The following is a 60,948-nucleotide window of genomic DNA, read 5'->3' as shown; positions in this document are numbered from 1 at the left end:
TGTACAGACAGCATTTCTCTCCTTCATTCACAGCTTAAACTCAGTGCTGCATTTCTGATTTCTAAAGAGTAAACTTCAAAAAAAATCTTCAGTTGTAAAAGACTGAAGGTAATGCATTAGAATTGACTCATTCAGCAGGTCACTGAACTACAGGCAGTTACGAAAAGGAAATGAATCTCCAAGCAAAACCAAAATAGAGAACCAAACAGAGGAATGTGTCCAAAACACATCCTGTTTTCAGATCATCCTGTGTACCCCTGCTTCCACAGAAACCAATTTTTAATGTGACTCTGAAGTCCTCCTCAGGCACCAGAAGCTCCTTGCAGAAAAGACATTTAAGAAGGGAAGGCCAGGAGGAAGAGGTGAAGAAGGGTGGCACGTCAGAAGTTCTGTTTTATTGGTGGTGGTGCTTTATGCATTGTGAAGGTATTTTCTTAAACAAGAAAAACCTCATTCTCCTTCAGATACCTACTCAGCAGCCTTAATAGATTGTCCCCTTTCCATTGTGCTTGCAGATAAATAAGATACATTTGAAAAGGACTGAAAGGTAGTAGGGACAGCTAAGACTCAAGAACTGACTGTGCTGGTAACTGCTTTATGTTCTGGCTTCACAGGACAGCATGCAGAGGAAAGTATGAGTCAGAGCCTTTCCTATTAAATTCCCCATGATACAACAAGAAATACTTCCAAAATACCTCTATCTGTGTGTCATCACCACCCCAGCACATAAGGCCAAAATGCTAACACAGCATTACCGTGTTACAAGGCAATGGCTGTGACGGGGAGAGAGGAAAAGCAATAGAATGGCTTGGGGTACTACAACACGTGGGGCTGGTCTGGCAGAATAACGCAGGGCTTTGGGGTGCAGAGTGTTGTGAAAGCTGTGCAGCGTCAGCATCGGGCACAGGCCCTCCCAGCTTTGAGATATTGTTGTCAGAAAGATATGCCTCTCTAAAACTTCCATCCTCACTTGCGCTCATAGCAACTTCTCAAGTAACTTTTGCCGAATGCATCGGTTCTCTCTTCAGAAAGGCCTTGGCTCGACACGCCCCCGCCGGACCTTTGGGAAGACTTTTCATACCAAGCGATTTTCATAAGGTCTGTTGTGCCACCAGGAGGACTTCTACTGAACTACACTTTTAAATGTTCCAGGCCTGATTAAATACTACGGTCTGACAGATTATACTTGTGATTATTTTTACTGACTTATGAAAAAAAACCATTTTTTAAAATTTCCACTATCTGCAGTATTTTTATTTCTCATAGGTCCTCTAAATCGATTTAAATATAGGAGTGACAACTAACAGAAATTCTGCCTTTTTCTTTTTGTCTGGGGTGGGAAACTGCAAAAGAATATGCACATAGGTAAAACTTCGTGGAACGTGTCATTTAGTATGAAATGACGTGTCCAGTTCTGGGCTCCTCAGCACAAGGGAGACAAGGAGCTACTGGAGAGGGTCCAGCAGAGGCCACAAAGATGATTTGGGGTCTGGAGCATCTCTGATGAGGAGAGACTGCGGGAGCTGGGCCTGGTTAGCGAGAGAACAGTGAGAGGGGATCTCATTAATGCATATAAATATCTCCAAGAGTTGTCAAGAGGATGGTGCCAAACTCTTTTCTGTGGTACCCAGAGACAGGATGAAGAGCAATGACCATAAACTAAAACACAAGAAGTTTCACATCAACATAAGGAAGAACTTCTTTCCACTGAGGGTGGCAGAGCCCTGAACATCTGCCCGGGCAGGCCGTGGAGTCTCCTCTCTGGGGACATTCAAACCCCCCTGGAGTGTCCCTGTGTACCCGCTCCAGGTGCCCCTGCCCGGGCAGGGGATGGGACTGGGGGATCTCCAGAGGGCCCTTCCTACGCCAACAATCCTGTAATTCTGTGACCTGCAGGCGATAGTTTCGCCAGCACCTAACGCAGAAACGGAGGGAGTCCCGCGTTCCCGGTGTCCCGCGTTCCCGGTGTCCCGGTTCCCGAAGTCCCGCGTTCCCGGTGTCCCGGTTCCCGGTGTCCCGCGTTCCCGGTGTCCCGCGTTCCCGGAGTCCCGCGTTCCCGGTGTCCCGCACTCCCGGTGTCCCGCGTTCCCGGTGTCCCGGTTCCCGGAGTCCCGCGTTGCCGGAGTCCCGGTTCCCGGAGTCCCGCGTTGCCGGAGTCCCGGTTCCCGGAGTCCCGCACTCCCGGTGTCCCGGTTCCCGGTGTCCCGCGTTCCCGGTGTCCCGGTTCCCGGTGTCCCGCGTTCCCGGTGTCCCGGTTCCCGGTGTCCCGGTTCCCGGTGTCCCGCGTTCCCGGTGTCCCGGTTCCCGGTGTCCCGGTTCCCACTCCCGGTGTCCCGGTTCCCGGTGTCCCGGTTCCCGGTGTCCCGCGGGCAGCCCGAGGCGGGCGCTCCGAGCCCGGCCCGGCCCCGCCGGCGGAAGGGGCGGCGCGGGGCGGGCGCTGGGAGGGAGCGCGGCGGAGATGCCGGTGAGGGGCTTGTGTACGGCGGGGTCAGCGGGGATTGCCGGGGGCAGGAGCCGGGCCGGGGGTGATTAAGGGAGCGGGGCGGCCGCGCCCGGCCCCGGCCCCGCTGTGCGGCCCCGCAGCCGCCGGGGCAGCCCCGGGGCGGGCTCGCTGTCCGTGCGGGCCGAGCCCCGGGTAACGCCGGGCCCTTCTCCTCTCCCCACCCAGCTGGCCAAGGACCTCGTGCACCCCTCCCTGGAGGACGAGAAGAGAAAGCACAAAAAGAAGCGTCTTGTGCAGAGCCCCAACTCCTACTTCATGGATGTGAAATGTCCGGGTAAGTATTTAAAATGTTTACGCCTTGCAGAGGGAGCGAAACTAATTTTGAGTACTGTTCATCCTCATAAAACAGCTGCTTATTATATATATGTATTATATATCTTATATACATTTTTTTTTTTAATTTAAGTTTGGTTTATCTGTTCTATAGAGATAAAGCTTTGTGTTTTCAACCTTTTTCAAAAGTTAATGTAAACAATGACCTTTTTATTTTTGCTGGAGGTCTGTTGTGAGGTTTTTCTTGTTTGTTTTTTTTTTTCCCTTTATGAAACCCTTACAAGTAAGGAAAAAACCAACCCCCTGGATTTGCATGTATAAAAAGTGAGATTAAATGGGTGCCTTAAAGCATCAGCAGCACAAGTTTCAAGGAGAAGACAGCATTAAAGATTAAATCCTTTACAAGTTTTCTCTCTCTAAAAATTCCTCTTGGCTAATTAGAAGTATTTTTCAGGGGGGAAAATTGAAAAGCAGTGAAAATCCCCTTTTTTAAGCCATGTATAAGTGATTTCATTCTTTCTAAAGTCATGGAATTTGTAAGTTGTAGACAAAAGCAATGCATGAGGAATTAGTGAAGTTCCTCTGTGCAAGTCTTCTGATTTAAATGTCATGTTGGCTTTACAGAATGCAAGCCAGCACCTGCCTTACCGGTACCAATGATTAAACAGAAAGCAAACACAGGTTGGAACAGCAGTGTTTGCATTCACAGCTGCCAGACTTTGTCAACAGCAGTGTTCTCCCGTTACAAGTTAAATATTTCTCTGGGTAGAAGTGTTTTTTTTGTGTTCAGCTGAGAATGCTAATCCAGAACCGCTCCACTTCTTTGCAGGACACATATTACAGGCAAATTAGGCCTTGTCAGCCTTCAGGCTGTGTTGGTTTTCGGAAGGGGAGTCCTAAGTTTCAGTTTCTGTGCTTTCCTGTGCACGTGAGGAAAGCGGGTCCTTCAGCCCACAGCCGTGCCCGGCTTCCTTGGACGTGGGGTGTTGTGCAGTGAAACATAGGTGCATTTTTGGCAGGTGTACTTGGAGTGTCTGACTGACACAATAAAACCATGCTAGAAATACCCCGTGGAAAGTTCAATAATGCTGTTTTCCAGGATGCTACAAGATCACCACCGTGTTCAGCCACGCTCAGACAGTAGTTCTGTGTGTAGGGTGCTCAACTGTGCTGTGTCAGCCCACTGGGGGCAAAGCCAGGCTCACAGAAGGTAAGGGGCAACGTGAGACTGCCTAAATATTCCACTTATATAAATGCATTTTATGGCCTGAGAATATTTTAGCTTTGATTCTGGAAACTGATACTGGGACACTTTGCAAATGGCTTGGAGTTGGCCAGTAAATACATTGTTAATGGACCCCGAATTGGGAATTTTTCTTCAGATTCTTGTTTTTAAAAGGCAGCTAAGCAGCTACAGTGTCATCAAACACACTTCGTTTTAGGTGCCTTGACTTGTCATTTCCTTCAGCTTATGTAATAAAAGCTGCTGTTTAATTCTGAGCTATGTTTAGAGTGTTCAAAAGCACCACCGAAGGAGGAGGGTGCTTTTGGCAGCCTGAAGGGATTGTGTGCCACTGCTGCTCTGGGTGGCTTGCCTGCTTGTTTTTAAACAGTAGTACTTAAGGCAGTTCCCTGGCTCACATTCCTTAATAAAAAATTGGTTTGTATAAATTATAAGGGAACAAATAACCACTGATAATTATATACAGATAACTGGTATAACACCAGTATCTTGAAATGTACTGGAATCCCTTCAGGGTTTAAAAAAAATTAAAAACCAAATCTAGATTTCATTCATTTCTTGTTTAAAGGACAAAAGGTAAACATATATACAAATTACATATAGGGGGTGCTTATACCATGGGCTACTACACAGGGGTAGGGTAAATGAGGACAGAATAGCTGAAGTCAGACTGTGGAGCAGCTGAAAAGGTAGCGACACACCCAGCAGCTTTTTCAGTGTGGGGTTTGTATCACTGAGGAATGGGACGGTAGAGTGACATTTTAAAAGGCCTCTGGAAGAAATAGTACACCTTGGTCTTATTTTAAGATGAATTATATGACAGCCATGTTGTTCTGGTTGAGCTAAAGAAAACTTGTAGTGCTAAATCTTCACCTCTTGTACATGAAATTTGAATTTACTGGATCAGTTTCCCTACTTACATTGGATGGACAGTTTTTCAAGGCAGTCTAACAGTTTAAGGACTATTCATATCTATACTATGTGTTTCCTTTACAGGCTGTTCATTTAGAAGAAAGCAACACTGAACACTTCAAGCATGTGTGTTTGGATCTGTGTTCCTGAAAGCCTTACCAGTTTAAAAATGCCTGTTCCTACAACAATGTAATTATGATTGATTTTGTAAAAATTACCTGCTATTGCTGACTAATCTGCTGGAATCTCTTTTTCAATAAATGATTTGAAGTGCAGGTTTTTCCTGTAAGTTTGCAGACAACTGAGCTCTATTTTTGTAATTCTACTTCCAAACAGTGGTAAAAGCCTCGGACTTGGCTGCATCCTTCCCCTTGTTAATCATCAACTACAGCAATGTAATGCATATAGTGACAGAATCTGCTTTAAGAATGCATTTTGTATATTTTATTACTGCAGCTGCCCTAACTGCAAGGGTTGTGGAAGCTGGATAGATTTAAAATGGCTCCTTTGCTTTCAGTGTAATCCCTTCACCGTGTTGGGTAACATGGTGATAAATAAAAATGTGAAGTTACTCACCTGTGTTCAGCTGTTTCTCTGGAATGCATGGTTTTTCCCTCCCTCTGGTTTGGTCTCTAGACTGCATTTGGAATTCTACACTGAGATTTCTATACACACAAAAAATAAAGGAGTCTTTTGCAAAACTCTGAAAGCACTCAGGATAGAGAAGGCATAAGGTAAATAAGCAGCAGTAAGTCAGAACTACACTAAGAGCCGTGAGTGGCATCTAGTCATTAAAAAAACCTGCATATTTTCAGTATTAAATACTGACAGTAAATAATTAAATAATAAAGAAACAGGGGTTTAATTAGTTTTTAAAAGCCAGGCCTTTCTGCCAGGCTGTCAAAAATGGGTTTTGTTTTTAACCATGAGAAAACATTAAAATCTTGCATGCATCTTACTCAACAAAATAATATCTCAAGTTTTGCATCAACATCTCTTTCAAAGGATCAGGTGTCTTGGTGAGCTAATTATTGTTGGGAATTTCTATTTAACCAGTATTCTTTTTATGACTTTTAAAATTTGTACATTTCTAGTCAATAAAAAAAAACCCAACAAAACCTGATATAACAAGCAGTTGCATTTGCAAGGTAAGTTTTATTTCTGTTATTTCAAACAGTGAACACTTGTAATTACCAGATTCAAAAAGTAGGTGTTTGCTACAGAAACAGATATACCAATGGCATATACATGTCTTCTAAGGAAAGTACAGTTTTGTGTCAGTGCCATACCATGTTTGCACAATAAAGGTTAAAACATGAGTAAGTCTATCATGAAAGCTGCTCTTAATTGACCAGTTTGCCACATGTGAAGCCAGTCCATCCAATAACTGGTTTCAGAACAAAGATCAAAGCAGCACTATTAGTTCAGTTGTGACCTGAATACAGATGCTAAGGCCAGACTGATTCCTAACCTCCCACATCTCTGCCTTCTCTTCCTCTCCCCCAAAAGGGAGGAACTCATGATTTAGTAAACAGCACAGCAGAGAATGTCAGTGACCCATTTTGTTGTAGGCACTGGAAGATGAAATACAGACATCATGGCATCTCCAGCACTGCCCATGTGACAGCAGAGGCTTTTTAAAAGCCTTAAGTTACGGGAGGTACAATACAAACAACATGGTATGCATATAAAAAACTGGTGGCTAAACATTCTATATGGGGAGACACTATCAGTGATCTGGTGGTAGAAATGGCTTAGTTCTTACCATTATTCATTTTCATACTTCAGATATTTACATTTATTAGTGTTTCATCACATGCAGACAAGCATAAACCTACACCTTCCACATTCTAAATCTTTGTCTAAACCCACACACAACAGCCAGAGAGTGAAACTTGTTTTCTCCCAAGTGTGCAAAATTCTTTTCAAAAATAAATACCATTTGCAAACAGGTGCCTCATACAAGCCAAATATGTTATGAATCCTAAAACAAGTGTTACTTTTCAGATTTTCTATATTCCAAACATTTTGTGTGGTCTATTTCTATTCATGTTCTTGAACATGAAAACGAGTAACTCAGAGCTTTTTATTCTCATGCCCTGTGTAAAACAAGCAATGGCTTTGCTGCTGCAGGTTTACCAGGCAGTAGGTGCTCAAGAGTGGGGAGGGAAAAAAAGCTGCTGTTGTAGAAGATGCTCACCTCCAGTCCTTCTGTATTGGAACTGTCAGACACCCAGATTTCAGTGGAAGGGGAGGTAATTTATTGCCTGGCCAATGAAAGCTCATTCAGAAGAGTTCTCTCTGTTTCTTTACTGATTGGATATTCTTGAGATAAAGACAATTATTAATGACATTATTAATGAATAAAAAAGTGAAGTTTTGGTGAGTGGGCCAGAAACCCCAAGCAAATGGTTTAGGTATAAGCTTTGACTGTTTTAAGGCACAAGAATGATTAAATTATGAAGAGTAAACTAAAACAGTCCTACTAGCTTCAATTAAAAGTGTAGGTGAAACACTGACCCCTCAAAATATTAAATTTCTTGGTTTGTCAGTCCTGGGTGATAAATGTTACCACAAGCACCCTGGGAACAGAGGTGGCAGCAGAATGTTCATCACAGGGCAGGTAACAACTATGAAGTCAATACTAAAAGCAGTAACTTGGGAAAGAGGCAGGTAGAGCTATTTTCTGCTAGCTGTTATCCAAGACATCTTGTTCCCTAAATTCAGAGAAGCAGAGCTGCAAAAGAGTGCAGGAAAGTAAGTACTGGAAGATATTTTGTGACAAGATACTTTATTTTGTCTCAGCCTGGAAATACTGTCTGATGTAACTGCAGGGGAAGTGAGCTGGGGGTTAATTTTCGAGACAAAATCTTGGAGATCTTATGTTACTGCATTCCCATAGTAAAATTAAAGATTAGAGAATCTCACACCTCAAGTGCTGTGTCCAGTTCTGGGCCCCTCAGTTCAACAAAGACATTGAGGGGCTGCAGTGAGTCCAGGGAAGGGCAATGGAGCTGGGGAAGGGTCTGGAGCACAAGGCTCATGAGGAGCAGCTGAGGGAGCTGGGGGGGCTCAGCCTGGAGAAGAGGAGGCTCAGGAGAGACCTTCTCACTCTCTGCAACTCCCTGACAGGAGGGGGGAGCCAGGGGGGGTTGGGCTCTGCCCCCAGGGAACCAGCAATAGAACAAGAGGAAATGGCTTCAAGCTACAGCAGGGGAGGGTCAGGTTGGACATGAGGAAGAATTTCTTCACTGAAAGGGTGGTCAGGCATGGGAAGGGGCTGCCCAGGGAGGTTTGGAGTCCCCATCCCTGGAGGTGTCCAAAGAATGAATTGGATGAGGCACAGAGGCTCTGATCCAGTTGCCAGGGTGGTGCTCAGCCACAGGTTGGACTCGATGACATTGGAGGTCTTTTCCAACCTTACTGATCCTGTGATTCTACAAAAATGCTTCTTTGGAACACATCATGATTTCTTTTTCAGCCTTGGGCCAAAGTAACTCCTTGAGGCAGACCTCCAAATGGAGCAAAGGATGGTTTTCAAAAAAACCTCTCAAAAGCCTGTGAGACTTCTACTACTGGCTTCAAGAATGGGCTTTACATTTTATTGAGTTCCTAATTCCTGTGTGTAAATGAATATTTACATTACAGAATAGAGTACCATTTCTGGCTACCAAGTTAGCATGTGCATCATTCAAAACCAAAGGGACAGTTTGGCAGCTCACCATGTTGTGCCATGTGGGTGTATTTGACTGTAGAATAATCCCCTTATTGCACAATAAACTATTTTCACACAGTCTCTGTGTCCAATAAAAATGGATGAGAGAACATCTGAAAAACAAAAGGATTTGTACTTACATTGCTCTAGCTTCATTCTTTCCTAATTCTTAACAATCCACAGCTCTGACAAAAGCCTGCTTCTGGTATAAATCTGCATTCTGGAGGTAGCATCAAGGTTTGGGTTTTATTGGTTTTTTTTAAGCAAATAAGAAACGTGCTATGGGAAAACAAAAATCAACAGTGAAACCCTTTTTCTTTAAAAAGTAATACTGAACAGTTTTGGCAGACTGGAACTGTGAGAATAACAAATAACATCTTTGTGTGCTCAAAGCAAGGTGTGAAGTTTTTCAAAAGGCAGATAAGTTTTTGTACTACTTAGTGCAAAAAACAATGCTAGTTTTTTTTTAAATCTTGGTCAAGTGTTTCACTAGTTGATAAAAATAACCTGCTAATATAATGATACTTACACATGTACCAGAGGAAGTCAAACTTGACTGTTACATTCTCCTTTTCTGTAAGTTAGGAACGTCCCTGAGAGATGAATTCCAGTTACATGTAAGCTTAGCACCATTAGCAGAGGTTAATTAAGTGAATTTCTGATGCTTTTTTCTTCCCATATTCTCAGTGATCTCGGAGCCCAATTACACCTTCTCCCTTTATTGTTCCTGTTTCAGTACAGTGAGTTTGTTACACCCTGCCCAGGTTTTCAGCCTGTGCACTGTGCCCGTTTTTCCCTGTCGAACTCCCTGGCAATCTTTAAGGCAGTGCCGTTGAGTGACACCGACTGCATGTTACAGACGATGGTGACAATCACTCCCCGGGGGGGAGCACCCCCGGCCCCGGGGCCCAGCTCCTCAGGCAGGATGAGGAGGACACTGCTTGCCCCCACTGCCCCCCCTGTGTGGGATGCATAGTGTCTCTGCTGCCTGCAGCAGCCACACAGCTGCTGCTTCTCCACCACAGCCCAAGCCATGGCGTACTTGCCATCCCTGTCCCACGACACCTCCGTCTTTGGCACCGGGGTCCACATCATGGACACTGTGCCCGGCTTGAGGTACCCAGGGAGAAGTTTGCCAGCGCTGCTTTTAAACTGTCCGGCTTGGTAACTGTACAACAAGGCATTTCCAAACTTCAGGAGGTCCCCCACTGAGGACAGAAAGCCACCACCAGCCCACTTGTAGGAGTTGTCCACGTAGGGTGCGTTGACCAGCCGACCCTTTTTGTTGTAAACATAACACCTACAAATCAAGAACATTCGACTTGTCACTCTCAGGTACTGTGCACAACGATTTTAAGCTGCCCTACCTTGAAAGAGCAAACTGAGCATGAATTAGCTTGTTGAGATTTTTTTAAACTATATTTTTCTTGTATATATTTATTGCAGAAAAATCAATGAGAAATTCAGACAGGAAAACGAAAATTAATGTGACTTCTTTGGTTAGCAGCTTGGTTTCAATACAAGTACTAATCCTATTTACTCTTAGAATAAAGGCAATATACAAATAAGATCTAACAGAAATCAATAGATCAGCCAACAGAGATTTTTTGTTAAATCCCTGTACTAGATTTGAAGTGGCTTAAAGAAAGAGGAATTCTACAACAACAGATAATCAGACACTGAGCTGAAATGTCACTGCAGCCTTGGGTGACTGCTCTGACTGATTCCCCCCACTGCCCCATTCTGGTTGCCATACTCTACAACAAAGCAAGAAGGAGTCTTGCAAAACACAAATTAGAAACTGCCAACCAGAACTGCAGAATGAAACCATGAGGAACAACACAACAGCAGTGCAGAATGAATCATGCTTTCGAAAGAAACAGTCCAATCATGCCTTGATTCATTCCATGCAACACATGAGAAGGAATGTTGAATAAACAGATAACCCACTGAATTTCAACCTTTGGTCTTCAGACCACATAAGGTCTATGTACTACTTGGAAAGTTCTGAAAAGGAACAAACCTATCTGGCATGCACTTATATTGGAAAGATTTTGGGAAGCTTCTGAAAGTTATACTATTGAAAATCAGAGGTTGAAGCAAAGAGAGGTGAATGGTCCAAGATCCAAGACTATCATCAACTCTGCCAGTGATTCAGTACCTCGTTGCCCCCCCAGTGAGTGTTTTGATCACAAAAAAACCCTGTTACAAAGGCACTGAAATGCCTGCCTTACACCTCTAAAAGATCCAGAACGTGGATTTTTAAACATTTTCCGATCAGTTAAATATAGTATAACCAAACCATTAAACAAACCTCAGCATGTCAATACATTCTGTTTTGAGGCATCAAGCTACTTTGTGGAAGCAAACCCATCACATCAGCATCTCAGTTCTGCCTAACAATTAATAGCCCAAAAAAGACCCTCAGAACAGAATCTGTCCCAATTCTTTCATTCCTAGCATATTTCAGTTTATAAAAGGATTAATATATGCACATGTTTAATAAACTTCACTGTACAAGCTTGATAATTTATGAGAACATCGTGAGCATCCAGATGAGCTTCTGAGCCTCCAGCCAGAGAGCCTCTGAAATTTAGCAACCACCAAGCACTTAGAATGCAGCAGTAAAGCTGTCCCTGAGCAATTAAAAATGCTTTGTGTCTATGTGTGCACACACACACTCTGAATACACACTGTATGTGAGTACCATAAAGCTCAGATTCAACATGGTCATCATTCTTCGAGAGCATTTGAGAAGCCAAACTTTTAAAAAGTTTTGAGTCTCATTTCCATGAGACTTTTACCACAAACTGCTTGGCCATTCAATGGAATTCTTGTCCCACACCAAAATTTGAGTCAATATTCGATTTCAGAGCCCAGATGGGAAGGTCAATAAAATATCAGAGAGAGACAGACAAGAAACTCCAGCCTTACCCACTATATTGGAATGGATTACCCAGTTACATAGATTTCTCTGGGTTTGTTGTTGTGTGGGTGGGGTTTTTTTCTTTGTTTGGGTTTTTCGGGTTTTGTTTGTTTAGAGATTTGTGTGTGTGTGTGCTTTTTCCATGTTAAATTAATTAAAAAAAATCAATTGGTAGAGCACGTCTGTGTTAAACAGAATTTTAATTCTGGTCAACATTGATAATGCAATTTGATTCATGAAAACCCTGTGTTATTGTGAGACTATTACAATTCCATGGAACTCTTAAAATGCCAGTATATTAAGCAAACCAAGACAACTCTAATTTCCAATATAAACTCCTAGTTACTCCTTATTTTACTGTATTTACATTTACGTGCTTATTTGTACCCAAAGTAAATGTAAACTTCCAAGACACTCCTCCCACTTCCCCCATATTTACTCTTATAACAGGAAATACTTATTTCCTACTCTAATTTTACACACTAATTGCAGAACCAATGCCATGGTATTGGAAACAGCTCCAGGACTAACTTTGAGATAACATACAACAGTTCATTTAAAAATCTGGAAAGAAGTTTTCACACATTCTTAATTCAGTTGGCTTAATAAAGGCAGAAAGAGTAACAGCTGTTGGGGGAAAAAGCAAGTTTCATCCTTGCTTACCTTGCTCTGTTATATATCATTGCTTCATTGTCATCCAGTACAGTGGACAGCATATCCAGATCACGAAACATTTTCAGCATATAGTCTGTAAATTTTTGTCCTGAAGCTCTCTCCACAACAGCACTTAAGAGAGTAAAGCCATATGTGGAGTACAAGAACTGACTGCCTTGAAGAAACACAACGAGAAAGGGAAAAAAAACCATTAATGGCATGATGTTTAAATGGAATCACAGCCATATGTAGGAATGAATAATCAATTAAAAGGTTACCTCTCCACCCTCATTTTAATATCACATGAATCACAAGTTTATGATACTAAACCCCAGGAAATTCTGTACTGCAGAACAGAGCAAAACCCCCCCACAAACACTCGTTACTGGACTCCACCATCCTCATAACACGTAAAACTATTTGAAACAAATGTCTCACCAGAAGAGCACGCTTTGGTCTAAATTAATAGAAACTCACCTGGTTTAAAGAATAAAGGATCATTTTTAAATATCTTCAGTGATTCAATCACACTTTCAAATTTTTCCTTCAAATAATACTCTTCCAGCTCAAACTCCTTATCCCTCCTGCCAGGTTTGGAGTTCCGGCCTTTTGTCTCACCCTCGTGTTCTTTCCTGGCTTTGGCAGAATCAGTTTTTTCAATCCCTTTGCCTTCTCTTTGTTCTTTATCCTGATGGGGTTTTGTTGGCTTCAGTGCTCTGTTTGCCTTTTCCTTTTCTTCTTTTACTTTTGCAATATCTTTTTCATAGTGACGAATCCCACTCAAGTGTGAAACCAACAGTCTTGTCGTAATAGTGACCTGGGACACAGGACAATGTGAGCTCCCTTATTTAAAACATATGCACCAAAATCACCAAACAAGTTAAATTCACCATGACAAGGAACAGACAAAGGTGTAAGACCTTTCAAACGTCATGTATTAAACCCAGTAAAAATATATACATAAATATGCACACACTACACACTTGATGTAAAACTGAATTTTCAGCACTGCTTTTCTGAGCAGCAACATCAGTACTTGTCTAAATGATTTTAGTGTTTTACAGGAATAGGTCCAGACTCAGGCACCTGTACACAGACAGCTATGCAGTGACAGGAACAGAAATTAAAAAAACCCACTTAATTAATTGTTACCAATAAACAATTACATACCTTTTCACCCTCGTAGACTTTTTCTGGAAATTCAGGGACATATTTCTGCACTGGAGCATCTAAATCCAATTTCCCCTCTTCCCACAGTTTAGCCACAGCCATCATTGTGAGACACTTGCTAATGCTGGCTATTCTCATGATGGTCTCTGGCTTACACAGGACACGGTTCTCCACGTCAGCATAGCCCAGACCTTTGGGAAAATGAAACACTCTGGTAGGTGCTTGGCATACGCACAGGCTGAATTAATTATTTGCAATGATTTACTGGCCTCTTAAATGTTTTTCCTCCAGCTAAACTGGGATATGAAGCATTGGACTATGCCAGCTCCTGCTCTAATTAAGTTAATAACTTTTTGTTGTAGTAGGAGTAGTTAATCAGAACCCATTGGATTAACCAATGGCACCCCAAGTTACTGATTAAGGCTACAACAAACCCAATGATAAATTAAATGGAAGATTAAGCCAAAATTTACACTCCTGAGGTCAAATATTCAATGTGTAAAACCCAAAGAGACCAAATCTAGACTGTAAAGTAACTGAACAACAGTCATAAACACTCCTTTCATGAATTAATGATTGAAGCAGTAAAGGTCTTATTTTATCAATACACAAATTGAGAAAGGAAATCACTCACAAACTCACAGCAGCACCCTAAGCTGTAAAGCTTCACAAAACAGTGCTGTTACACACAGTTTCAACATCACTCAGCATGACTTCAGTTAAAGTACAGCTTAACAGTTTCTGTAACAGTGTTTTCCCATGTAACCCCACAAGTCTGGTAGCAGGAACTGGAATTCGTAAGGCAGTATCAGAGTGCCATGCTAGGCTTCAGTTTGAGCCAGGTTTGAAGGAACTGTGCAAGTGATGCTGCAGAACAAAAAGCAACAAAATGCAGCAATGACATATTTGCAGTTTGCAGGACAAGCAAGTCCTGGGCACAGTCAGTGCACGCCTGTCTATATAAAACTATTAGGAAACTATTAACGATTAACTATTCAGGAAAAGTCCCACATTTTGATACAATATAAGAAATAATGCCAGTTGCCCAAGACCCTTTCTCTTACATAGTTGCTACCCAAGTGCTTGCACAGTGCTTGTGAGCACAGATGCTGTTCCCCTCAGGGAAAACACCTCCCAGAGCTCACACCATTCCCACCAGTTTGGCCAGGAAGCAGGTTTAGTACCCTGGTCACAGAGCACAAGCACCTCACACCTGCTGATGTCTTTCCCCCTTGAAGAAGGGGGGAGGAGACCCAAACAACCTGGAATTCTGCTGGAGCATGATCCCACCCCCAGCTGTCCCACAGCAGTGTTGCTCCCTGTGCCCACGTGCAGCTGGGAACAGAAGGCTCTGCCCTGCCTTAGTCTCCCACACCTGGTGGCATTTGCCTTGCTGCTGGACATGGCACCCTGGTGACAAACCACGATCCTGGCACTCCTTCCCTCAGGCACTTCCCTACCTGTCAAGGAAGGGATTCTGCAGAGGTCTTATAAAAACTTCTGCTTTCATTGCCAGGTAATTTGAGACCAGAAAAACCTCTGATCTGAGAAAGCTTGTAATTAAGTTTTAGCACAAAATTCTCATTAAGGCACATTACAAAAGGTACCAGAGGCTCTCCCAACCCACTTCTGTCATGATGAAAGAGAAATTAAGCCCCATAATCAGCTTTATACACATGTAAAAGTTCATGCAACAACCGACTGTCTGAAGAAAGTTAGTGACAACTCACTTACAAAGATTTTTTTCTTCAAATTCTATAAAAGATAAAATGAAATATGTTGCCATTTACTACTATCATTTAAGTTGTAACCAACATATTGGGTTTTTGAAACTCATGAAAATGTTTCTGAAAACAGACACATGTTTTTAGGTTATTTTTTAACATCAAATGTCTACACGATATGAGCAGTACTAACACACTGTACTTAAACCTAAACTGTGTAACCAGAAAAATCGCTTGCAATTTCTGAAAGGATCACACCTGTTAAATCCCAGCACCTTCCCAGCAAAAATCTGCACCTCAGCCCACAGATGGGAGACAGGTCACCAAACGTGAGCCATTATTATTTTGACTATCCCTGTGGGATAGTCAAAAAAACATTTCTTTACCTCCTAGATACAGTTCTACCAGACAAATTATCTATTGATTGGAGTGTCTGAATTGTTCATTTTTAAAATGTTCATCAGCTCTCCACAACATGCACAACTACTCCCTCCATTCACTGACCTTCTGACCAGACTTCCTTTCCATCCACAGAAACTCCAACTATTATACCTGGGATTCCTGCTTCATCCTATCAAAAAAACCCAGATAGAACACATTTAAAAGGATCTTTACAGTTAAAAAACACCTCCTCCCAAACCTTTAAACTGCAAGAGCAATCCTACAAATACACCTGTAATTGTTGTTTCATTACAGTTAAAATTTTGTTATGTACCAGTTGGGCTGAACTGATACAAACTGCTTTTGCAATGCTGTCATTTTTATCCAGCCTCTGGGAAAAACATAGCTAACAACAGTAACCACATAAATAATTTCTTTAATAATTCAATCCAATTAGGGAACAGGACATGTAAGAAGAACTGAACAGAAACAAAACATGACAGAGTTAATATGTAACAGGCAAACTGCATCACCTATTGGCAAGCAGGACTTCAAAGGAGCTTCGGCTGGATTTTCAAAGTAACTACAAGGTACTTTTTAAACAGAATCCCAGATTATGCTGAGCTGGGAGGGACCCACAAGGATCATCCAGTCCAACCCCTGGCCCTGCACAGGCCCATCCCCAAGAGTCCCCCCCTGTGCCCCAGAGGATCATCCAAACCCTCCTGGAGCTCTGGCAGCCTCGGGGCTGTGCCCACTGCCCTGGGGAGCCTGGGCAGTGCCCAACCACCCTCTGGGGGAAGAACCTTTGCCTGAGATCCAACCTGACCCTGCCCTGACACAGCTCCAGCCGTTCCCTGGGTCCTGTCCGTGGTCCCCCCAGAGCAGAGCTCAGTCCCTGCCCCTCCTCTGCCCCTGCCCAGGGAGTCGGAACCGCAGAGAGGTCTCCCCTCAGTCTCTTCTCCAGCTGAACAGCCCCAGTGCCCTCCGTGTCCTCACACGGCTCTCGTCCGTCCTCCCCTCAGCCTGTAGGGCCACCCCTGTTCGCAGTGCCCCACACTGTGCCACACCCCACAGCCCCCGCGCCGACCCGGCCCGAGCAGCACCGACACGGGCAGCGCTCCCCTCACACCTTGACCCTCCGCAGCAGGTCCCTGCTCCGCTCCACGGCCGCGCCGAAGCCCCGCGGGGGCGGCGGCTCCTCCTCCCGCCCTCCGTCCGCCTCGCCCCCCGCCCGCGGCCGGACCCCCACGGCCAGCCCCAGCGCCAGCCCCCAGCACCAGGGCCGGGCCTCGGGGACCCGCCCGGGCCGCGCCGCCGCCCGGCACAGGGATCGGCCCAGAACGGCCCGGCCCGGCAGAGCCCGGCCCAGGGACCGGCCCAGGGACCGGCACAGAACGGCCCGGCCCGGCAGAGCCCGGCCCAGGGACCGGCACAGAACGGCCCGGCCCGGCAGAGCCCGGCCCAGGGCCCGGCACAGAACGGCCCGGCCCGGCAGAGCCCGGCCCAGGGCCCGGCACAGCCCCGCCATGGCCGGGCCGGACATGGCACCGCCCGGGCACAGGCACCGCCAGCCGCGCCCGAGCGCATCGAGCGCCGCGCCTGAGGGAGAGACGGGACAGGCGGGGCGGGAGGAGAGCGGGGACAGACGGCACGGACAGATGGCACGGCTGGGCACGGGAGGTACCCGGGGTATACACGGGTTATACACGGTTGTACACGGGATATACACCGGCGGTACATAGGATATACACAGGCTGTACACGGGATATACACGGGTTATACACGGCTGTATACGGGATATACACGGGCTGTACACGGGATATACACGGGCTGTACACGGGCTGTACATGAGTTATACCCGGGTTATACACGGGATGTACATGGGGTATACACGGGCTGTACATGGGATATACACAGGCTGTACATGGGATATACACGGGTTATACACGGGTTGTACACGAGTTATACCCGGGTTATACACGGGATGTACGTGGGATACACAAACGGGTTATACACGGGATGTACATGGGATATACACTGGCTGTACACAGGATATACACGGGTTATACACGGGATATACATGGGATATACACTGGCTGTACATGGGATGTACATGGGATATACACTGGCTGTACATGGGATATACAGGGTTATACAGCAGCTGTACATGGGATATACACCAGCTGTACGTGAGATGTACATGGGTTGTACATGGGTTATACACGGAATCAAAGAATCCCTGAGGTTGGAAAAGCCCTCCCAGCCCATGGATCCCCCCTGTGCCCCATCCCCACCTTGTCCCCCAGCCCAGGGCACTGAGTGCCACGGCCAGGCCTTCCTGGGACACCTCCAGGGCTGGGCACTCCAAACCTCCCTGGGCAGCCCCTGCCAAGGCCTCACCACCCTTTCCTTCAGGAAATTCCTCCTGATGTCCAACCTGAGCCTCCCCTGGCACAGCCTGAGGCCGTTCCCTCTCCTCCTGTCCCTTGTTCCCTGGGAGCAGAGCCCGACCCCCCCCGGCTCCCCACTCCTGTCAGGGGGTTGCAGAGCCAGAAGGTCCCCCCTGAGCCTCCTTTTCTCCAGGCTGAGCCCCCCCAGCTCCCTCAGCTGCTCCTGCTGCTCCAGCCCCTTCCCTGCTCTGTTCCCTTCCTTAGACATGTTCCACCTCAATGTCCTTCTGGTCATGAGGGGCCCAGAACTGGACACAGCACTGGAGATGTGGCCTCTCCAGTGCCCAGCACAGGGGATTTAGAGCTGGTTCCTTTATTTAACCACCAAAAGCCACCTACTTTTGCGTCCACATGCAGTCACAGGCAGTATTTAGCGATGTGAGTCAAATCCCTGTGAATCCTCACCAAAGCCTTACTCCCAGAAAAGAAAGGTTTTTAGGGCACAATTCCTCTCTGCCAGCTAACTGGAATGCCCAGAGCCCCCCGCAGACTCAGCACCACCCACCCTTCCTCCTGGTGGAGGTGGGTTTGTAACTCCTGCCAGCACCAACATGGCCCTGACAGAATAACCTGGTTTTAACCAGTAGTTCTATTGCACTGACATATAAGAAAAAGATAGAGAGAAGGTGAAGGACGCTTCACGCCACAACATATTTTCTTAACTCTGCTCTCAACAGCAAACGACTGCAGGATAAAATGAAAAGAGCCTGTTTTATCAAATGTATGCCAGGCAGAAGGGAAGTAGAGCAAGCTGGTCTAACACCCAGATAAAACCTTTTACCTGCAAGATGAGCATATTTGATCTTGGTTAGTCAGGAATTACTTACAAACGTTGAATCTTCCAGTGCTTTAGTGTCAGTTTTCAGCCTAGGGCAGTGCCATGGCACAGCAGGCACATGCAGAGCTCTGAAAGGACAGACTCCCCTCTTCTGTTCACAAGTGTAGCTCAGTGTTTTGAGATGCTAACCCAGAGATTTCCACCTTCTTCATGTCCCACGATCTCAAAAGTTGTGGGATTTGGCAGGCAGTCAGGCCAAACAGCTTTCATGTGTGAAGTCAAATGCAGACCAGATGTTACCCTTTTCACTGCAGGCATTTATTGCTCATTAGTATTTTGTCAATAAAGCTCCATTGCTTATCACAGTACAACTTCATAACCGACTGGTACAAGATGCTGTATTTACTGTCTTGTAACTCATTTTCCCTGTGTTAAACTGTCTCTGGAAGCATTTTGCAGCAGGATTCTCTGCATTCTTGTATTAATCTGCTCAGCAGGAACACTCCTTGGCACCACACTTTTGAATGGGCCTGAAACAGAGCTTGCCATTTTTCTCTGATTTCCTTAATGAAGAGCTTTGTGTTAAATCCAGTAGCACAACATGACCTGCAGTTATCTGTTGTCTCTTCCTCTAAACTGCTGGTTTTGCTAACTTTGAGTTGAGATATCAGGCTTAGAGGTTTTGAGGGTCTTCTACTTTCACTGATGGCAATAGAAAATGAGGATGGTGAGCACTAGGCTCATCCAATTCTAATTTAACAAAAAAGACAATATTTTTCTTCTGTCATTGTCCATAAGTCACTCAGAAGTATAGGCACAGATTCTCAGCTTCTTTATGTAACACGGCCAGAAAAGTTGGAGACCCCTCTGGCTGGGTGGAAAAAGCTCCACATGGTTGGTTTAGCACTAAACCAGCTGACTTTTCCTCTGTCCTGCCTCCTTGCCAAGCCACACTTGGCAGAGTTGAAGAGCCTGTGTGTTGAGATAGGCCTTTTCCAGCTGATAAAGAACGGTGACACAATGGGGCTCCCAGCAGAGCAGGGCTGTGCTCCCTCACCTCAGCCTGGGCCAGATTTGGAGTCTCATCATCGAGAATCCCTAAAGGTTTGACAGCCTTTAAGACAAACACCAAATGCTCAGTTTGCTGAGTGCTGCTGCATTCACTGGCTTTTTCATGGCACTGTGACTGTGTGAGCTGGGGAACCCCAAGAAGGTTGGCAGCAGCTTTTGTTCTGTTCTGCAGTGGTGCAGCCCTCCAACACAAGGTGCAATATGCTCATTGCTCCTGGTGGTACCAGTTTGTGGAAACATCAGGTATTTGCAAATTGTGAGGCTTCATCAGCACTTCCTAAAACATGACTCTCAAAAAAAAACCAAAACAACAACCAAACAAAACCAACCCAAAACCATTCAGGCCTTTTGAAAACAACTTCATCACTTCCATCAGTCTTCCTCCATTTCTGCAAGTGCTTTTGTGGATCCTGATGTCTCAGCAACATTGAACAGATGTTATTGTGGCTGTTCCTGCTGTAGGTCTGGACTTTGATCATGTTCTTTTTTGCTATGATGATCTCATTTGCTTTTCTAGTTCACTGACAAACTCTACAGTGACACGCCCCTAAATTTAACATTTCCATTGAAAAAATGGGTTATGTTTTTAACAAACAACATCTAAGGTTTGAAAGACAGAAAACAAGTGATGAGTATTAGTATTCCCCTGATAAAGGGCTGGTCAGTTCTGAAGTCATGAGCCCAGCTCTGCTCTTTCAGCCTATTAAATACCATTTGTAAGTGCCACAGACCCAGACTGAAGCTTGAAGGAAGGGGCTCTTAAAAATGTAGAAAGTAACAGTGTAAAGAAGCTCCTTTTCTTTGTTTGGATTTATTGCAAAACAATGAAATGTTCCATTAATCCAATAGATTACCATTATTCCAACTGGATTCCAATAATTAAAAACTAACTTTCAGATCTAAAAATGTTGAATCTAATGAAATACAATTAACAGACAAAAGCTAAAATTGTCAAAAAGGACTGTAATTTATATTTGTGCTAGGTAAAATGAAGAAAAATAGGAAAGCAGCAACTAAAAATATTATCTATAACATAGATATGTGGGAAATTTATGTTGATGGAAAATGCAAAGAGTAAAGGGATAACGATTCTCTTGATCAAACCTGATGTTTCTACTCAGCACAAGAAAGATTTAAAAGACTTTCTGAATTTGAGAAGAATATAAATAAAGGGAATGTTAGATGTAGAGAGAAATTGAGCTGTGCTTTCTCTCTCTCTTTTCAGAAGCAATTTCATTTATTTGAGAAGCAAGAGACAGAATTTTTATTCCCCTCTGGCTTGAAGCATTTGTACAGTAGATGGCAGTAAAAACCCTCCCCAGTTTAACCAGTTGTCCATGGAAGGAGTGGTTCCACTGCAGTGGGATCCCTCTTGGCTGTCCCAGAACTGCTGAGCTCAGTTGTCATTAGAGGTTCCTCACCCACATCCATTTTTTGTTTGCTCTTGGTCAGTGTAGCCGTTCTCAGAGCATTATTTTTTGTTTTTCAAGTAAGGGAACAGCTGCCTGAGTAGAGTGCCTGTATCCCTGCAGTGAGCAGTGCACTGTGCACCAATAACACTGTGCTAGGACAGACTCAGCCATGACAGCAGGCAGACTATCCTCTAAAGGTGCATAAATAAACACATACTCACAGCTTGACTTTAGGATTAAAATCTTCCCGGGGTTGTTGGTGTTTGTTTTTTTTTTCCCAAACTAAGGCTGCAGGTAGGTGAATTCCCCAACAGTTTAGCTAAGAAACATTAGTGAGGAGTAACCCTTTAAACATGTAAGATATCTGGCCAAGAGAAAGAGGAGCATTAAAACCAGTGGGGCTTCAGACACCGAGATCAACGTGTCCATCATCAGCTCTGCTTGAACTATGATTAAGATATTTGTTAATCAGAACTGTCTGGGGGAGTTCAGTTAAACATGACATGCTTTTTCTGCACCACACCAGAACACTGATCCTGCTGTGGCCACAGCAGCAGCACACGGTGCCACATCCCTGTCCCCTCCCAGGTCTCTTCCAGGGCAGCAGTTCCAGACCCACCCAGGAGCCCAGGCAGCAGCACAGACCTGCAGGCTTGTGCAGAACCACAGCTGGGCAGCTTTATTCCCTCCCCACTCCCAACACAAGCACCATAAAACCAGCATAACTCTCCTTCATTTACTCCATTTCCCTGTGTACTCAGGATGTGTCACCTGGGCATTGTGTGCTTTCAATAAAATAGAATATGAAAGAGTTCTGTAGAGCCACACTACTACTGCCTTAGTGTCAGAAGTTGCATGTAGTCTGACAGAGGTTCCTAGAAAAAACAGGATGGGAGCTTGGGAAATATTTCCCATGTTAGGGACAGGAATGCTGAGAATACCATGCTGTGGTTACAGATCACCCAAAGGGCACACACATTTATTTTTCTTCTTTGCAAAAACATTAGTTTTGAAACTTCAATTTTGCAGTGGTGATTTCCTCATATTTTTAATTCAGGGTCTACTTGAAACCTTTTGGGGCTCAGAGAAAAAATAATTGTCACCAGCTGAAAGTGTGTAGTGAAGGAACATTTGTGAAATACATCAGTGTAAAAAAAGAAAACCAACACACACACACACACAGAAAGAAAAACATGCAGAGTTTTTTCTATTTTCCTGAAGTTGTTCTCCAAGTACTTCTGATAGAAAACTAGGACAGAGAGGACTGAAGAATTTTGTCCATGAGAATGGCTTCACATTTATCATCTGAATTCAGTGGGTGGGTATAACTTTTTTGCCCTCTCCAGCTTTTCTGCTTTTCTCCCCACTCAGTGGGCAGAGGTACAACAGACCCTGGGCAATGATGCTGTTCATCATCCCTCCTCGCAGTGCCAGAGGCACCAGGCAGCACCAGGGCCTTGGCCTTTTCCAGCTGTATCCTTGCAGGCTCCAGTATGTTGCTTCAAAACTAAGTAACAAATGATGGAAGGTGTAAAACACCTGAAAGGTTAAACATATTAACCATAAGGTATCACTGTGAAGCTCAGATGCCCAGAGATACAATCAGGATGTGCAGGCACTTAGGAAAGCTTTCCAGCTTGCTGTGCAGAGCTCCTCACAGTTGGGGGATAACCACCTCTCTTTCCAACCTTTCTCCCCAAAATATCATCATGGCCAGTCTTCCCGAAGGAAGATTTGGGAAAGGTCTCTCCCCACATTCGTTACAGGGCTTTGCAGATGCGGGTAAGGCCTTGGAGCCTGGGCAGTGGATATTTTCGGTGAGACACAGTGTGTGCTGAACTGAGCCCACCCTTTGATCCTGAGGTTCATCTGCCGGGGCCGAGCGAGCTCGGATGGTGGCAGCGAGGTCCTCAGGACGTAGGTTTGTTTTTAGAGTGACCTTCTCTTAGATGGATGGCCTTACAGGGCTGACGAGCTCCAGCTGCCCGGGTTTAGAGTTGTCCTTCTCTCCTGTGTGACCCGGGGCTCCCCTCTCATCTCCCACCATGGCACAGGCAGAGCTCCATTCTCTCGCTCCTTCCCGCGCTGCGAGGCACCCCCCAAAATACACAGCTCAGTGAAATGGGCAAGCCCCAGACAACTGTGAGTCAGGAAATGGGGCTGTGAGAACTCTGAGGGCCTGACACGGACTTGCTTGTGAGAGAACTGGACCAGGCAACTGCACCCAGTCACCCTCAAGTGCCAGTGCCCAGTGCCACCTCCCAGCAGTGCCTACAAGGCAGGAAACAACCCCAGCAGGCACATTTGCTTAGTCAGATACAGCAGCAGGAGGAGAAATGTGTTTCCAGGTTTTCTCTGTGACTCTTCAGGGCACAGCCCTGTGTGAAGGACACAGTCCTGATTTGCTGTGTTTATCTGTCCTGCTCAGGATCCAGTCTAGCAACGTTTTCCAAGCCATTCAGCATTATTTGAAGCTCCAGCATACGTTTTTACTGATCACTATTGTCACAAGCAAATGCTTCCCTGCAGTTCATGCCGAACACTCACCCAGCTGTGTGTGCAGGCTGGTTGCCAGCCCATTTTCCACACATTCCCTGCCCTGACTCTCCGTTCTAGTGTGATTTCACCTACCTGTGCTGCAATTGCACCTTCATTTTGCTTTGCAGACACGTCCTGTGCCACTAAAACTGCTCCTTGCGAGAGCAGAGTGCAGACAGCTTGAGAAACTGCACAGTACAAAACAGGAAAAGGCCTCTTATCAAATTAGTAACGTCTCGGGTATTTGGGTGGAGGCCTTTGGCACTGGGCTGGAGTATTTTTATGGGAGCGAGGCCATGCACTGCAAACTCCATTCCTGTGCTCCATATTATTCTTCCCAAGCTGAGGCATGTTCCAAAAGAGCCTCTCTGAAGATGTCCAAGTGCACAATTACCATCTGCTACACAAATTGGTCAGGAGGGGTTTTACTCTGTCCTCTTTCCACACGTGTAAAAAAAGGGTGATTCAGGTTTGTACTGCAACAGGATCATTGCAAAAACTAAAGTAGGTGTTTTATTTGTACCTTAGAAAGAGAGTTATGGGGAACAACTAAGGACATTTTAAAAACTTCACTACTAAGGGAAGACAACTGCCTGGGATGACTGACTTCTCCAATAAGCACTAACTGTAGGACAGTTCATCTCTCCTGTGACTTGGAATAACCCATCAACTGCCTGAGTGGAAAACACTATAATCTATTTCTTTGACTCTGAACCAAACCATTTCCTTGGTTTAGATGCTACATGTCCTTTCTGTTGCATAGCAGTGTCTGTCAGGTACACATATAGTTATGCTTTAGTGTGATTAACATTACTCAATAGAACATTTTTACTACCTGTATGCTCCTCTTAATGTCTGCCACTCAGCACGGGGTCTTTTCAGCCTTTCACCTCCAATAAAAACCATCTTTCAACGTGAAGGTGAGTGAGACAAGGATGCATCAGAGGAGACTCAAGCTCAAGGTGTGCTGATGCTGCAGGGGAAGCTCTACTTAATGGATGATGACATTTGTTCCAAGTGGTGCAATGGAAGTTAACAAGTTCCTACTCGACTCGGTGCCTGTCAAATTTAAACAACAGCTGTGAGTAAAAAGCATTTCTTACATGGACTGTTGTGTCCTTGTAAGTTTTCCAACAGGAAAATAAAATAGAGGCAAAGAGAAATCCCCATGTTGTGTGAGAGATGTGTCTATAACTCAAAGTGACATATTGTTTGCTGTTAGAGAGCAATGTCTTCATTATTGATTCAAAGGCAAAACAGACAGGCAAGAGGCACTGGGCAAGCAGATTTCCGAGCTCTCTGGGTTTACAGTAGTTTAAATATGGATTTTTGCAATCTCACACCTTTAATGCAGTAGGCAGGTGTCCCACTCAGATCACAACAATCTGCTCAGTGCCTTTGAACACCAGTCTTTTTCTTTAAAAGCTGAAATACAGCATTGCAACCCTCACCGTGGGCAGCCCTTTGGTTTGTAAACCTGCACACCCAATGTCACAGCAGCTTTGGCACAAGAGAGAACTTTTTACTGTGCAATGACTATTAAAGCTCAATTCTACAACACAGACTTTGCTCTATTGGAACTGTTTGTTTGACCAAGGCTTAGTCAAACAGGGAGGCCTGAGCTGCATATCCTCCCTGTGTGTATGGCCAGAGCCGTGTGTGCACCTGGGTGGGTTGGGAAAATGATCTTTAAAACAGCTTAGCTAAAAATGGCACAAATCCCTACACAATCTGCACTCCATTTAAACTTGGATTTTATTGATTCCATTTAATTAAATCCCAACTGTTAATAGCATGTGATTTACAAATATAGTGGATCCAGAGTAAACCCTTCCTGTCAGCCCTTTTGCTCACTGCAGTGTTCCCAATGCAGCAGCACCTACACTGATGGGGGAGCAGAGGGAGGAGTCAACAATTAATTGCTCAGAAAGGCAATAATCTCTCTCTCCTCCACACACAGACTTTTCATCTCAATCTGGGACAGTAACTCTCAGCACAGAGCACCTCCCATGGACTAACAACCAGTTTGGGTTGTTAGCTGGGCTGCCTCTTGCATCCATAGTCCTTCCCACCAGTTGTTAATCCCCTGGGAATGCCTTGCCCTCAGACATGGCAGCGTGTGAAGGAAATAAAAGAACACACGTTTGCAACATGTTTGCCAACTGCAGAAAAGCAGCAAAAATGGTGGGTTTGCATTGGTATTTTTTAAAGTGTTGCGATTTCCTGGGTAAGCTGATTCATAATGAAGTCCCAGCACAGAGAAATTTAACCCAGATTCTGCCAGTGTGGCAAGAACCACTGAGAGAAAGGATTTTTATGGAAAAATTTCCTGCATACTTTAAACTCAGGTGAGGGGTGACAAAGGATTTCCTGTTACCTGGGCTTTGCCAAACATCTTCCTCATGGCAAAGGAATGAGGTGGCTGCACAAACACAAGAGGAGGCTCCAGGAGCAGGACAAGGCAGAACTACAGGGCAGGATTTAGAGGGAGAGGATTCATTCATCTGTACATCACCTTCATGTTGTCTTTACCCTCCCCACTGGCCTTTAGCCCCCATGTGCAATTCTATCTTATTGTTTCCTTTATTTGGCTACTTTCTCACCTAGTAAATCTTCCAGATACCTTTTTTTTTTTTTCTGGACAGCCTGCACGAATTACATCATCCTTTTATCCTATTTCATAGTCTCCATGTGTGCAATAAAAACCAAGGAAGTAGCACAGCAATCCAGATGAAGTGGAAAGAAGTCTGGCAGGCTCATCCCTGCTGGCTGCAAAAACCCCATAATCCAGGAAAGATTCTGAAGCATTTTCCCAGGCTATTCCTCCAACTAATAGTCTTGTCAAGAAAAACATGACAGCTATTGGTGGACCTGCAAAGAAATGCTCTATTTTTAAACTGGAAACTCCCACAGATCTCCGTGTTCCTATCAATACCAATGTGTTCCAAATTAAAACAACTTACCAGAGCTTTGCAGCTGCACCATCCTGAATGTTCTATCACAAATTCTACTGCAGGGACACCAGACCTGCATGACTTTCCCCAGTGGCACAGTCAGCCATCAGTAGGTGGAGGACTTTGCTGGTTTTATCCAAAGAAACACCGTTTGCCACGAGCTTTGGCTGAGACAGATCCCATGGATTCTGCCCTGACATTTCTGTTTGAATCTCGGGGCAGAAATCAAAACGACACCCATAAAAGGAACAATCCCAAGGAGCAGAGCATGGTCAGGCCCTGGAATGGAAGACACTCAAAATCCTTTGCAGGATCATGGCCCCAAGCATATTTCAACCCTTTCAACCCATGATCCATATATTCCTGCTGTACAGAAATGACAGGAGCGTTCCCACAACCCTTCCTGTCCGTGTCTTATGACACATGGTACTGGCAGGTGCAGCTGGATCTGCAGGACTTGGGTTTTTGTGTGTGTTTGCTCTGTTTTTTTTTTAATGAAAAAGATGCTGCTTAATCTTTATCCAGCTATTCCTCCCACTAGCAAAGAGACAGGAAGAAGCCAGTGCTGAGTTGTCCTTAAAGGCCACAACACTCAAACCCAAAATACTACATCATGTCCTTTCATTTTGCTGCATTCTGAGTCAGGAAAGAACAAATGGAAAGGAGTAAGGGGGGTTTTATGTGTCTGCAAGACCTCTGTGTGCTCCCTTTCCCCATTGTTTCCAAGTGGACTATCTAGATTGCTCACTAAGCTGCTGGCATTGTCAGGGGGATCCTGCATTTATGCAATTCTCAGCAGCAGCTTAGGAACTGGCAAGGCTCTGGCCTGCAGGAAACTAGATGGGTTTGCAACTGAAGCCAAGAAGATTATGCAAACTTTCTGTACCTTGCAAAGAGCACAACGCACACTGAAGACAGTAAAGGTACACAGCTTCCCTCTACTCAAAATGCTATTCCTGTGTGCATTTTCAAAAAGCCCTCCATAGAGATAAAAAGCATTATCCTTATTTCCTGTGCTTTGGCTGCAATTCCCACTTAATCCTTCACTGATGCTCCTGATATATTATTTAAAAACTCCAGAAATAACTAAAAAAATCCCCAAAGGAACACTTGAGAGAAAAATACTCTACTTTCCCAAGTGCTGAGTCACGTAAAAAGTATTTCCCCCCCCCAATTTTTAAATTTTTTAGTTGGCTAATCACTTTCTCCTTTTGCTGCCACTACAAACATTACAGCAGTCACAGCCCAGTGTAGCAGACATTCCTACAATATTAGCAGCATAGTGAAGTTTGACAACTTAATCCAGATTTTAAGTAGCATCAATGACAGCAGAAATTGGTCAATGTGCATAATACCTTCCAGATTCAGATTTCTCACCCAGGTGCTCACTCAGAGGAGGGCAGGCTACTGCTTCAGCCTTGTTTCTTAATCTAAGTTCCTTTTCTTTCTTATCTGTCTCATCCCATCCAACAGCTCCTGATTGAACTGGCTGACAGGCTTTGACCACACAGAACTGTAGAAGATAGATTAGATTTCTGCAAATTTTGTGAAGGTAAGGAACCATCAGGATGGAGAGAACAAGCCTCTGAGGGTCCTGAGGGAAGGAAAGGCACACCCTGCAGCATGTCTTACATATTATTTGACCTCAGAGAAATCCCAAGAGGGAGAAAGAGGCAACACAAATGTCTCAGTATCTGGAAGATAATTCATTGCAAGTTTACAACCAACCATGAGACAAGAATCTGCAAGAAAGCAGGTTTTGCCAGTTCTGGTGCTCCCAGAACCACTCATTTCATCGAGAGAGGTCAACTCACAAAACAACTCAGACAATTACAGAGCATGGCTGCAGAATTATGGGGTATTTCAAACTGCCAAATGTGCTTTGGCATTGAAAAAAAGGGTATCTCTTCAAACCCAGATACACATCCTGAGGAATAGTGAATGATGCAGGGCTCTGTGATTTAACAAGTTTTCAGAGTTAACATTTCAGGCAAAGCAGCTGCAAGAGAGAGAGATTCCCATTTGCTTGGAACGGGGCTAAATCAGGGCTCACTTGGTTTATCTTTAAAAGCCAGTGCTTTCTAGCTTCACTGAGTTTGTCTGATTAGACACTGCCTGCAAAGAATCCATAAGGGGCACTGGCTTATGATGTATGGTAGAAACAGCTTTTCCTACTCCAGCAGCTACACCCTTATGTCTACTTGTGTGTCTGTTCCTCGTCAGCAAACAAAGCCCCTTGGTGAGAGGCACCGTTATGGTCACTGCTCCCTTCAGCTCTCCTTGGAACTGGAAAGCTTTTACTGACCTCTTCTGAAGCTTTCTGGATTCCTCTGCAGCACTGCACTTCAGGGAAGTCTGCAAACAGATTCTTTTCAGATTAATTCTTATCTGCCTGCTTGCACACGCTCACCCTGTTCATGGTGACATGATCTCACCGAGACATGGAAACCACAGCCTCCTCCTCCTCACCCTGACACAGTCAGAGCCCAGCTCAGATTCCCCACACCACAAAGCACTTTGTGGTCTCCTGGAAAACGAGCAATTTTGAGAAGCAAACAAAGGGTCTGACCTCACCCAGACACATTGTTTAGGACCCAACACACACCACGGGACCAGACCAGCACTGCAGTGCAGTTGGCAGCACACTCAGCTGCGTGAGACCCGTGGCCCAGTGCCAACAGCTCCTCTGTTCTGCTCCACTCTCTGGGTGGCCTTGGGCCCTACCCTGCAAACTATCACCAGCACAGCCCTTCCCTGCTGGAAGCACCCCACGGATCCAGCAGCACCAGCCCAAGCCACGCTCTCAGAGCTCAGTGACCTGACATTTCATCTCGTGCTAAGGAAGGAAGGACAAAGATTGGAGTGATTTACCTCTGCACCACTGCTGCTTGGAGCTGTGCACTCTCAGCCTCCATCACAAGGCACTGTAGCAGCCTTATGACATATATTCTGCTTCCCAAAACCACAGGGGAAACACGAAGCCAGGGATTTCACCTTTTCCATTCAGGATGACTTGGCAGCAGCCAATCAATCACGTAAAAGTTTGCAATGCTACCAAGTTCCTCCCTCTGCAACAAAATCAAAAAAAGCCAGACCTGCCCCAGTCCATCTTCCCTCTCTGACTCCCACTTAACCTGAAGTTATTATGTGTTACTTTACCCTTTCAGCAGAAGCTGATAAAGTCACCTCTCTTCAGCTGCTTGCGAAGGGTCCACTAATGGAAATTCTTTGGTGATCTGGAAGGTTATCTGCACCTGCCTACTGCCAAGCTCCTTGCTGCTGGAAGGATGGGCAGCACCAACTTTCAGCAACATACTACAGGAAAAGAAGCAGCAAAAATTATTTTTCAAGTTCTGAAGTTGCCCACTGACAGACCTCACAATTCAAAGACACCCACATGTAGAAATCAGCAACCAGCAGTGAAAAAGTTGGGTGAAAGGATCTCTTATGAACGTGACACGTGACTTTGGAGGGTTTATCACAGTATTCAAATAAATAACCCAAATTACCTGGTAAGATATACAAATACAGGGTAGTTCTTCCAAGAGCAAGGCCTTTAGGACTCATTTACACTCTATGGGAGTTCTGCCATGGCCTTACCAAAACTAGTTTGGGTCAACAATGAATACTTTATAGCCTGCATTTTTACATAACCAGCACATCACAGGGTACCACAGTGAGGGACACTGCACACGGGCAGACTTCACACACAGAAAGCTGACGTGATGAGAAACAAATCACAGGAGAGCAAAATTAAAAAAAAAAATGTCCTAAAATGTGCATTTTATTTCATATCATTATACAATGTTTACAATACAGGTATACTTTTAAAACTGCTCAAAGAAAGTGTGGGAAAAAAAAAAAAAGTGAGGCGAATATCGGTTTCAAAATTCCTCCCCCTCCCCCAAATCCACACAAATAAAATACATTTTAAACAATCTCTTCCAAATTAATGTTTTGTCCTGAATTTATTGAATCTTTCATTTCAACATGAAAAATACAATCGAATGAATACTCAAGGTGAAATGCTGACCTACACTTCTGTATTGAGTTGCAAGAACACAATTTAACACCTCCAGGAGCCTTCACTTGTCTCTGTTGCTCACACACCTTCGTTTTACTGAATTAGAAGGCACGGAAAGTCCAAATTCTCACAGATCAGTAAAATTCTGGTAAAAATAAATTACTGTGCTGGACAACTCCTGACTTGTCTGATATCAAACAAAAGACTTCAGTAGAGCCTTTTGTTCAAAATAGCACCATTTCCAACTGATCTCTCCTGAACACCAATCATTCTTCTTGGGTCAAAACTGCAGTTGGCACTTGAGGTGGGACACTTTCTGCCACGGCCAGGATTCTTCAAAGCCTAAGCACACTGAGTTGCTGAACTCTCTACAGAGTGTAGGTAACATTTTTGTTGGGAAATGGCACATTTAAACCATAATGTAACGTAGCTTAACCCGCATATGGCTTGCCCAGTTTGGTGTTTCCCTGACCCCTGCTTGGTACTTTAGCAGATGTTCTTGTGACTGTGGTGAAACTAAAATAAAGACACGTTTATGGGGCTTCACGGCAAGCAGGTGTAAAAATAACAAAACAAACAATGTGGTTGCTGCTAAGAAGGTTTTCACATGTTGTTTAACTCCAGTAAAGTTTGATCCAGCATCTGATGCATATTAAGGTTTTCTTCTTTGGCATGTGCCACTTTCTCTGTTGTGGGATTAGAAAATTAAAACATGAATAGCAGTTCTTTGGAGGCACTGATTCTCAGAACATGAAGGCATGCAATCATCACTGCTCTCAGAGGGTTTAGAAAGTTAAGAAATGTGCATGCTCATAAATACCAATGTTCCCAAACAACACAACCAGAGAGAATTCCAAATTAATTAAACAAACAACAAGTAATGCAAGTTTAGCACTGTTTACAGCTGCATTTGTTAAGAAAATGCACTGCCACCAGAGATGCAATTCTTGCATGTTCTGGAAGCTCTCTGCTTATAGGAATGTGTAAATGGCTTTTTAAAATTATTATTTTTTAAAGTAGCAATAAAGAAAATAATTAAGTTCTTTGCAGATCCCTACTTTAAGTTTCATAGAATTCAGAAACGCAAAGAACGAAAAAATTAAAAATATTCTCTTCTTCAGCAAAGTGACCTTTAAGAAATTTATTTCTTCTAGAAAATAAATAAAATTGAAATTAGTAGCTTTATGCTGCATGCACACTTTTATAGGACAGTCATTTAACACACTTATTTAATACAATAAATGAGCATAATGTTCTAGAGGTGCATCCTACCACAATCCAGTATAGTAATTTCACACTACTGCAAGCATACCTTCAAACTGATCAGGATTTTCAGGTGGAGCTCCCATGCTTTTTTATTTTTCCCCTCAAGTCAAATACAAGCCCAATTCATAGAAATGCAAAGTTATGGCATCAAAGTCTCCAGACAACAAAACAGCTGTAAGGATCCTTTCAGTTGGTTTGGAAACACACAAATTTGAATCCTGGAATTTTTCTCTCATTCTAGTAAAAATGTCAGGGCCAATTCATGTTGTCTCAGGCAATCTGAGGGCCTGACTGAGGCTGTTAATTTTTGGATACTCTCAGTGAAATGCTGTTCACTGAAGTGGAAAGAAGCCACTGGCCAGCCAAGAGCTCAGTGCTCCTCCAGAGCAGGTGTGCACACACACAATGAAAAGCCTCATCCAGGAGAAGCATTTTCATATTTTTCCCAAGAGAAACTGAGAATTTCATTTATCATTTTACCACATCATCAACAGCTCAAAAAAGAAAAATAAAAAAATCAATTTCTAGGTTTCTTGCTTATTTCTACTTTTAGTGATTGGTTCTTAAAGAAAATTTGGAAGAGGGTGTTTTTAAACAAGTTAACAATATGGTCACACTAAGGTTTAATCCTCATTCAAGGCCAGCTTTAGTTCATTAGTTAGGCGACTGTTTTGCTCAAGTTGCTGGTAGAGTTGGTCTGTACAGGCAGCAAGCAGGTTAGAAGGGAAAAAAAGAGGCAGAATGAAGACAGATTAGACAGAGAAAACAGTTAAATAAGAGTTAATAAAGAAACTGGTCACATGACAGACAGTTCAGTAACATACAGAGAAACATTTTACCTTTGTTTCTACAACTCTAGTAATTAAATAGCTACTCCAAGGAACAGCTATTATACCGTGTGAAGAACTGGCTAAGAATCCTGCTGTGGGGAACAGCTGTGGGACACAAAAACTGAACAGGAACAGAACTGCAGCCATATTCCAACAGCTACCAAGTCCTGCTTTAGTCTTTTGTACAGTGTGTGGAAGATTTGTTTCATGAGTGCCATTTTTCTCTGCAAACTCTTTTAAGGTGTGGTGGAACCTCATCTGCCAGTGGAGGGAGAGCAACTGCATCACAAGCAGCAGAAATAACAGCAGGAGATGCCAGGAGCCACCTACCACTGGGTCTGACTCAGCCCATACGCCCTTCCTGGGGAATCTGATGGCTGAAATGCTATTTTTGGTTAGGAAAATATACTTCTGTTACTGCTATCAGCACCTTTTGATAACTTTAAATTGCCCAGTTGTGCTCTGCAAGAAAACAGACCCACACATTTGGTGAAAATGAAATGGAGGGATGAAAACCTGTGTTGCTCAAATACAGCAAACAGAGAGGACGAGTCATGTTCACACAGAACAGCCAGGACTATGTTGTGACAGCACAGTTAGTGAGTTCTGCAGAGTGAAAGAACATTCCACAATGGCTTTTCACTGTCTTGTGTTCTCAAAGTGCCCATATTCTCCTCAATAGTCTAGATTCAAACTGCACTCCTGACCTCTTGATCCCAGATTATTCCCCTCCAGGAAATGACTGTTTCTGGTCCTTTTCCACAAGCTTCCTAACAGCTTCCACAGAAATGCTCTTCCCCTGCAGGCACTGGACACAGCAAAGGCAAAGCTGTGCAATGAGCTGGGCTGCAGGACATGCTTGTGTGGTGAGTAACTCCTCCCAGCTTCCTCCCCAGCCCAAAGTCCAACAGCCAGCTCAGTAAAACCAGGGCACATTTCACAGCTCTGATCCGGGACCAGTAACAACTGGGGTTTGTCTCTCTCATCAGGATAATGTCACATATATGTGGAAAAAAACATCAAAACCTCAGAGTAACTAAAATTTCACTTTGGCAAAGTATATTTAGTTGTTATTCAAACACGACATTTGAACCAAGAACTTGATGCTTACCTCCATCACAGGAAACCCCTCCCTAACTGAGGCAGAGATTTACACTATTCCTCAATGTCCAAAACGAGACTAAAAGCCCCAGGTAAAGCAGGAAAGCATTTCCTGAGTGTAAAGCAAGCCCTGGATCCCCCCCAGTCTGTCTGGGCTGTCCTTTGGCACAGAGGCAGAGCCCTGTCAGCCAAGCCTGTGTTCAGGCTCTGCTGCAGACCCAGCAAGGCTCAGCCTCAGCTCAGCAGAGCCCAGGCAAAGCAGAGCCCACATGGGAGGTGGAACATCCCCACCCAGGGGGACAGGAGTGCTGGAACCCCCTGCAGGGAGGAACCAGCAGTGCTCTGGGCAGTCAGGCTCAGTGCAGCAGGACCAGGCAGGAGCTCTGCACAGCTCCCTGGGAGCCTGCACTGCACTGCCCTTCCCAGCACTGCTCCCCTGCAGGGCAGAGCTGACCACGGGTGACTGGCAGAAAAGGGAAAAACTGAATACTGATGTCCAAAATTATTATGTGAAAAGTTGCCAGGGTCCTACAATGGATTTGGGGTTTTTTTTTACTCTTCTGAAGAAACAACAGCATTGCAAGGAATTGAGGGGGAAAACAACACTTACTGCATCTCAGCTGATGAGCAGTAACTCACTGAACTTTACTGCTTGAGCTACCTGTGACTGCTGACACACATCCTGCTCCTGGGCTTCTCCCCATGGCCAGCAACAAAAGGATGTGTCGTGGGATAGAAAATTGGGATGCATCCATTTGCAAGCCTTATTTGGAAAACAAGTTTTGGGGAAGAGAGAAAATCTAGTCTAGACTGCACTGCTGAACAAGAAAGACACATTTACATTATTCTACAAGTTAAAAACTACAGTTCAGCTATAATAAGTTTATTTAGCTTTGGTGACTTAGGAACTTTAGCAACTTATAGAGTGACCAGAATTCAATCCAGTTTAAACTGATTCTCTTTAACATGAAATGGAAAATAACTCCTTTCACTGGAAAGAAAATGAAGTTAAAATAAGGCAATAAACTCCCTAATTGCAAATGAAAGTATAACAAAAAGCCAAGTGTCAGTATTTAATGCTTCATCCTAAATTAGGCACTGACAAATCAGCTGAAAGCCAATGTTCAGGCTTTCAAACCTGAAACCCACGATGTTCCACTTTGCTGCAGAATCATGACATTAATAGTATAATCCTGAGTTTTCCCACTCCAGTTTTGAAACACTTCTCATGAGTCTGCAATCCAAACTCACAAGTCTGAACTAAGCCCAAGAGTGGAAAACCACTGAAACCTCCCTGATGAACTTCCAATCCTATCATGCCACTCAAGAAAAATACATTGAAAAAACCCCTCAAAAGTTAGCAAGTAACATGTTTGCTGAATTAACTAAGGGTGAAAGAGGGAACATTTTTTTGCAAGACAATTCAAGGACTATTTTTGGATGAAAAAAAAAATTAAAATTTCTGATATTGTCCCTTTAAATCTGTCTCAAATATTTAAGTTAATGAACAAACACATTTATATAAAAGATTAGAAGTCTTCAGCACCAAGCAAGGAGCAAATTTCAGGCTTTAAAGTGAAAAATGTGGTGTCAAGGATGTAACTGTCCTCTCAGCTATGCTCCCACGACCAAGTGACCCCAAGGAAGGAGTGTCCTTGCAGATTTTGGCCTAACAATAACAACTGAAAAAATTCCCATTACATCTATTTGTCATTTTATCTGCCTCATATTTTGAGAAAAACTAAGATAATAACTAATAACTGGCCGCTTTTGACACCAAGAGTAGTACTCTCACCCCCCAGACTGCTCTCACTGGCTTGGCATTGTCAACCTTCAGGTAAAAGTGCTTGTAGATAAAAAAATGAAAACACGGAAAAAAAAATAAATCCCTGCAGGCAAAAAAGAGCATTTTTTTATTAATAACTTAAACAGTTACTTAAATAAATAAAAGGCAAGGGAATAGCAAAAGGGATACAGCCGGGATGTTTATTTTACATTGAGAAATGTAGTTTCTGTACAGCAGAGCACAAAGAGAGCATGTTCTGAGACAGGTGAAGAGGAGGAGAGTCAGCTAAGCTAGAGGACAGGACAGTGAACCCATGAAACATCCAAAGCTGGGGAAGATGTTTTATCCAACCCGATGGGGATGTCTTTGGAGAAGTGAAGCAAAGAAAATTATCTGCATGAAAAGAAAAAGTGAGATAAGGTAGAAAATGAAAAAAAAGGTGCAGTAAAGACTTCCAAAAAAGCAGCAACTGCACAGCAGAGCCCAGCATGCTGAGAGACTATGCTACAGAAACAGCACACCATGCTGGGACTGGAATGTCCTCATGTAGCAGCAGAGTATAATTTAAAGTCTGTTTTCCATTTAGAAATATCCCAAATTGAAGAAATACTGTAATCTCTGTACACAGAGGAGGAAAAGAGAAATCCATTTGCTTGATAAACCACAGAGCAAAAGCATACGCTGGGAGGGAATTTAAAAACAAAAAACAAAACCAAAGCAGACAACATTAGACCTCTACTGAAATGCTGGTAGAGAGAGGGAGGAAAGTAGTGAACAGACACGGGGATGAAAAAATGCAAAGAAACAAACATCTAAAATATGGGTGCACACAAAACACACTTCAAGCTCTGAAAAAAACCTTATGCCTCGTGGAAAGCATGCCAGCCTCCAAAAAGAAGTGTTGGGACTAAACATGGCACCTCATAAGTACCTGAGAGCCACAGCCCCTTCCCCTCTGCCACGTCAGCTGCGCAGGGCTCATGCAAGTGCAAGGTGTGAGCATGGGAAGGTGGATGTGTGCTTTCCTGTCATCATTTTTCTCCTTATGGCTCAAGTTGGTATTACCACATTTTTGGTATATGTAAATTAAATTACTATTACTATCCAGAAAACACGCAGAAGAAACCTATAAACAATTGTGACTTTTATGGGCTTAAATGACAAAGTATTTTAAATCAATTTCTGCACTTGTAATTTAGTGATAACAAGTGAAGTTTTCAGAGCAGTTAAGGCAATTTAGATAAACACTTTCCACTGTCATTAAAATAGAGAATACAGCTAAATCGAAATTTCTTTGACATTCTTGTACAGAAATTTTGCCAGAGCAAAAAACTGTGACAGCAGGCAGAAGAGTACACTCCAAATACAACACATACCAAGGCAATTTTCTCTGGTAAAATGAACAAGAGGGAGCTGGCAGACAATGCTTGAACAGAGGTGAACTGAAAGGACAAACAGAGCTACAAAGCAAAGGCAACCCCAGGACACACGGACTGCAGGCACCGAAGGAAAGAGTAACCACGAGCTTACAAAATCACCATGAGGATTTACCAGGCTAGGCACAGCACTCACCCACACTTTGCCACGGTAAAGACATTGTTCATGGTATTTTGTACACCTAAGTCTTGCTAAAGGAACGAGTCCCCCCCTGCACAGGGGGGACATTTCACAAGCCGGCACCGCGCAATCAGTGAGGGCAGGGAAGCGGCAGCGGGGACAGGCTGGGAGGACATTTACATGGAAGTCATGTCATTGAGAGCGTGGTCCAGCTCCTCACTGATGGCCTTGTACTTCAGTTTCTGAGCATACAGCTCATCTAATGTCCCCCCGGGAAGGCGGGTGAGCAAGGGAATGGAGCGGGACCGTGGGTGGAGGGGGAAGGTGGTGGCACGGGGACACCATCCAGAAGCCGCAGGAAGAGGGGAGAGGGCACAGAAAGAGGTGTTGTGACAGACAACATGAAAGAAAATCACAAAGTTAGAGAAGAAAAGAAAAAAAAAAAAATCAGGAGTGAGCAGTCTTATGTGACAAGTCCATTAACTGCACGGCCAGTGGGGCAGCCTGTGATACAGAGAAAACCAAGGAAAAAAGGGCACAAGGGAAAAAAAAATCCATGTTTTGCTGCCCTGGATTTTTGCTTTAATGCACATTAGGAGGGCACACAGGAGGCAAGGGAGAAAAGAGCCAAAAATGGGGCTCGAGGAGGATGTTACCATTTTCCACCACTATTTTTCCAAACCACTCTGGTTTGTGTGCTGGCATAAACTCAGCTTCTTACAGCAATTTTTGTTCCTTCTAAACACTTATCCTTCTTCTCTGCTTCCTTCCTGAGTCAGTGATCATAAATTTTCAGCAGCTACCTACATATTCCACAGCCTTCATGCAGAATTCAGCCTGCCACACCAAGCAATTAAGCTTCTTAAAATCCTAGACTTGGTGTAAGGCATCTAAATAGCAACCTCCATGTAACTTTTAATTACAAAGCCCTACTGAATTATTTTCTCTGGAGGCAGGAAGCACATTCTGCTATTCTGCTGCAGTTCTGATAGTTTTATCAAAACCTTAAAACAAACTCTCTGAAGTTAAACAAGCTGTCCTTCTGATGATGTATATAATCTATTAGCTTTACTGAAAACCAACAACTGGTCTATGTCACAAAATGCCTGCCCTGACCCACACTTGGCACAGTATTAAGTTAGGTTAGCTTGCTACATTCCTAATTATTGCAAACATAACACAGCTCTTTAGCAAGATGATAATAACACTTACCATCTGATCATTCACCCTACACACTTATATACCTCCAAGTAGAAGAGTATAAAGCAAAAAAAATGAAAGGAGTCTTAAGAACATGAGAGAAAAAGGAACAGGCAAGAGCAAAACACTGTTCACCTGAAGCATTTAAGTTATCAATATATTTCAACTGGAAAATGTTTTGCCTATTTTGCTCTTTAGGCAGACCCATTTGTAAAAGTGGGACAAGTCAGGCCAGTAGAACTGGGTAATGGAAAAAAACCAAACCAAAGCCACCCACCTCCCCCCAACAGCAGAATAAGAGACATGTATTTCTACAGTAAGTAAAAAACCAGAAGCCCATACCTTCTAGGTCATCAATGCTCTTCTCCAGCTTGGTTACTGACCTCTCAGCAAACTCAGCACGGGTCTCAGCCTGGGGTCAAGACAAACACAGACTGCTTTAGGAGACACACACACAGTACTCAGGAACAGTGCAGCAACAGTTCACGTGAGGAAAAAAGTACAATGAGAGGAGGCAAATATATACTAGTTTTTAGGAGGGACATTTAACACTAAACTCTTTCCAAAATCATGTGTTCACCCTTAAGGCAAAGTAGTGTTTATACTAAAAGAATCAAATGTCCATTAGAAGACACATTGCAAAGAACAGCTCTAATTTTACCTCCTTCAGTTTGTCAGTCAGAACTTTAATCTCCTCTTCATATTTGTCTTCTTTCTGCGAGTACTGTAATTAGAAAGAGAATCACTGGTGTTAGACCAGGTATTCTAAATACACCAAAAAACCCACATTTGAAACTCTCTTCTAACAGATCATGTGTACACAAGAAACTAACATGGGTAAAACTAAATTAATTCCAGTTGCAAGGCTGTGGTAATGCAGTTCATTACAAGAGTCAAACTTCCCTTGAGATGTATTCCAGCGTAATAAGGTGGGAACTCCAAGCAGAAATTAGTACTACACTTTTTCTAAAGAGGAGTATTGTTTGGAGAAACTGAATATTAGTACACAATGCCAGCTGGAGGGTAATTCCATAAATAATATTTAATCCTGTCAGAGTACTTAAGAGAACGTGTGGCCAACTAATACTGACCTATTTGGAACTGGGAGACACGCTGTGTTCCAGTGAGAGCCAAATAGGAATTGAGTAGTGAGTCCAAGTGCTCCTACAGACAATGGCCCTGCTGAAATGCTGCAGTGACCAGCATTTCCATATAAAGGAAACCCCACAGGCCAGATGACAAGCAAGGGACACATTCTCACATAAGTCTCTATCCTACCTTCTCAGCCTGAGCCTCCAGCGACTTCAGGTTGTTGGTCACAGTTTTCAACTCCTCTTCAAGCTCAGCACATTTGCTGTTATTTCGGAGGGAAGGCAGGAAAGGGGCGGATGGAAGATTCAGTCAAGCAAAAGAAACAGGAGAAAATAGGGGGAAAAGATAGAGAAAAATGAAAACAATTACGGGGCAAAAGAACGGCCTCAAAAGCAGCTGATCCATCACAGATTGAAAGCGGCTCTTTGTGATGCCAAATATCACTTCAAGTGCACATTAAGACGATGACCAGACAGAAATTTCTCTACAGCCCTTGGCTTACACAGAAACATTTACGGAGCTTTTACACGTGGGACAGTTCAGCTTCTTTTGGCTGCACAGGAGATCAGTTTTAAAGGTAAAAATGAATAAATAAACAAAAAAGAGACCAAAGAAAACCACCAAAGCAAGATGCAAAGAGAGTGAAGAGCATAGCAAGGACTGATTTGTTACTGCTGAGTGAGCTAACCAGCTATGGAAGTCGAAAGACTTGGGTTGCAGTTAAACCTAAGAACTGTTTATTAGTGTCAGTACCTTATCCTCTGCAGCCATTAATGCTTTCAAGGTTTGATCCATTATTCTTAACTGTTCTTCCAGCTGTCGGACTTGGCTGTTAGTGAACACATGAAATGCACAAAAGCCATTCACAAAATCAGTGTGCAGGTACAGCATGCAGTGACAAAACACAAACAACACATTTACTTCCTTTACTTCAACGATTACAGTAAATGAGCAAAACGGCAAAACATAGCTTGGAGCTGAACACACAGTGTGCTGCCAACAGTCCATGCTGTTACAGTCATCCTGGGGCACCTCACAAGAGGCACTTCAACACTTACCTTTCTGACAGCTCAGCACGTTCCTCAGCCCGCTCCAGGTCGCTCTCAATGATCACCAGCTTACGAGCCACCTACAAGAGAAGCCCCCGGACAGTCAGATATTATGTTGCTGCAGCACAGGTCACCTGCTTCTAGAACCTGCTAAGCAGGGGGTTGGGTCTCTTCTCGTTTTTTTGGTCAACACATGAGTTTTGGTTCTGTGACATCTTCATTATTCATTTGAGTCTCAGTTATCTGACATTTTTCAAGACCTCTCATTCATCAAAAGGCAGCTTCAAAACAGGTCTTTTTCTCCCTAAGAGCCCAGGGAACACTCTCAAACATTCTGGCACAAAGCTCGAAGCACAGATCTCCTGCCACCTTGTCCCCTGAGGTGTACAGGTGTCCACTTCTCCTTCCACAACAGCTGTGAAGAGTGATGTTTGTGACCCTTTGAACTTAATGGGCAAAGGAGGAAAAAATAAGGTACAGGCACAGCCTAATGGACTTTAGAAAGAGGTGAGCTGCCCTCAGGAACTGACCTCTTCATACTTGCGGTCGGCCTCTTCAGCAATGTGCTTGGCCTCTTTGAGCTGGATCTCTTGGATTTCCATCTTCTCTTCATCCTTCTGGGCTCTATTTTCAATGACCTTCATTCCTCTGAAAGACGTGAAAAACAGGAAATGCGAGGGTCAGGGCTTGCCAGTCTATCTCCAGCTCCACTGCTGGTGGAGTGAGACTTGCAGACAGCTGCACTAAGGTGAATGAAGAACATCACACAGTTGAGTCCTCACACCATAGATCTAGTCCTGTGCACTCCCACCCAGAAGTCCAAGGAACGAAACACGTCTTAAGAGGAAAGAAAGTGTGATTTGTTTAGCTCTCAACCACAGTTCAGCTGTACTATCCTTTTTTCATTTTAAATTGAATGAAAACTCATCTCACAGAAAGGTAAATAAAGGGTCTTGCTTCTCAAGACCTAATAGGATGACTGAAAACATCTGTGCTTTTACACTCCCCATGAAACAGCATGCTACAACCCTTGCAGGACTGACAAGAACCATGTTTATGGGCCAGACTCCCCTGAGTTTTGCCATGTCAGAGCTCTAGAACACTGGAGCTCTCTGTGCTCTGCATAAGCACAATTTTAACTCCTTCATAACAGGAAACACTGTGTGTTGCACATCTGACCCAAATTCTCTAAGTGTTTCAAAACACACTGTGAGTCTCTGGTGTTTTTCTGTTCAACAGGCTGCACAGCTAGTGAGGCAGAAATACATATGCAGAATATGTAGGCTTCTTTCACAATGAAAGGTATTATCACAGATAAAAAATACAATCTATAGAAGAGAGATGATCTTCCAAAGTCACAAATCTTGAGTTCCTGACTCACATTATGGACTTCTGGAAAGCTAAAGGAATTATAAGCCTCTTTCTTTTGCTCACCCTCACATACTAATCTTGCCAACAGGAGAATCAAAGCCTCTTCCAGCACTTTGCTATTCTCCAGGTGAGATTTTCTACCCACAATGAAATCCAGAATCGCCCAACAGCACAAGAGCAGAGAAATCTGGGCTTGGTCAGCCAGTTTTCACAGGCTGTGACATGATTCATCACAGGGCCTACCCCACTCAAACCTCATCTTTACAAGTGAAAAAGAATTCAAGCCTACATATTTTGGACATTCCTCCAGACAAGCTGTAACTGAAGCCCTGGTACACAAAGGCAGAGTAGATTACACATGTTCAGAGACACAGGAGTGGTCTAATTTACTGCCCCGCCCCACACCCTGGCAATTAGGATCTTTGTCATGAGAGTAACGATCCATTCAGGAGTGGCCCCACCCACCTTTCACTCTCATCTGCAGCCTTCTCAGCCTCCTCCAGCTTCTGCAGGGCAGTGGCCAAGCGCTCCTGAGCCCGATCCAACTCTTCCTCAACCAGCTGGATGCGTCTGTTCAGAGAAGCCACATCGCTCTCAGCCTAAGCACGGGAAGAACAGAAATTAGTTCACAATAAGGCACACATCATCTCTTGTAAGACTGTCCCATTTACCTGCTAGTGCCATTTAACAGCACTTCCCTAATGCCTGACTTCAGCCACTATGAAATCCCTACACATGGATGTACCTGCCCTCATTGAATTGTGAAGTTATTGCTTAACAGAGGAAAAAGTGATTAATGCTTCCTTTCAGTGAAGCACATCAAGGACTGGACAGTTTGTACTAGAAAGAACTGCACTGGAAGAATTATGCACTGTTACCTGAATATTTTCTGTTATTGTATTTGCAGACATTAATCACAGACCTCCCCTTTTTTTTGTTAAATCAACACAAACCAATTATGAGCCTTCTATTATCCCAAATCCTTTATTTGTGACCTTTCACCACATTTGGGTAAGAATTGTCCCAGTGTTTCCTGGAGTTCCACAAGAAGGGTTCAGCGTAAACACACAAAAACACACCTGGATCAGCTGCCACAGAGACAGCAGGAGAACATTTAAGAAGTGTCTCAGTACCCCGAAGTTTTATTCACAGGTAAATTATGCAAGACCTGCTAAAAAAGGCACCAGCAGAGGCTACATCTCAAGAAGGGCCCTGGTACAGGCAATAACCACTTAAAACACCTTCTCCTTTTGTTTTTTCCCTATAGTGCCATCCTCAAACTTCTTCTAAATTTGCCTCTCTGGCATTATTATCTGTTCACTTAATCTTCTGTACAACCCTTGCAACTCATCTGCCTCTTACCACTACAAGCTCTTACTTCTGACATCTTCAAAACTACCCTTGTTTAAGTTGCAGACTAAGTTCTACAACAGCCTCCTCACGGTAACCTCATTATAAAACTTTCTTTCAAAACTATATTAAGCACAAAATATATATGAAAAGGTCATTATTTTAAAAAGTTAATAACTTCCAAGAATAACTGTCTTAATTAGTACTGAAAATTAACATAGATGAGATATACATATGCTATATATGAACAGGCACACATCTGAATTTCCTGTGATGTCTAGTTGAGGAGGGAACCAACCCCCCAGCAAAAGCAGATACCAGAAGTATCAATTTGGTACTTTTTCTTTTCTAACCAGAGGTAGCTGGATACAGTTGGTTGCAGTGAAAATTTTGCTGTACATAACAGAAGGAAGAGTAACTTACACACCAGACAAGTAAAACTACCTTTGACATAACAGTAACAATGCCCCGCTAGAATGACTGAAAGCAACACAGAAGCAAGGAAACAAATATGTCTTTGAACATTAATATGTATTGGCAGTGAACACGGAGAACCAGAAGAGACTTCATTCTTAGAGATCCACATTAATCCAAATATAGAATATTTTGCTGTGTGTAATCCAAGCCTGTCTTTTCAGATTTCTGGCTTTAAATAGCAAGAATTTGAACTTTCTGGTTTAAGAAAGAAAATAACCTTTCACAAATGTTACTCTTGGGAAATTTGTAATGTTACCAGTTAATTATTATCACGTCAAGACTCCTCACCATGATAAGAACATACAATGCGCCTCGAAAACACCGGGTGAGTAAAGTTCAAGTTTTTACTTCCTGCTCCAGTAACTCACTCAGGATTTACCGACCAGCCTTATATGGCCCAAGTTATTCTTCTGCAGAGCAGGACTTCTCTCCTTATATGGCAAGGCAGGAAAAAACCCCAGTGACATTCAGGGGCACTCCCAAAGCTACCAGACAAACACGACCTCCTGTGTGTCTGCCACACCACTTACACACCACATATTTCCACAGTGAGAGATGACATGGGTAAGGTACCATCAGGTGTTAATTCTTACTATTGCAAGGGAGAGTCTGTTTTCCAGAAGAAGGAAGAAAAATGCATTTTGAAAATGCCATTTCCAACAGCCCCTTGAGATGCCTGTACTGGAGACAGAACAGATTCTTTTTTAAGGCAATGGCTGCTAATCACAGTCTTGAAACTTTTAACAATCTGGTTTAACAATCAAGAGCTGTAGGCTGTGATGTGTTTTGGCCACAGCTTTAGCTTTTTCATTGTTTGCTATCTGTACCTTGCACAGGAAGAAAATAAAACCCACATAACAACCCTGGCTGGTCACATGCTGAACACGTAAGGACTGCACTGAGGGAAGGGTCAGATTCACACCTCTGCTCTCTTCTGCAAAGCTCCCAAAGCCTCCCTCCTCAAGCATACAGAAATACAGCTGCAACAATAAAAAACCCTACTGTAAAAAAGGCACACATCTACCTGTGCCTGGGAATTCAGTTTTCCACCTTTATTCGCCCCAGCACTGACCCCTCTAAACAAAAACTTAAATACCATGCAAATGCACTCTGCAGAATTCCACATCATCCACACAAACCAACTCCAGGGAAGACACAAACACTAACCTTTAGGACCCTTCATAGCAATGTAGCTGAGCTCTTAAGGGAAGACTTTACCAGCGAGCTACCATCACTTCTCCAGCACTATTCCTTCTGCCACAAAGCTTCCCATTTCAATAGAAATCCCTTTATGTGTTGTTTAGAATAATATATGTTACTGAAAGTAGAATAACTGGTGTCCTTTACTCCCCCAAACTTAGAAAATGAATACAAGTTTTTTTAAAGACAGAAAGTCTTATGAAACCAGTTAATGACTGTGACATGGTCCTTCACCAAAAAAAATGGATATGCCAAGTGAGCTGCAAGAATGCAGTAGTTACACAAGCATAGTAGCCATATTTTGCTCCATCGGGAAGATCACCTGCAAGTAATCTGCAGGCTCTTCCTCTGAACTTGCTGCCTGGAATGTGCAGGAAGCCCCATATTATAAGGAAATCTAATAATCGCCAGTTTTTCTATTGCAATAAACGACACAAGAAAGTTGTTCTTTTGCTTCCTTTTCATACAACCACAGAAGACACTCAAACTGCCTCAAAGGATACTGCGCATTTTATAGCAGGAAACATTAAATTACAGCTGCTAGAATTCCCCAAGGTCAGTGGTAAGACAAACAACAGCCCTATCAGGTTTTTTTGCTGTGACTGCCACACATAACTACATCTCTCTGCTCTCTAAGTTGCTCGCCCCCGATCTCATCTCCGCCTAAACCCAAGCCTGCTGTTCCTTTCCCATCCCAGCAAGCAGCTCTGAGGAGCAGCACCCAGCAGAGCTGTTCAGCCACCCGATCACACCGTTGTGCGTTCAGGTGCCGGGGCCATCTCAGGTTCAGCCCCAGGTACGTAACTTCCCAAGTGTCGCCATGCTGATTCCCAGATGAGCTCGCCTGGATGGCAAAAGAGAACTAGGGCTTGTGGGAAAAAAAAAAAATAAATCACAAAAGCTTGCTCAGAACCTGACGCAAAGCACCGAATCGCAAGCATCTCGCCCGAACTCAGGCTGGCAGCAGCCGGGCGCGGTGCTGCGGGCCCGCGGAGCGGGGCAGGCACCGCACCCCGCCCGCCCCGCAGCCCCGGGGCCGCCCGCGGCACAACGGCCGCGCTGCGGGGACGGCGGCGAAGGAAAGGTCGGGGAGCCCCGCGGAACGAGGGTCCCCCGCCCGCTCCCCCCGGGCTCGGGGCGGCCGTACCTCCTCCCGCAGCGCCCGCTCCTGGTCCACCTCCCGCTGCAGCCGTCCCGCCCGCTCCTCGGCCGCGTCCGCCTGCTCCTGCAGGCTGCGGATCTTCCTGCGCACGGCCTCGAGCGAGCTCATCGCCGCCATTCCCGCCGCGCCCTGCCCGTCCTGCCGCCCGCCCGGCCCGGCCCTGCCCGCCTCCCTCCGCCCGCCGCGGCCCCGGAAGTCCCCCCGCGCCGAGCGCTCCGGGGCGGGGCCGGCACCGGCACGGGCAGGGCAGCGGGGCGGGACCGGGCACGGCCGGCGGGGAGGGGCCGGGCACGGCCAGGGATGGGCCGGTCCCGCCGGGAATGGGCCGGTCCTGCCTAGGATCGTGCCGGGGATCGCCGCTCCCGCCGCTCCCGCTCGGGCCGGGGATGGACCGGGGCTGTGCCGGGGCAGTGCCAGTCCCGCTGCGGGCCGGGGATGTGCCGAGGATGAACCAGGGCTGTGCCGGTCCCGGTCAGGGCTGTACTGGGGCTGTGCCGGGGATGGGCTTTGCCGATCCCGCCGATCCACTCGGGCCGGGGACTGGCCGTGCCGGGGATGGGCTGTACCGGGGCAGTGCCGGTCCCATCCCGGGCTGTTCCGCTCCCGGGCTGTGCCCATCCCGGGCTGTGCCCATCCCGGGCTGTGCCGATCCCAGGGCTGTGCCTATCCCGGGCTGTGCCCATCCCGGGCTGTGCCCATCCCGGGCTGTGCCGATCCCAGGGCTGTGCCCATCCCGGTCTGTGCCCATCCCGGGCTGTGCCCATCCCGGGCTGTGCCGATCCCAGGGCTGTGCCCATCCCGGTCTGTGCCCATCCCGGGCTGCGCCCATCCCGGGCTGTGCCCCTCCCAGGGCTGTGCCTCTCCCGGGCTGTGCCCATCCCGGGCTGTGCCCATCCCGGGCCGTGTCCATCCCGGGCTGTGCCCATCCCAGGCGGTGCCTATCCCGGTCTATGCCCATCCTGGGCTGTGCCGCTCCAGCCGCTCCCTCCGTTCCCGCTCCAGGTGGGTGCCCTGGGGCAGCAGCGCCCCCTGGCGGCGAGGCGCGGAGGGTCCCGCGGGCCCGATCCGGACTCAGAGCCGAGGTCGGGACCGGGGTCGGGACCGGGGTCGGACCCACCTTTCCCCCTCTAAACCGCCCCAATGTAAGCGTAGTAAAATGACACTGAGCAACCCGCCAGATGGTGCACCCGGCCTGGCTCCTGAGACACCGGGACGGGAGAGGGGGCTGCAGCTGCCCCTCCCAGGTGGGGTGGCTCCGGGGATGTGCCCGCTTTTGGGACGTGAGTCACACCGCGAGGGAAGATTTCCTCATCCCCTGTAAGGCGAGTCCAGCCCAGGGAGCCGGCACTCCCGTGTCTTTTTCCCAAGGCTCGGAACTATCCAAACTAGTAGGGCAAATACTGGGTCAACTGCCCTAAAGATACTCTGCTTTGTCAAAAGATAAATACATCCTTAAAATGTCAGACATATTCCACGCACACAAATAAATACAGCATTTACCTCGAGGAAAACAAGCTAGACATCTCCTACCCTCCACCTGAGGGAAGACTGCAGATAAAATTGCCCTCAACTAGCTTCCAAATGCTCTTTTCTAGCAGGGGAAAATGGCATTGGGATCGGCTAAGAAGATCCTTAATTTCAAAATGGGAATCTAGTAGCATTTCTCCTGCCTTCATCCTAGGCAAGCTATTTCCAAATAGTCTGCATACTTTTCCTTATAAGGAATATCTCCCCTGGATCTATATGTGGTTCCTTTGAACAAGTTAAACAAACGTCCTGCTAGGGAGCTGCCTCCCCTCTATGGCAGCCGTGCACAGAACACAGACATCTGATCCACATTAGACAGAACCCTCTCCCCCGTTCCTAGGCACGCTTCTGTTTGCTCAGTTCCTGAGTTCTCTTTCAAAGCTATACAACTTAATTGCCAATACTGAAGCTAAATTTTTTTTCTATTCTTTCCTCCTTTTAAAAGTAAAATAAGACAAAAGGATGTTGCCTTTCATGCCAAGTTGTTGTTTGCAACATTTCCCCTTCTGAAAGTATCCTTCCTCCCCCTGAAATACTTTGCTTGCTTCATCTGTGGCAACTCCTTTTTATCATGGCTTTGAGGTTGATTTTTAAAGCTGAGCTATAGGAGGAGGAGGAGTGTCATGGCTTTGGATATACTGTAGTTTCACCTATTCCTGTAATTCAGACCTGAGATTTACTCTGACAGAATCAAGCTGTCCAACAGCAGCAACAGAGACCAGGACCTTAACTGCAGAGAAATATACTCTTGTGGCTCCATGCATGCAATACATTAAATGCATGTCAGGGGCAGACAGGTGGGTGGGATGAGGGCCTGGGAGAGGCACAAGCTCTTGCCTTATTACCATATAAAGTGCTGAGCTATATATATCTCCCAGCTTGCTCCTAGGATTGCTGTCCTCTGAACTGCAAAACTACCAAGTGTCATCTTCCAGACAATTTTCTGTCACACAAGACTGAACTTTTCTTTAACAAGTGAAACAGTTCCACTGATTTCCAGGAAAGAAAAACAACAAGGAGAGGACCTTTCATCTCAGGGATCAGTGAGCCAAACTAGTATCTAGCAGTAGTTCTAACACATGCATGCCTAGGAACAGCTCTCTTTAAGACAGAACTAGCAGTCCTTGCTCTTCTGGATCTCCCTCTCCTGAATCTACTTGCTATTAACTCTCTGATTCTGTTTCACTACCAAGACAGTGTCATTCCAGCCTGAGCCATTTTCCCATCACCTGAACAGATAAGCCACCCTTTCTTTACTCTCACATCTACAGCAGCAAGTACACATGAAAAGCACATGTCAAGTGAGCAGTAACCCAATCAAATGCCTCTGACAGTGTGCAAACCTCATGCAAGGAGGCAGTGCTGTGTTTCCCACCCCCCTGCCCAGGAGGTGCCCAGCCCCTGCCATCAGCAAAGCTTTGGAGTGCTGCAGGCAGGAGTCCTGGCTGTCCTGTGCAGGGGGAGTGTGTGGGTTCTCTGCTGGGCTTGTAGTGAAAGGGATGGGGGTAACTTACATCTGTGGCCTTTTTGTCAGCCAGTTCCAACTTTTCCTGGGCATCTTTAAGGGACTCGGAGTATTTGTCCAGCTCGTCCTCAGTGCCCTTCAGCTTCTTTTGTAGAGCCACCAGCTCGTCCTCCAGCTGTGATACGGGTGAAGGTGGTGCAGAGGGGAGGGCGGGCAGGAAAAGGTGCAGCAGGCAACGTGATCGTGCAAAGGGAGAAGTGAGGGTGCAGAAGGGACAGAAAAGGACAGACGGACAGAGAGAGAGAGAGAGAAGGAGAGACAGTTATTCTCTTTGCTTGTGGCAAGGGCACGATACCTTGGCAGCATTCTCCTCTGCGGAGAGGAGGCTGTCCTCAGACTTGTGCAGCTCTTCCAGCACTTGGTCCCTTGAATCCTCCGTCACACGCAATTGCTTTTCCAATTGCACAATGTCATCCTCTAACTAGGTGCACAAGAGGAAATACAACGCACAAATATGTTTCTCCCTGGGCTTAGGAAAGTGGGAAATTAATTTATAATCTCCGTCCCTTCCTCCCTCCTCCTTCAGGATCTTCCAAAAACTTGCAAACAACGTGTCTCCCTCCCCCAGTCGAGTAAAGCCCCAGGTGTAAAGGAGGGGGTTGGGGAAGGACAGGAAAATGGAACGTGCATCCGGAGGAGGGCGGGGGGGCAGCTGGAATCGGACAAGTCTGCTGGGTGATGCTGTAATGGGCGAACACAGCTTTAAGCGTCCTTTGCCGAGTGGCAGCCTGTCTGTCCACTGCTAACGAGGTGCCCGAGGTAGCCTCTCCACGCCGTGCCCCGGTGACAAAGGCACGGAGGCCACGCGGCTGTCCCAAGGCCCCGCTCCCCAGCGGGAATGGTGGGGACAGGAGGGACCAACTCCTACCGGGCACCCGGGGACCTCCAGCCAGGAGGTGCCAGGCTGAAGCTCTGCCTTAGGGAAAGTTCAACCAGTTCTGCAGGGGCGCGGGGGTGGAATACAATAAGGTACGGGGAGTAGGGGGGGAAGAGGAGGAGGGGAAAAAAAGAGAGGAGTCCGGAAAAACTTGCGCCCCGGCGCTGGCTGCGCCCAGGCCCCCGGTGCAGACCTGCTTGCTTCTCTCCTCCGCTGCCTTCTTGTCCGCCTCGGCTTGCTCGGCTCTGTCCAAGGCGTTCTCCTTGTCCAGCTTCAGCATCTGCATCTTCTTCTTAATGGCATCCATGGTGGTGGTGGGTTAGGGCGCGAACACGCGCGAACTGCTCCCGAAAGTCAAACTTGTAAAGCTGCGGGACAGCCCCGATCCGGACGCGGGCGCGGCCCCCGGGGGAGCGGAGCGGAGCTGCGGGGCTGGTCCGTGCGGGACGGGGCGCCGGCCGAGTGCAAGCGGCGGGCACGGAGCGCCTCACAGATATGTACTTTCCCAGGGGGCTGACTGCATTCCTCAAGACATCCAATACTTTTTTGGAAAGGGCTTTTTTTTTTTTTTCTTCCCTCCCTCCCTCCTCCGTTCGTCCCTACCCCTTTCCCTCTCTCACTGCCCCCCGGCTTTTTTTGGGAAGCGCAGCCCTCCCATTCGCTGCCGCCTGCCATTTGACCGTAGATATGACTATATATGGGATGCGATGGGCGAGGTAAGGCGGAGGAGCAATTTGTTCCCATTTCCAAATAGGCAGGACGGGACGCTTCGCTGCTACTCCTGGGAGAGAAAAAAAAAAAACAACAAAACCCAAGAAAGGCAGCAAGCGGGAGCGCGGGGAGCGGAGGAGACGGGCCGCAGGGTGGGGGACACCAGCCCCGTGCTGGAGCCGTCCCCAGCCCTGGAAATCAATGTTCTACAGCACCAGGGTGGCGGAGCCGACGGGGAAACGCGCGGTGCTGCGGGCAGGGGGGCTGGCAGAAGGGCAGGAAGGGGTTAACCGCATGCACGTACGGAATGAACGCGTTCGGAGACCTTCCCCCGGCAGCCGGAGGAGGAGGAGGAGGAGAGGAGGAGGAGGGGGCACCTCAGCCGTCTGTGCCGGGCCGGCCCCACAGCGCCGAGCACGGAGACTTCGCGGCGAGACCCCGGCGGGGCTGGGCAGGGATTCGGCCGGGACCCCCAGCGAGGGGAGGGTGCCGAGGTGCGATCCTGACCCCCGGGGCAGGTGACCATCGAGGGCACGGCAGCGCTCTCCACTCCTGCCCCGGGGAGGGCAGAGCTGCCAGCAGCTCCCAGTGCTTCCCCAGTGCACCGCTGGCTCTGCAGGGAGAGGTGGCTCGGTGCTGCCCATGGAAGGGTCGCCAACAGCAGACTGAAAGGAAAAGGCAGAGAACTACTGCAAGGCTCAACCGGGCCAGCGGCGGGGCGGCTGCGCTCCCGGGGGTAGCCAGAGCTGCGAGGGATGGAGCTCAGGAACGGCTGGGGCACAGAAACTGGCTGCAGAGGTGACTTGCACCCTTCTGTAACGCCAGCGAGAGACAGGCAGCAGAGACAATTAACAAAATAACATATAATTAAGTAGAGACCTATTTAATTCACTTCTGGCGGGTCTCTCACAGGCTCATCAGCAGAGCGAGCAAGACACAACACGCTGTCCTCAGGACACACGCTCCCTTGTGCAGGGTAGGGAGGACATGGATGTGCGCAAGTCCCACAGGATCTGGGTTGCACAAAGTGAAAATTAAGCAGCCTCTTTGTCTATGCTTGGTACTTGCAGCAGGGAATTCCTCCCTGGTGCTGTCACTGGATCAGCTGAGCTGATGTTACTTTGCAGGAGGAGGGAATGTCCTGCAGCTTCTGGCCCATGGTACGTGCCAGGGCAGTAAGGGCTGGATTTGCAAAGCAGGCCTTGGAGACCAGCTCCTGGAGAGCTTGAACAAACTGCACCACGAAGCTTCAGCTCTACAAGATTGCAAAGCCCCCTGAACAGAGTTCAGACCTTCCCCTAACTCCCGAGAAAGGCCATGCTCTGAATCCAGCTATGAACTATCCCAGGTTCAGAGAGGCTCACAACCAGGCTCGGGGATACACGTGCAGTGCTACCAGAGAGCACGAGGCCACTGCTAACCTTATGCCTCCTTAAAGAAAAGATGATTTCTCACTGCATTCCTTTCTCATTGCATTGGTTTAATAACCAAACTACTATAACAATAATAGTAAAATAATAGAAAAAGTAGTCAAAGTTATTAAGTGAAACGTGGCACTGTCACAGAATGTTTTAAAACCCAAAGAACAGAACACGGAAGGAGTCTGCAGATTTAGTCACAACCAACCCCAAAGTGTAGTTTTTCTCTTTGCACTTACCTTGCTTTGACATTTTAGTCAATTAAAAGAGATTAGGGCCTTCCTGAGGTAAGTATAGTGAATATTTAAAAGATGCCTAATTACATATTGTTCAACAACCTGACTGCATTGTTAAACATATCAGTAGGTTTTGTTCCTAGTTTAGGAGAACTTACTCCTCTCTCACAAAAAAATTCCTTAAAAAGCATGGAGTATCATGGCTGGGAATTCACTGAAGTAGCTCTTCTCACTTTGGGGAAAGCAAAGACTTGCAAAATTAAACAAACAGTATCCTGTCTGGCTAATTTGGGAGTGGTGCTGATAGGCTCTTAAAGAATTCCTGTGCAGCTCCATTTTTCTAAAAGAATGTTAGCCATGACATGGGAGCCTCTGGGATACGTGAGAAAGTATGAGATACAGGCAGAAGGAAAGGAACTCCAAGTTTTTTATAAAAAATACCTGGAGGATGCAATCACCTCCACAGAAAAACAAAATCTTGAGGTTCTACTTCCATGAAAATGTCCAGTTAATAAGCTTTGTTTATAGCAAGATGACCCTGTACCCATGGGGCTGAGCTGGCTGATGGTGATTTAATTTTTCTTTTCCTCAGAGAGAGAATATGAAAAATACAGACACGTGTAAACATGCCTGCTATATGTTTCATTAACAATTTCAATTACTTGGAAATTTCTGTTCCAGCTGGCTAAGAAAGATAGGCTTGGAAATCTAATAGCTTGTGTAGTCTCTCCCTCTTTAATTGACATGTGAAGACAGACTATACAAATTATTTTTGCATACTGAAAAATGAAGGTAGCACAAACTTTGTTTTTCTGACATGATATCAATTCTCTAATGGTACTTGTTACCTTTCGTTGTTTTTCACCACAATGGCTAATCTCATCTCATCTCATCTCATCTCATCTCATCTCATCTCATCTCATCTCATCTCAATCTCGTCTCATCTCTCTCACTGAAAATGGTGCAGGAACTCCCTAAGAGCAGATTCACTTGTTTCTGGGGAGTACCTACTGCACTCATCTTGAATTCTGTTAATTTAATCAGGCTCCTTAGAAAATCCAGACAGCCAACACAAAGCACCAGAGCGGGATATCTGGTTTTGAAGTTCACAGCTCCTCCTAAGAGCAGGTGATGTTGCCCTTCAGGCTTACTGACAACACAGCACATTTTCCCAGAGTAAGGCTGGAACCTGTTTATGTCACGGTGTTTCTGCCACGTCATGTATCCCTTGACAAAGGCAGAAATTTGCCTTAAGGAGGATCTGGTTTTGGGCACAGCTGGTCAAAGGGGGTTCACACTGTTCATTCTTGGAACAGACAGAAGGGTAGGTGGACATCATCACTTGGAAAACTCCTAAGATGCACCTGGAGTTGCTTTTTCTTCCCCTTGGTCTCTTTTTTTCTTTTTTTTTTTTTTTTTTTTTTTTTAAGGAATATACAGGAAATGACACCTAACTTTATACTACAACTGGTTCTGCCAGTTCTATAAAAACCTGTTTCTTAAAAGATTATTAAGGATTCAAATTAGGTCAGTTAGAGTGAACTCGTAGGCCTATATGTGCCATTTCAGAAGTGGAGTGTTCCCTCATAGGAAGGCAAATATAAATGAAATACAAACTAATTTCTCAAAGGTCTCTCAGCTTCTGCAGCCTTTGTAAAACAGGAAGGTTCATTTTGGACAAAGGGAGCAGCAACAAGACTGTAGCATATCATCCAAAAATAGGAAATTGAAAACATCTGTATTCACCTAGAGAAAACCCAAAAAACCCAATAGATACTGAGGAAATTAGGCAGCTTTTACTACTACAGTGAGTGTATTTTAGCCTGTAAGGCTCTCCAAGAACTTTGCACTAAAGAAATTGAGGGATAATATTCCTAAAAGAAGCATAAAAGTGGCAAAACTTGCCCTGAGGGAATGGGTCATGTATCCTCCAGCCATAAGGCAGGAGAAGGTCCTAAAATAGAAGGTAGGAATCCTGACAGTTCTCTGCACAGCTCAGGAGGCAGCAAACGAGTACAGAAATACTCCTGAACATGCCAGTCATGCTCAACACATGCTGTAACTCTATAAAGGGTTTGCTGTAACATTTCCTAGGTAATGGTGAAGAGCAGTTCAGCTTTTGTAATTAAGAACTATGGGATGATTTATTGGAAAAATAAAGATTTAACTTCTTTTTAAATTATTTTGATAATTTTCCTCTTCAGAACTTATGTTTCTGTCTGGTTTGTCATTCAAGAAATTAGCGAACTCCTTAAGGAGAAAAGTATTTTTAGCACAGTCTTCTGCACCTGCCCTGATCTATAATCCAAGGGTCTACTCAGATACCACACCAAATGCTAAGAAGCTCATGACCTAACTCATGACCTAAGATCTTAAAATAGCTCTGAGGTATTTTTTTTTTCCTAAGACTCCTTTCACTCTAATTGCACTACTGTTATTCACTAGTTTTCAGCTGAGCAAACATGTCTGCCAAGGTTTTATATTGTGCTTCCTTTTAAAATCAGATTTGCTTTAGCTGGTAGTTATGAATTACTAATGTAATTCTCTGAAAAAAATAAATAAAACCCAAAGATCACTCTCGGTAAGATACTTTCCTACATCCTTCTCTTTATAGCTTTGGAGAGTTTTAGACCAAAAAAGATTAATAGATCATTTAAAACTGTTTGCCTGTATTGTTGGATTTACGTTCCACTCAGTGAAGTCTCTATTCAAGTCACTTACTTAAATTTAACTACAGTATTCTAGTGTTTTAAAAAACAGTGTTTAAAAAATCAGTCTTGAAAAAAAATACCCAGTTCCCTTTGATTCAAAGTATGGTATTGTGCAAGAGAAAAGAAGAACCATGAAGAGGACAGGTAACAGAAAAGGGCAAGTAGTATGTAATGAGAGGGAAAGAAAAAAGACTAAAATCAACTGTACCCAAACACCAAACTGAAAGGAACTGTGAAGCAACAAATCCAAAAAGAAGTGACTCCCTCCTGGTGAGAGTCCAGTCATAACCTTACACTAGTGCAGAAATTTCATTAAATTTTGTGATCTCCTCCTATGCCAAATGATATCAGACCCAGTTCTACTGAAAATAAGTTGTAGAAAGGCCCCCTGTCCTGTACAGGAAGGCCAACACCTTCAGAAGACAGAGTTCCATCCTTGTGAAGCAGCTCCTCTGCCAGTGCTTTGAGCTGTCTATAGATAAAGACATTATCACTGTAACATCTCCTGCCACATCTGCAAGACCAGTGTCCTGCAGTTTAACTTTGCAGTGTTGTTGGGGATTTTTTCCCCTGGCAGAACAAAGAACAATTACCATTACAAACCCCTAACAGATTTGTGTCACTGATCTTATTGGCACAGCAAGGTATGATGACAGTAAATAGTGGAACAGAGCAGGAATGGAAAACAGGAGATGAGAAACCCAATGGTATTTCTGAAGTCCACTCCTTCATCCAACAGCAGAGAGGGAGATGCTGTAGAGAAATATCAGGGCAGACAGCTATTTCCCTTCTCTTGGCTGCAGCTGGGAAACATTCAAGTGTTTCAGGAATGTCCTGAAATCATATCTCAGAGTTCAGAGCAGTTCACCCAGCAGCAGCACCTCCTGCAGCACACGAGGCCAGGAAAAACCAAAGCTGCTCCAGTAAGTGAATCAGCAGAAGCTGCTGGGCTGTGCATGTGAGGGCTCCTCTCCTGACAGGACTTAGTTTGTGTCTTGGGGAGGTTCTCAACTGTCACACATCCATCTGAATTTAGACAGGATGTAGGAAAATACATCCACACTCATGCAACCTTAATTTAACCTTTCTGCCTGTGACTGATGACCCAGGAATCTGGGCAGAAGTCTTAAGAGATTCCTAACCAAGAAGAAATAGCAGCATGGGGATTTTCTGCTCTGTGAACCTGGCTCTGGGAAAAGCAAATTTTCTGATAGCAAATAGATCCCACATGACACTTTATCTCCTGCAATTACTCCACTTCAAATTGGGGGTAGACCTCAAGAAAATAAGCAAGTAATTAATTTGTGAAGATGTAAGACTAGAAGATAAAGAGATTACTTCTGGAAGACAGAAAACTTCTTACTTCATCTGAATATTTACCTTTCTGGTGGGAAGATCCTGAGAACCTAACTGACAGCGTAAATTTTTGTCAACCCTGCCAGGTCTGGCCAAAGTTTTCCTATTGGCATCAAAAATACACCCACTGGGGAACAACAAAAAAACCCCAAACAAACAACAACTTAAAAAGAACGGAAAAAAATATCTACTGAAACCCAGAGAAGTTTTTTTTCCCTCTGATCTGAGTCTTTTTTTTTTGAGAGGGGAGAAGGGGAAGAAAGATGTGTGCAGCTGTATTTTATAAACAATCATTAATCATGCAGCAGAACAAAAAATACTTCATCCCCTTCACTTCAGACCTTATATTTGTACAGCCTGAAACCTGCTGCCACAGCAAGAGAACTGTGCAAGTGTTTAGTCTCAGTTCCTGAAATAAGAGTGTAGCCCAGGTGCTGATTCTGTCCTTCTGACCTCTCTCTCTCCACCTATCCCACAACCTTATCTTGGTCTTTCCTACCCTCCCTGACAGCAAACATGCATTTCATATCACTGACATCTTGGCAACTTGGCATGTTATTAGCATGAGGGATGAGATGCAGCAATGGTAAACACAATAAATCCAATCCACTGGAATAACAAATACATATTCATCTGTCCTCTCATTAGTTCCTTTTCCTGTCTCTGAAACATTTCACTAATTACTTGGCAGTTAATGTTTTTTATTGTTAAAGAAACTGGTGTTCCCATTAGTCTGCATGATATTTTTGCTATGGAAAGCTACTTGGACCGAACTCATGGGTCTGTACAATTTATATTTATGTACTGCTCCCTTCCCCAATGAAACAGAAAAAATAAATTCCCAGATTGTTCTGCTGGAATTAATCCTGATTTGAATGTAACTTCCTCAAAACACATATCTTTTATGTTCCAATGTAAGAACCAAATTGCCAGATGCAAGGGAGTATAGGAAGCTGACAAATTCGATGAAGGATACTGTTTTTCTTTAGAGAAAATGATCTTTGAGTTAGTTAAAATTATCTCACATACCATGATGCCAAAATTACTGGCTTTCCATTTGCTTGGAGAAGATACTCAAGAAGATACAAGACTGCCAAGGTATTGCCCTACACCAGCCCTTGGGTGAGAGCAACCACAAGAGCACATCCATCACAAATGTCCCAAAGCAGTTACTTTTCATTCTGAAGGTAAAATGGCCTCTGTACTCTGAATTTCCTGATCAGTTTTACTGAGCAACACATGGGCCTGAAATCTGTGCAGACCCTGCTGTCCTGGCTCTCCCAGGCACAGGAACAGTGGGAGCAAAGCAGCAGTTTGCAAGTGTCAGCAATCAGATTCCCCCTGGGAAGTGGTAATCCTCTGTGTGTCAGTGAGTTTAACACCCATCTCAGCCCTGCCGTGGGCTGCAGGAATTGTTAATCAACCACAATTGAAAGCTGGCACTGCAATGGCCCGGCTGCTACAGCTGGATGGCAGGCTGGGAGCCAGCCAGGAGCTACAGTTTCATTAGGAGCTATTCTAACATTCATTTGTCTACAGGAACAACAAGCTTAGCAAACAATTGTCTGTAACTGGAGCCCTCTGCCAGAGGGGCTGGAGAGCTGGTGGAGAAGTTCCCTTGTTACAGAGAACCAACTGCACACTGCCCAGGGCAGCCAGCAGGGACCTTGGCCAGAGGCACAACTCCCCAGTGGCCTTTCTGCAAAGGTTTTACTTTGCTGATTACAATTTCAGTTCAGCAGTTTATGAGAGAGGATGATGATTTCTAACAGAGGCTTCACGTTCTGCCTCTGACACCGGCACATGACACACAGATCCTGAGGAAACTGCTCACAACTTTTCTCCTTCAGCACACAGCTCTAGAGTAAGGGCTTGGAAAATACAACTGCTGAGAGTTAGTGAGGTTTAGCTCTTCTGGACTTGTTTATCCAGGCTCCAGAGGTGAGTGGGACTGCACATTCTGACTCATTTCATCACCGACAGGACGAGGTTCTGCCAACAGCTACTCCTGCTGCAGACCTTGTTAAGGCTGACAACTACTGCAAGTCCAAGCTGTGTAAAACAGAGGCAGTCTTTGGATCCCTGACGAGTTGCCAGTTCAACTTTTGCACAGGCAGCTTTTAGTTCTTGCTATTCCCCCTGACAGACTGAAAGATTTTCAGGGCAAGATCCAGCAGCGTTCGCTCATTTTTTCCTGCTTTTATTACTAAACCCAGTCCCATTCAGCACACATGGAACGTGCACACTGAGGACAAGGGAACTCTGAGGAAAACAGGGTGACTTTTTAACCATTTTGTTAATGTATTTGAACCTGAGTGTCTAACAGGCAAGTTGCATTTTAAGATCTGTTGGTTTTCTGAAATAAATGCTGAGTCAGAAGGTGGGGTTGGTGTAGCACTTAAACCTGAAGCAGAATTAGAAAAGCAATACACAGGTTTTTGTCAGGGCTATTCTTTTGTGTGTTATTTTCCTTGCAAAAGCAGAGCACTGGTTTCATTCTGCTGTCCACAACTACTCAAATCAGCAAAGGATATTGTACACTTCACACTTGAGCCCTTCTTGTTCACACCAAGTACTTCCCAAATCACTTTGATGCAAAGCAAGATACAGATGCCTGTTTTGATAATACTCCAGGGTATAATTGCATTTCCTGCACTCAAGACAATGATCTATTTAAAACTTCCTGGTATGGTTATTATTTATTTTTTCTCCTTCCCACAGCATCAGTTATTCCCAGGTTCACTTCACAGATCCTTTGGGCATTTATGTATCATAGAATGAGCACCCTGTAAAAATCCCCAAGGAGTGTCAGACAAGTCAGTGCCAGAACTGAAGGAAGTTCAGCTGCTTCAGTACACAAAGGTAGAAACTCTAATTAGCACTGCCAGGATCAAATTCTGCTCAGGATGTATAGACAAAATACCTGTTGAGTGCTCTACATACAGGGAGGATGATATACTCCTGCACCAAAAGTTAAAAAAGAAAAAATGAAAGATAACTTGGTCTGAAATGTTAAGTTTTTATGGGCTTTTTAGTGAAAAATCAATTTTAAAACAAAAACAATGGGATTTTTCTTCCTCCTATCTTAGGTGAATCAATTCTCGGTATTAGTGTAGGGGCTTGGTGTTGAGAATAAGTTCTTTACATTTCTTTTTATCCTTTTTGAATGTTGTCTGACATAAAATTTCACTCTTTCCTGCATGCAGTTTATCATAACAACTGGTTTTCCAGGCATGAAGACCTTAAGCTCTCAAGAATTCTGAAAAAAAAATGGTTGGGGGAAAATGTTTTTGGCTTTTTTTCACCTAAATAAATAATTTGTTCAATAAATGACAATGCCAACCTTCATAAGATCTCTGAAACATATTCTTTAAATTTAAATACAGTAAACAAAGGACAAATGGAACTGTTTCAATGGATTGGACGCTAAAAATACTCCGTGATTTTTTTAATTTAAAGAGAAGTTTTATAAAAACCCCTGTAACATTGTAGGGATCAGATGAAAGGAAGGAGGCCTGTTCTAAATGAGGGTTTATCACTGATTGCCAGTTAATGCCTTTGCCACAACCTGCTTCGTGCCCTGGTTCTGTGTACTGTGAAAAACATTAAAACAGGGATTACAGCTCCACTCTTCCCCTTTTGTGTTTCAGATACGAGCACCCAACCCTCTTTTCTCAGATTTTTCCCCATTTTACACACCCATTTTACACAGACAGCATCAAGCAATAAGTAATACTCAAAGTTCATAGGCAAGGTATGAAGCAAAACTCAGATCCAGAACAGTGGATGCTTTGTTACCTCATGGCATATTTCTTGGTTGAACTTACAAAAAACCCCTCAGGGTTTGTGTTACTCAGTGCTGGAATTCAGCATAGAACCCACACTGCTTATTTTTAAAGCAAAACTAGACACTCAAGATAAAAAGAAAAATGAACAAGTCACTGAGGGATTTTCCCTGCCAGCTGAGCATTGAGCAACTCACAGTCTTGAGTGAACCCTGCATTCAGGGGTTCTTAATTGATAAGCAAGAAAATGTCCTAATTTTCTTTTTCTTAATCTCTCTCTGAATTAAAAAGATATTTTTTAACATTCTAAAAGTTCTTCCTCTTCTGAGTTCCTTTATTATTTTAAATTAAGATGAAGCATTTGCTACGTTAAAGCTAAATTTTTCTCCCCAGAACAGCAGAAATTTGGCAGTGGAAATGTGATACAAGAGAGTTGGGACTAGAGCAATTTCTGCTCTGCTGTCCTCACAATAAGTCATTTACTCCAGAAACAGCTGAAAACCTTTCTGTTGGGAGACAATTATGATGACTGGGGAAAGATGACAACTTTCAGGACATTATGGGGTCTTTAATTTATTTATATTACACGTGGGCATATGAAACAGTCACTGAGTACAGAATATATAACCA

The 60,948-nt window shown here is 44.8% G+C and overlaps 3 protein-coding genes across 23 annotated transcripts; 1 reads left to right on the top strand and 2 right to left on the bottom strand.

Moving 5' to 3' along the window:
* The first annotated feature begins 2,430 nt into the window (after positions 1–2,430).
* RPS27L (ribosomal protein S27 like) lies at positions 2,431–5,503 on the top strand. Its single transcript, XM_027712244.2, has 4 exons — positions 2,431–2,464; positions 2,669–2,777; positions 3,876–3,986; positions 5,016–5,503. Exons 1-4 carry the CDS (start codon positions 2,459–2,461, stop codon positions 5,042–5,044), a joined length of 255 nt encoding a protein of 84 aa, XP_027568045.1. The 5' UTR covers positions 2,431–2,458; the 3' UTR covers positions 5,045–5,503.
* A 3,008-nt stretch (positions 5,504–8,511) lies between these two features.
* Positions 8,512–17,152, bottom strand: LACTB (lactamase beta). Its single transcript, XM_027712328.2, has 6 exons — positions 16,634–17,152; positions 15,625–15,691; positions 13,397–13,587; positions 12,704–13,043; positions 12,236–12,401; positions 8,512–9,946 (listed from the first exon to the last, which is right to left on the bottom strand). Exons 1-6 carry the CDS (start codon positions 17,045–17,047, stop codon positions 9,415–9,417), a joined length of 1,710 nt encoding a protein of 569 aa, XP_027568129.2. The 5' UTR covers positions 17,048–17,152; the 3' UTR covers positions 8,512–9,414.
* A 13,308-nt stretch (positions 17,153–30,460) lies between these two features.
* TPM1 (tropomyosin 1) lies at positions 30,461–50,623 on the bottom strand. 21 transcript variants are annotated; one of them, XM_039384109.1, is made up of 10 exons: positions 50,295–50,545; positions 49,520–49,645; positions 49,214–49,339; positions 42,449–42,582; positions 41,143–41,260; positions 40,622–40,692; positions 39,750–39,825; positions 39,133–39,195; positions 38,814–38,883; positions 30,461–31,417 (listed from the first exon to the last, which is right to left on the bottom strand). In XM_039384109.1, the coding sequence occupies exons 1-10, from the start codon at positions 50,406–50,408 to the stop codon at positions 31,335–31,337; spliced, it is 981 nt and encodes a 326-aa protein (XP_039240043.1). In that variant the 5' UTR covers positions 50,409–50,545; the 3' UTR covers positions 30,461–31,334. The 21 variants fall into 21 exon arrangements, with proteins under 21 accessions (XP_039240043.1, XP_027568042.1, XP_039240042.1 ...); XM_027712237.2 differs by lacking the exons at positions 30,461–31,417; positions 49,520–49,645 and adding exons at positions 35,819–36,107; positions 37,452–37,530 and having other exon boundaries at positions 50,295–50,623; XM_039384104.1 differs by lacking the exons at positions 30,461–31,417; positions 49,214–49,339 and adding exons at positions 35,819–36,107; positions 37,452–37,530 and having other exon boundaries at positions 50,295–50,566.
* Positions 50,624–60,948: the final 10,325 nt, after the last annotated feature.

The sequence above is a fragment of the Pipra filicauda genome, unplaced genomic scaffold (assembly GCF_003945595.2).
Source record: "Pipra filicauda isolate LSUMZ 115617 unplaced genomic scaffold, ASM394559v2 scaffold338_size783178_pilon, whole genome shotgun sequence".
In the NCBI taxonomy this organism is placed as follows: Eukaryota; Metazoa; Chordata; class Aves; order Passeriformes; family Pipridae; genus Pipra; species Pipra filicauda.
The sequence above is the reverse complement of the archived record's forward strand: the minus strand, read 5'-3'. Positions and strand labels throughout refer to the sequence as shown.

Excerpts from the sequence above, each read along its gene's own strand:
- TPM1 (XM_039384109.1), bottom strand. The coding sequence starts at position 50,408 with ATGGATGCCATTAAGAAGAAGATGCAGATGCTGAAGCTGGACAAGGAG. Across the intron at positions 49,340-49,519 it reads CAGAGGAGAATGCTGCCAAG|CTGGAGGACGAGCTGGTGGC; the intron begins GTATCGTGCCCT and ends CCCGTATCACAG. Across the intron at positions 41,261-42,448 it reads GCTGCAGATGAGAGTGAAAG|AGGAATGAAGGTCATTGAAA; the intron begins GTGGGTGGGGCC and ends CACGTCTTTCAG.
- LACTB (XM_027712328.2), bottom strand. The coding sequence starts at position 17,047 with ATGTCCGGCCCGGCCATGGCGGGGCTGTGCCGGGCCCTGGGCCGGGCT. Across the intron at positions 13,044-13,396 it reads AAGTCTACGAGGGTGAAAAG|GTCACTATTACGACAAGACT; the intron begins GTATGTAATTGT and ends CCTGTGTCCCAG. Across the intron at positions 12,402-12,703 it reads TCCTTTATTCTTTAAACCAG|GCAGTCAGTTCTTGTACTCC; the intron begins GTGAGTTTCTAT and ends TGTTTCTTCAAG.
- RPS27L (XM_027712244.2), top strand. Across the intron at positions 2,778-3,875 it reads CATGGATGTGAAATGTCCGG|GATGCTACAAGATCACCACC; the intron begins GTAAGTATTTAA and ends GCTGTTTTCCAG. Across the intron at positions 3,987-5,015 it reads CAAAGCCAGGCTCACAGAAG|GCTGTTCATTTAGAAGAAAG; the intron begins GTAAGGGGCAAC and ends TTTCCTTTACAG.